This window comes from Cyrtonyx montezumae, unplaced genomic scaffold (genome assembly GCF_038088225.1).
Source record: "Cyrtonyx montezumae isolate F1298 unplaced genomic scaffold, pur_monq_1.0 scaffold_0, whole genome shotgun sequence".
Classification (NCBI taxonomy): Eukaryota; Metazoa; Chordata; class Aves; order Galliformes; family Odontophoridae; genus Cyrtonyx; species Cyrtonyx montezumae.
In genome coordinates, this window is record NW_027071824.1 from 14,677,964 (window position 1) to 14,750,052 (window position 72,089).

Consider the following 72,089-nt stretch of genomic DNA (forward strand, 5'->3'; position numbering starts at 1 on the left):
TAACAACCATCTGAACACAAGCCACCAGTGTGCCCAGGTGGCCAAGAATGCCAGTGGCATCATGGCTTCTATCAGACTGTAGCTGGCACTGGTGGGGCTGAATTTTGAGTACTTAGATTCAGTTTTGGTCCCTTGTTACAAGAAAGACATTTTGGCCCTGGAGATTGTCCAGAGAAAGGCAACAAAGCTGTGAGGGATCTGGAGCACAACTCTTATGGGGAGCAGCTGAAGGAACTGGGATTGTTCAGTTTGGAGAAGAGATGGCTCAGAGGAGACATTACTGCTTTCTACAACTGCCTGGAAGGAGGTTGTAGTGAGGTGGGAATTGGCCTCTTCTCCCAGGTGGCAGCGATGGGATGAAGAGATTCAGTTGGGATACAGAAAGAACAGTGAGACACTGGCACAGGCTTCCAAGGGAGGTGGTGGGGTCACTGTCCCTGGGGGTGTTCAAGAACACCCTGTGTAGATGTGGCACTGAGGGTCATGGTTAGTAGGCTTGGCAGGGATGGGTTGGCAGTTGGACTATGTGACTTTAGATGTCTCCTTCAACTTTGATTCTATTATTCTATGAATCCCTTACTCCTGGCTGGGCTACAGTGCTCTTGGCCTGGAGTTTTGGATATATTCTTCCCAATTAAATTGTTAATGGTAGAGGAAAGAGTTATTAGTGAGTTTTCTTTGAGTTTGCAGCTCAGCTGCAGCACTTCTGGACTTCAGCACCTGGTATCACTGCGCTGGCCACAAGAGGGACCCCGTTCTGATCCAAAGGTGCAATGCGAACTCCAGGAGAAATGTCCCAGAAAACACAATGGAAAACACATTGGAATAAGGTATAAAGTGGGCCTGTTCCCTTCCCTTGGGGTTGAAGCCATATTCAGATAATTAAGGCTTAAGATGTGATTTATAGCAGTATGTATTATTTTTAAGGAAGGGAAAACTGGGTTGATTTTGTGTATGTGTATCTTGTTCTGACCCCGGATCTAACCTGATGGTAACAAAAACCTTTCTTTTTAGCACTCTGTTACTTCAACATATAGAACAGGCGCTTTGTCTGCTGCGTGGTATTTGACAGTGGGGAAATAGAGGACATTTTTCTATCAATGTGGTAGAGGTATACTGGGAATGACAACAAAAATTGAATATAAGGTATTACACAGTGTATTCCCTAGATCATAGTAAACTTTGCAGGCTCAGAAAATGTCATGAGTGCCAGGCTTTAACTATGATATCCTTTACACATTTTAAATATTTGCAGAGGAGGTGTAACATGTTTGTATTGTAAAAAGACAAAACAACAATAACCTGAGGGAAAAAGTTTCAAAATGTAAAATAATTGTAATTTGTTTTATAAAATAGGTTAGATCTATTCACTGGTTGGTGAATTCCATGTGAGATGTACCTTACAAGCATTACGTACATCCATTTGCGAGTAGCTAACACAGGGTCACTGATTAACTAAGGTGTTGAGAGTGGGCATAAGTAAGACTAATCAGTGCACTGATTCTCTACAGGGCGAAGAATTAGCTCTTCTTTATATTACTCTGGCCTAAAATACAGCTACAGCTCTCTACAGATGGAGGAGAGCATACCTGTGAATAAAATCTAGATTTATTAGCCTGCTCATAACTATCTCCTCAGACAGGGCCTATACATTTGCTCTATCCTGCCCATCCTACCCTACCCAGTTGTGTGTGCAGTTCACTTTATAAAATGAACAAGATCAAGAAGTCACCACGTAGTGACCTAAGTTATTTTACAGAACCTTCATGAATGTAGTGATTTGATTGGAATAAGTATCTAATTTCTCATTTAAAGTCAAGAAACCATGTGGTGGAAGCCTTAACTACAGCCTTTTGCATCCTTTATAGGCCTGTTATTAGGATTTATGCTGACAGATTGTTTCATACTCTTTTGAACTGGTCTCTGCACGTAGCTTCAGTGGAAGAATTGTGTCAGTTCTGCTATGTCTGGTGTTTAACCACAGTTTCAGGGTGTGAATATTAGCAATTTTGAGCTACAGAAATTTGAAATGTGAAAATATTAGCCTGTAGGTGGAGAGAGCCTGTTTGCACATTGTATTTGATGAGGGGTTTCTCTGTGGAGTGCTTATTAGGGGGCTCCCAATTTTCTACAGAAATAGAGCTGAAGTATGTTTCCCTTTAGGAGACACTATAGAGGGCACAGCACATAGGCTTCAAACCTATGGGCTTTTGTGTTTCAAATTATTTCCCTGCATATCCTAACAAATTATTTGTGCACTCTCTGAGTTGCTCATTCATTCTTCCACAGGAGGTTAACTCTCTTTTTCTTTTGGAGTCTCATCAAAAGTTCCCTGTTTTCCACACGTCTTCTTTGCAGATTGTTCATTTTATGGCACAGAGGAACGGCTCTTAGAAGCTCCTGGGCTTCTAAGACTTTCTCCTTGAGGAGTGACCAACCTTCCTGTACTCCTTTACCTCTCAGGATAGACTCAAAGGGACCCTCCCTACCAGTGTACTGAATACTTCAAAACTGGCCCTCCAGAAGTCCAAGGCAGCAGTTTTGCTGCCTCCCCTTCTGACTTCACCAAGAATAAAGAACTCTACCACTTTATGATTGCTCTGCCCAGGATAGCTCCCAGTCTCCATATCTCCTGCCAGTCTTTCTCTGTGAACAGCAGGTCTAGTAGGGCTCCCCCCTGTAGTCTATCTTAGCAGCTGCATTAGAAAGTTATCTTCCACACACTCCAGAAGCCTCCAAGACTGCTTCTGCTGAGTATTAATTGCTCCAGAAATTATTGTAATTGCTTCAGAATTGCCTCATTTTCTTTCAGATGTCTTTGACGGCAACTTGATGAAACATTGCAATTAATGCAGTTGTGCATAAAGCAGGTCAAGAATAGCATGGGAGAGAATTCAAAAAAATTTTTAAAGTTACGTTTGTCCCATACTTTCTTTGAATAAAAGCCTTTCCGAACTCTATCAGATCTTCATTTTGACTTCTAAAGATTCTAAAGGGCACAAGAAATGTGACAAGAATTATGTGCATTTATGGACTTGCATTGACAATGTTATTCCTGATCAGGAAATCAGGTTATAGCTGGAGTTAATAGCTGAAGGGATGAGCCTGAACCTCAACCATTATATGGTTATTGGCCTTTTTGAAGTTTTTTCACCCCATTTTCTTGACAGTGACCCAGAATGTGCTGTTTCTGCAGGTTGTCTTTGACCTCAATTTCACTTTAATTACCTCCTACCAATGGAACTTCCCTTGTTCATTCTCTGAACCTAGTTAAGAAACATGCATGGTTGTGATTTTCTGAAATAATTAACACAGTTAGGTTTTTCTGCTACATTAGGAGTAGCTGCTTGTGTTGGCAGTGGCATATACTCAATATGAAGCAAGGCACTGTTGCTGCAACTTTGGGCAGAATCATAGGGCTTATGTTGGAAGGAGTCTTATCTACTTCAGATCCCTCTGCTACCCTGATCCCTCATCCCACCAGATTAGGCTGCCCATTGGTCAGTTTAATTTCTGTTGTTTTGCAGAAAACAGAAGGAAGCGTGTATCAATTCATTTTAAATAAATAAATTGGAGTTATGGAGCACAGCTGTTTCTTCTTCTGGAAGGCTTATGTCTCTAGCTGGTTTAGGTATGTAGTTAACTCTCAATTCCTGTACTGCACCTGTACTTAGCATGAGGGTGAGTAGATGAGATTCAAAGTAAATGGTCTGGTTCCTTGAATTGCATCCTCAGAGTGCTGTCTTACTACATAAAAATAATATATTTAACAGTACCAGTGGTTATTTGGCTGAATTATTAAAACACACACCTTTGAGAGGAAAAAAAAGAATCAACAAAGTACATGGCCATCTTTACAGATGTGTTCAGTAAGATCTGATACAAAATTCACTGGCAAAGATGTGGAACATATTCCTGTATGATTTGTGAGGTTTTAGTCCATGAAATACCAGTGGATTGACAACTCAGATCATATTTCCATGGATATTTGCATGCCTGACAGTGCAGGGGAGTGCTTAGAGCACTTTTTTTTTTTTTTTTGAACTGACCTTAGGGGCTTTAGCTTCTAGCTCTTACTGGCAGCAATGACACTTAGATGCCTAATTCATCATCCTTGCATGGATGTCCCCCTTACACAGGAATAAGACTGCGTAGATTTCTTGTCAAATAATTTTGCCCTTGGCTTGTCTCAGCGAGACTTCAAACACAACCTTGATGCATAAGGATAAATACCTTCCCCAGCAGTTGAATTTCCAACTATGAATAATGGAATAGTCCAAGAATTGAGTGGAAGCCTTAGTTAATCATGGTTCCATGTTCTCCAACCATGTTTTGTCATGGCATAGCTTTTGTGGTTTGTTCTCTGGCTAATGTCTGCCTGAAGTCTGTTTGTGGTGGTCCTTGTCTAAATGAGCAGACCTGGTTCCCAGCTGGGTTAGTTACATTCCTTTCTTCTCATTCCTTTGTGCTCTCTCAGAGCAAGTGTATTATCAGAAGGAATAAATGGAAACTTGTATGTATATGTAGGTTTCTCTGAAAGTAATGCCACCTATTTATTTCCATAGAAACTACAACGGATGCAAAGAACACAATGACACTATTTTATTGAGAAAATTCACAGCTATGAAATGCTAGTTTTCAACATAGTCACCACCATCACCTGTGCATTTTTGCCAGAGATAAACCAGCAGAGGTGACCCATTATTTCACAGCTGCTATGGTAGCATTGTTGATAGGAAAACATTACCCAAGCAGTCAATCTTTCATTGGTCATACCAGATGGAAGTTAGAAAGCACCAATTCTGCACTATACAGTAGATATAGCAGGTCAGTCTAGCCAGGATTGGCAGTGTGCTCCACGGTCTTCAAGCCAATACAGAGCCTGGCATTGCTGTGTTGCAAGAGAAAGATCTTCTTTGGCCTAACACTGGAAATTCAAGCCTTCAGCTTAGTCAGCATCACAGTGAAGCAGTCAGAGTTTATTTTTCTGGGTTCCAGGAAATCCAGAAGGATCACTCCTTTCCTATCCCAAAAAAAATTTCACATCACTTTACTCACTGAGGGCTGCATCTTGAACGTTTTCTTTGATGGAAAATTCATATGTAGCCGCTCCATGAAGTGCTGTTTTGACTCCAGTGCATGGCAGTGATACCACATCTCATCACCAGTAATGATATGAACAAGGAAAGTGTCACCTGCAGCCTCATAATTTGTTCAGTAGGTCCTGAGATGCTTGGTGTCCTTTCTGTTTGTGTGAGGATTCATGGACCCACTTGATGCAAACTTTGCAATATTCCAATGTTGCCACAGTTGATTCCAATGTATTGAAGCAGAAACTCAGTTCTGTACAGAGTTCCCTGGTTATAATCTGATGATTTGTGTAGATGAACTGATTGATGCATTCTTTATTTTGAGATGTGACAGCTGTGCATGGCCATCTGGAAGGAGCATGGACTGTCTGTGAAAGACACTGTTGCCACTGCTGAAATTCACTACCTACACCCTCACTATGCTCATATCCACTGTTTGGACTCCAGAAACATTCAGCAAGCATCAGTGAGTGTCTATGGGAGCCATTTTTTCTACATGGGGGAATCAGATTCCTTACTCTTGCTTTATATTCACTTCCATGTCACGGCCCATTCTGTAAGACTGCCCCCTGCTGCAATCTGTTTCAGGGCAACAAAACAGAATGGAATGTTGGTGGCAAGGTTCGACCTTTACTGCCATAGACATCCACCTCTGATAAAATACGAGGCATTACTTTTAGAGCAGCACTCACATATTATTGCCCCTCTCTCAAGCCTGGATATGTAAGAGAAAAACCTGGATCACAGAAATAATATAGTGCTTGTGCATCAGGCTTCTCAAAATGAATTCTTATCAGGCATTCAGAAAAAAACCTGTGGTTTTATTGCTAAGGAAAAGCTTTTGCTTTTATTATTTTTGTGGAGGAAATTGTTGTGGATTCTATAAAATATGATCTTCAAACTAAAGGGACTGCTTTGAAACCTTTAGCATGAATGAAATTAGCAATTCAGCTTCACAGTTTTTCCCATTGCACAGATTATCTCTAGTTAGCTCCTGTCAAGCACGGGGGTTTTGCCGTGCTTATTTGTTCAGAGGCACCTGCCTTAGTTAATACATACTCATGTTAATACATTAGTACAAGATGGAGGGAAAATATAAAAAAATATTTGCTTATTTGCCACTAATACAAACTTTCTCACAAAATGGTTTATTCTGCCTTATGGTGTGAAAGCCATTAACCCCAATATTATCTGCTGCCTGGATAAATGAGGGAGAAGACAGTCGTAAATGCTTTCAGACCCTTTTCTCTACCTTTCAACTTCACTTTTTGAGTTCCCATGTCATCTTTTTCTATCTTTATTTTCTTCCCCTGTTCTGTCATCCACTTTCTTCACTCAGTTTCTCTGTTCTTAGACACATTTAAGTCTCAAGACCTTTTATGTCTGCATTCACGATTTGTTTCCTCATTTCATCCATATGGCTTTAGTCTCAGTTTTTTTCTGCGTTCAGTTTGTCTCTAGCACTTCCTCTTTTATTTAGTTTTTATTTTTTTAGTGATCATTTTTCCAGCACAGTTAGATTCTCTTTCTTTATCCAGGAGCTTTGGGAGATCTGACAGTAGTTCCAATTTTCCTCTATTGAAAACCTCAAATTATACTCTCAGTTGTAGAGCAGCTCTACAGCATGGAAAGAGTTAACACGTTGGTCTTTACCTCCTATAGGAGCTTCTCTTACTGCTGAATTCTGATGAAGGGTAGCAGAGAGCAAGTCAAAGCTGTTGCCCATCTTTAGATTTACACCTACTTTGTTGCAGCATGAGAGCAGATGTGAGTTTCTCTGATTTAGAGGGTGCACTCAAGCTCTAATCTTCCTCCCTTTTTAAAGCAGATTGTTGTAAGTTTGATGGTACCTGTTTGCAGCAAATATACACACTTTGGTAGCCAGCTTCTAAGTGGAAAAATCAACTTCCATCTTGGTTAAAAAACAGTACAAGGTGTAGTAAGAGAAATGTAGTCCAAATGTGATGTTCTATGTCAAGCACTCTTAACTAGTGGCCTAACCAGCATCCATTCATTTATTCAATGGGCAGTCTGTGGATGGCTGGAGCTGGCCTCCTGTGGGACCTAGGGTATCACAAATCCTGCTGTGTGGGCTCTGCAGCCAAGATCCTTCAGACCAAAATGATGACCAAAGTGCAATTCTCTTCATCGGCACATATTAATGTGTCTGCCTGAAATCCTGTGTATCTTTAAAGTCTCATAGATTTGGAAGGCTCTGCTTTGGACGCAGTTGATCACCTCTGGACTGTTGTAGCCTCTGAAAGATCCTGTAAGTATTTGAGGCAGTTCTCTAGCTATTGCAGGCTTTGTGTGTCTGTGCGTTTATATGAACACATTGTGCAGTGTCACTTGTTCTTATCAAGGCTTTTTTGCTTGACTAAATTTCATCCTACAATGCCCAAATTTACCTGCTCTCTCAGTATCCTCTACCTTTGTTATTTTCAGCCACCTAATTGTTGTGAAAACAATTACTCTCTCCGCAGTATCTCATCCAGCTGTACAGTAATTGTCAATAGATTCTAAACACCCATTTTGTTCCCAATTACATAGACAATGATTTCCAGGTACAGCAGTAATCTGTGGAAATATTTCAAGCCTCAGCTCTGGTGGCCATACATTGAATTCTATGGACAGAAAATGGGGCAGCTATCAAAAACAAAGCAAGAATTGCTCATGCTAGTTTGTAACTTATGTGTCTGGTTTCTCAGATTTCTGTAGCTCTTTCAGAGTCATTTACTTTTAATTTGTAAGGAATATTCATTTGTTCTGTAATGCAACAAATTCCTATTTGTTTTTCCAGTTTTTTTTCTATGCATCTGTGTAACCATAAAGATTTTTTCATCTCTCCTATAATATAATATCAGTAGTCAGGTCCTTTTAAAAACTGTACTTTTATACTGATGTAAAACTAAGCTTACTATGAGCAATGTCAGATAAAGTGAAGTCTTTAGAGGTAGATCATTAATAGCAGAACATCTTTAATTTAAAGATGACCCAATGAGCTGAAAAGAACAACAGCTTAAGAAACATATTTAATTTGACTTAACTATCATCCTTTTCACCCTGTGAATCTAGGCTATGCTCTAGTCAGTGCAGACTGTCTTCCACGTGTTATCACTGCAAACATTATAGACTGAGGAGGCTGGGGAAGACAAAATCTTCTGAAGAGACTTTCTAGCCTCTATAGAGCAAATCTACTGCAAAATTGAATTCCCAAAATAAAACTTAGGGTGCTACAACACTGAGCTATATCAGACATACTTTGCAATAGATACTCAATGTTTCAATACATGAGAAAAGTTTTTCACTGTGTATCCTTATTACTTACAAACTCTGGCTCAAAAGCTCTACTCTAGGATCTCTGAGCAGAACTGCAGCAGAGTTGTTTTGAACATTCAGACTCCCACAGAAGAACTGCACTTTGAAAACTGAGAGCACAAAACCCAGCAAAATTAACTTCTCAAAATATTTCATATTATGGTCATTCTTAAAATAACAGCCTATTTTCATACCACGATTGAGATAAACAAAATATTTCAGAAATGACTGTGTCCCCTGTTGCTTCTCACAGAGAAGTTCATGCTGCTTAGTCTGTGAATTTTCTACGTGGATTATTGTTTCAGTTCTTTTCCACCTGAAGTAACACCTTGAAGTTCTGTAGAATTTGTTTAGAAAGATGAAATAAAGCAACAAAAACACCACACTTTTTCCACCGTGCTTACTCTCTGCTAGGAAAAATACCGCCTTGTGTTGTTTCTTGTGCCCTGCATGCTGCTAACCTGTGATATAATCTGAACTCCTTTCAGAGGTCTGAGATACTTCCTATTAAGTGCCTGCCCTCATCCTTGGCAAGCCTAACAGCCTGCAGATAATTGTGACCACAGAAGCTTTCTGAGTGCTCTGTGACTGGGGTGAATGGAGCCTTCTTCCAACAATTTACAGAGCCGATTATCGAGGTTATTGATGGATTCATTTCAATTTGCCACCTTCATGCTATAATGTAGCAACTGTTAGCAAATACTGACTTTATTTATGGTAATGGCTGTAGTTTTGATTCAAAACAAGGGTCTGACCAAAATATTCTCTCCAGTCTACTTTTGTGCATTTACATACAATATTGTAACTATTCTTTTCAGTGGCTGAGATGTGCAGTCTTGAAAGCATCAGGTTGGTGGCTAAGAACTAGGAAGGGAAGTGGTGTGCGCAGCTTAAACAGATGACCTTGTCCTGCTTATGAGCTCTTCTACTCTATGGTAGAGTTCCTGTCTTCTCATATGATTAATGTTAAGACTGGTTTCAAAACATTATCCCTGGTTAACAAATCCTTGCTAAGGGTTACCTGTCCCCAATCTCTCGTGATTCTGATCTCCTTAGAGGTTAACAATTTTGGACAACCCTCTCCAGTTGCTTTTCTGAGTGGTAATTAGAAAGCAAACAAAAATCTGTATCATTTCACAGATCCATGGTTCAGCTGATGTAAATGTAGGGTTGGATGGGGAGTTGTTTCAGCAAACCCCCCACCTGGGCGGAGAGCCAGACCTCCCTTACACTGCTCCTGTTGTCTGTGGAATTGCAACAATAGGACCACAGCTGAGCAGCATTTTCTCCAAACAGGGACCCCCTGCTGCATAACAAGCCCACATATCCTCTTTTGGTAGTGAAAAGGTTAGTATCCCTTATTGTGTGTGTCAAGGCTCAAAATGTAAAATCATGGTTCTTATCCATATTCCTCTTGTGCCACATCTTCGTTACACTGACTACACATGGAGCATCTGCTCCCCCCATGGATTTCAGTGGCAGCAGAAAGTGTTCTGTGCACAGAAAGGATGAAAGCCAGAGGTTGCAAACCCACCAGGATGAGGTCCTGCTTCCTGATGGGCAGGCAGCAGAGTACGTTGATGTACTCTGGCTGCTAATGCTATACCTTCCATCAAATTACAAGAGCTGTGGAAGCGCTGCCAACAAAATCTCTTTATTCTGATGAACACCGTGCTGAAGCAGATGGCCATGAAACAAGAAGTTTGTTTGTTTGTTTGTTGAGTAAATAGATTGTACTGGTCTCAAACAGCACTCTTTAGTCCCCAGTGTAACAAATCCACTTATCTGGGAGAAACTTCTGCTATTCCTCATTTTGTGTTTTTGATCAAGAGGTACCAGCTATAACTCGTAATTATCACTCTAGACTTTTGATAAAAAATAGCAGAATCTTCTAACTAAGAAAATGACTTGCAGAATTCTTTCTCAATGACAGCAATTAAAGATTGGAATGACTTACAAAGTGTGGGGAATGAATGCTACATCACTTGAAATCTTTAAATCAAGAGACCACCTTTGTAAAAGTTACTTTCTGTACCAGCCAATAGTATGAAGATTGATGCAGGAACCATGGAGTGGAATTCTATAAGTGAGGTTATGTGGAAGGGCAAATGAGATGGCTGTAATGATCTTTTCTGGTCTTAACCTATCAATCAAAGGGCATTAAATTTCATTCACTGAGCTGGACATGTGATTATGAGAAACAGAAGTACAAGGATTACCCTGCTTGTAAAGGGAGAAGCTGGAAAGAATAATAAACCTGGGGCAAAAATATTATACTGTCCTTCTTTTAAAGTATATTCAAAGTTACTTTGAATCCCCTTTAAGGTTGACATAGTATTCTGGCTATTTCAACTGAGCTGAATGTTTAAAATGGAGTAGATTACGAATACGAAATTGATTTTTTGGCCTGAAACAACTCTTCCCCAGCTTTTGGAAACCCTTCTTCATTCAGCTGTGGGACAGACAAGGAAAACTTGATGACGAATTGTTGACATTTTTAAGAAGTTTGTCTTATTTCCTGTGATTTTGATCTATGGTTTTTATAACAGTGCATGGCAAGAGAGAAAGCTTCTGTGCTGTCTTGATCTCACCATTAGTCTCAAGAATCCATTTGATTTCTCTATAGCGTAAACTGACATTTACTTTCTGTTGGATCTCAGGGTCTAGAAATCTGAGGGTAGAATTTCCCCATTGTAAGATGCAGGAAACAGAAAGAAGACACATTCAGTTTGTCTGTTGGCTGGAGCTGCTTTTAAAAGCAGAAAGATGTGTGGGTGGAGGATGTGAGAAGGATATTTTGTACTGGCATGTGTGTGTGTAAACAGCCATTCAGTGTGCTGTAAAGAGCAGAGCCGAACAATACACAAGAAATATACCATTTCTCCCCAAATCTTCGATGTTTTATAGCTGGTAGGTTCAGCTTCCAACAGCAGTTTTCATTAGCAGGGCCTCAGACAAAATGTTTTTAATCTGTCCTTCAATCGTTGTAATTGATTGGCATCCACTGATAAAACAGTTCTGGACTGGTGCTGACTACTTCAGTTTAGAAGGGAGTGGGCAGGAAGTAGCAAATTCTGGTGTCTATTATACACATGCTACATTGTAATGTCATTCATGGTGCCAAAGACTTTAACATATTTTCTGCTAGACTTAGACGGGAGAACGGTCTGTAGCAGGTGAAGTTGTCGTTACAGTTGTGAAAACATCTCACTTTCTTTTTGTCTTTCTCTGCTATCCTAGCTTAAATGTTTATTGGGTTTGGGTACTGAGTTTGGTACTGTGTGTCCAAGGAGGGTGTGCCCTCAGAAGATCTTTGTAAAGCTGTTTCTTTTGGTTGGTTTCCAGCACATATGTGAACTTCTATGAATTTGATTTTAAGGCTGTATGAGATAATTTCATATAAAAATTACCCTGCTGGGGCAATGGAACCAGTGTGTCACTGAAAGATTCTACTGCTGAGAAGTGTAGAGGTTTTAAAGGTTCACTAAGCAAGGAGTTTAGTCACCTGTAGTCACGACCTCTCTTGTATTTTCTAGACCTAAGACAGGAACAGAGCATTGAACCTTGACAGTTCTTTCCAGCGGTGTGTTGTGGGCCTGTAAGATGATCAGCATAAAGACAGAGTAAGGTTTCTTCTGCAGCTCTTTGTATCCTGATAAGGTTGCCCTGGAGGTGGCAATAAAGTGGATTGCTTAAGCAGCTGTGTTGGCTAACTGAACTAAGGAAGGATTAGAGAGAGGAGTGGTATGAAAGAGAGGTGGAAGTGGTTTCTCCCTTCTTTTGAGAATGTTAAAGAGAAAAAAAAAAGGGGGGGGGGACGACTCACTGAGAAGTTCCTTACTAGAAATAAAAGAAATACTAATCTGGACAATTAGCAGAGAAAAGAAGCTACAAGATGAGTTTTAAAGAACTCTAACTTAAGACTAACAGACATCAAAGAATGTACACTGAGAACTGACCACACCACAGCGTCATGAAAGTCTGTTCTGGGAGACTTTTCGACAGAGTTATGTCATATTTAAATTTTCCATTTGGGATGAACAACAAAATTGTACTTGGAAGATTTTTGGAGACCACTGATGGAATTCATTGATTTCTGACATTGCAAGCAATACTTTGCTTTCAAATTAGATGCTGGAAGACTAGTCCCAGAGTCTATTATTAATTCCTGATGTCATTAAGAAATGTCTTCTCTGTCTGTGATGTACTGACATTTATTTTATAAGGCATTGACATGACTGGAGTTTTAATTTCATTTTCTAGCCATAATGCCTCACCTAGGATTCCCAAGAGCTATGAATAAAGTTAGCTTCTCCAACTCACATTTTGATTATCTACCAAAAAATGCAATTTTTTTTTGTATTTTTCCTATCAAGTTAAAAAATTATCAGTTTCTCAATTCTTTTGAACAGATTTTTTTGTTTGTTTGTTTTAGTGTCCCAAAAGTTTACCTACCATTTTAACCCTTAGTCTTCTTTCTGGGAGAAGCTGTTCAGCACTGGTCCTTATAAAATTGAGAAAATTGGATATGCTGCTAAATAGACAGGTGATTGCGCTGTTTGTAGTCCTTCCTCCATTGTTTTACAGTGATGTAACTCCCTTACATGTGACATCTGTGTTCTCCACTTGAAGGCAGAGGGAGTCACTTGAGGATGCAGCAGGCAAAGATCAAGGGAGCAACAATGGTAACAGGAAGGACTATGAAGTGTGTAGTACATAGAATCTTTTTCATGAGCCCCTCTGAAAGTGTGCATGTGTTTTTTATGCAGTTTCTCAAAAACGTCTTCAAAGTTTTCGATACAGCTTGCTTTGACTTTCTAGAAGCCAGATTTAATACCTACACATTAGCTGAGTGACCTGGTTTTCCTAGCTGCATTGTATGTCCTCTTAATATATATCCAGTTTCCACAAGGACTAATGAGGAGAGTGTTAACCAGAAGAGTAATCAGGCTAAACTATGCTACAGATACAAATATCTCACTCTCCAAACGGAAGTGTTACACCTTATTCTAAATTCACAACTTTTTTTTTTTTTTTTTTTTTTTTGTAGTAGGGTGTTTAGAAACCATCATATTTTACATTTTAGATCAAGGGTGTCCAAAGAGAATTGCACTTCATGCTAACGATTAAGGACCTCAGAATCAGGCCTTACTTGTTTAAGCTGAATGTGCAAAGGCAGACCGTCCTCTGCTCATGCTGCAGTGCATTAACTAATCTTTAAAGAAGGATTAGGGAGAAGCTTTGTCCATGGACAGGTTAGCTGTGTCTGTACCTGGCTGTGCAAGTCTGTCCAGGTGTCTCGGAGGTGTACGGTAACTGATCACTTTCTGGAGTCAAGATAGTGGACTAGATGGACCATAGATGTGAGCCAGGGTTACAACTTCCAGGTAAATTTCCTGTAAAGTTACACTTCTTTCTTGGTTTCTAATTTTTTTTTTTCCACAGGCATTGTGAACTGGTATGTCTTTTGGTGTGCTTATACTAGTGTGTGGTGGTATGAGTAATTCTTTCCTTGCTCATGTTTAGTGAAAGCTCATCTTTCCCCTTGTTCCCTCTAGTAGCCTCTTCAGCCAAGAGAAACAGAGGAAAATGTATACGTCTGCCTGGTGGGTCAGAGGGAGGAATTGTCTGTAAATGGGAAAGGCTGATCAGTCCTCCTGAGTACTTTTATCTTAATTCTGATTTTATTTAGAACTTTCAGTATTATTCAATACAAAGAGTGAACTGTTTCTTATCACCAGCATTAGAAATAGTAATATTTAACAGAAAACCTTTGTACATGTTCTTCTTTGTCATCTGAGTTAATAAATTAAATCAAGGGAGAATTCTCCCAGTACTGAATAGCATGAATGGAGCTGATAGGGTTACTGCATTTGTTTAGCTCTCCCTATATAGACACAGCTATATATGATTTCCTGTGTAACATCTCTGCCATGAGCTCCACCTGAGAGCTCTTTGCAGCTACAGCTCGTGCATTTTGCAGTAAAATTGCTCTCCTCTTTTACCCCAGCTTCTCCTGCCCCCTGAGAACTGACACGCTTTCTACTGACAAATGTTGAGTGTAGTTCCTGAGGATTTAGCATGTCAGGCTGTGTCTACACAGCTTAGGTTTCTATTATTACGCAATGGCTTAGGAGGCAGTGCTTTGCCACATAATTACAGAGCCGATCAGTATTAGGACCAGGAGTTTGGACTCCTTTTTCCCTACCAACTATTTGCTTCCTACCCACTCAAGCCTCCTCCCTGATGCTATCACTTGTTTAATAGCTTCTTTTTATATTCTTCTTTCTCATGACTTCTGATTTTTTTTCCCTTTCCTACGCTGCATGTTATTTTCTTTCAGAAGTGAGGGGACTGACAGAGTTGTGCCTGCCTGGATTCCTATGCAGCACAAAGCACTTGCCATATGTTGCATCGTCAGAAGAGGTAAGAAGAAATTCCTGAAGCTGCCTGCTAGTTCTCTCATGGATTGTTTTTTTTCCTCCTCTCTCTTTCTGTGTGTGTGTGTGTGTGTGTGTGTCTGTGTGCATGCATATTGCTCGTCTTACAAGCTGTGCAGGCTCTGCCATCTAGAGCACTTTGTGAGATCACTCCAGTTTGCTGCTTTTCCTTTTTCTGTCTGTGCGTGAGCGTGTATCTCCGTCTCTCCTCTCCCCTTCACCATACAACTCGGCCCCCCTCCCCAGTATGCACACACGTACACAGAAGCTGGGCTGGCTAGTGTGAACTTGAAGACTTGCAGTGCCAAAATGCATGTGTTACCTTGGGATGCACTAGGATCAGGATGCTTGAAGAACTGGCAGGCTGCTTAGTCCTCCAGGGCTGGGTTTTTTAAATCAAGCAAGCTAAGACCAAGTTACTCACTTTGTTTTTCTCTTTCTTTCCTTTTTCTTTTTTAATTTTCCTGGGTTTTTTTTTCTTTTTTTTCCTTTTTTTTTTTTTTTTTTTTTGCTTTGGATACTACTGAACAAGGAGTCTCAGGGATTCACACACTTGGACTTTACTGAATCAGGCTGCGTCTGCCAAACAACCTAGTCTGCATTTTGGTTAGCTGGAGATCAACCAGGATTTTTCTGATTAAATCTTCTTCTGAAAAAAAGAATGCATGGCATAGAAAGAAGGTCTAAGTGCCTGTCTGAGTCTATTCTACTGAACCTGGGATAAATGTTGCTTCTCAAAGGTAAGTGCTATTTTCTTCTTGTATGGTATATAAACTGTAGCTATAATACAAGATATATGCAGATACATATAGAGAATTTCTTTATATAATGACCTCTTTGATGGCAAGAAAATATGTTGTTGTTCATTTTATAAGCATTGGAGAATTGTGTAACTTTATCTTTCTGTTAATGCCAGTCTTGATAAGAATGTTCCTGTAGAGATATGATCTCTGTTCAGCTTCTGCTTCTCTCTTGGTGTGATAAGGCAGTTCAAAAAGAATATAAATTTTTTAAGTGACAAAGGAGATTTTTTCATGACAGCGTTGAAATGGTAATGGAAAGACCTTTGAATGAAAGGATGGTAATTTGTTTTCTTACACAGAAGAAAAAAACAAAACAAACAAACAAAAAAAAACCCTGAGAAATAGAGTAAAGCTGAAAAAGTTATTTCAGCTTTCTGGTGGAATTAGTAAATCCTGTAAAGCTAAGGAAGAACTTTGCCGGACAGGTCAGCTCTGCTGTATATAAAAACATACAGTAGGAGGGTGAGGACCTTGGTAAATGTCATCTGAAGAGATAGAAGCCACCGAGAAACAGAGAAGGGAAGGGAGAGGGCTGTGGAGGGACAGCTACCCACCTCCTTGCTCAGTGTCACAGAGGTCAGTGTTCTTGGTAAGGTGATGCCATTGACGATGGACATCTGAAATTGGTAATGTGAGCATGTCAGGGATGGGGGGGTATACAAACAGGTGTATGCTATGTCATGTATGTCTGACGTCATCAGACATATATTCTCTCTGTGAGATTAGCTGCACTGAGAATTTGGGTTGGGGGAGCCTCTTTATGGCAGCACAGGACAAGAAGTAGCAAAAATTGAAACTAAATCTCTCCCTGACTTGCATGGGCACATCCACACCTTTGTATTACAAAGCAACTGTGTGACTGAGAATAGAGCAACAAAGAAGGTAAAGGAGAGAGCAGACATCAATAGTTAAGTCAACAAGTCCCAGAATGATGGATTAGGAAACTGGAAATGTAAAATGGGTAGTTGTGGTAGGATATTCAAAGAAGGGTTCTTACACTGGGTGACTCCTTCCTACCCAAAGGAGATAAATAACAATTGCTTTAAAGCAAGATACTATCATTATTATTTATTTTGCCAGGACTTATCTGGTCTTTTTTAAACAGTGTTATTTTATTTATTTACTTATTTATTTTTAGGGCAGCATCATGGAGATATTTAGAATGGACTTTATTTTTCCTATTCCATCTTTGGAAGTAATAGAACAATTTCTCTTCTGATGAGAAGAGACAGGCTTTGAAAGGCAAACAATGTGAACCACTTATATTTAATAAGGCCACAATTGATTAAATTGACATCTTTTAATTTTATTATACAGTACTCATTTGATAAATCCAGCAGATACCATGCAACTGCCACTGGTATTTTCTGTCTCTCAGGAAGGAGGAAATATTGCAGGTTATCAGTATTCTGTTGAACCTTGTTGTGTACAGAAGATATGTTTAAGCAAATTTGACCCTGTGGTGAAAGGGAAGAGAGACAGGTAATTATTTTTGCTCTTGCTGTGTTTCAGTCTGGTTAGGGTTCCACTGTTTACAGATTGCCCTGGGTTGGTGTTTAGTTTGCATTGCCTACAGATCACCACTTGAGCACAACAGAGTGCTTTCTATGTTCATCGTTGCCTTGTTGCAGCAAAGCAAAGCTCCAGACCTTCTATTAAATTGTTACTAATTTTCAGGGAAGAAGGAAATGCAATCAAATATAGACAACAGTTCAAGGAGATGGGGAGAACTCATTGCATTCAACCAAGCCTATTGTTTATCAATGAATCACAGGAAAGATCTCTACCTTTTCTATCTCCCTCTTTCTCTCTCTCTCTCTGTAAGTCTCAGAAGCAGTGTTGCTGTACTGCTTCCCTCCCCAGCACAGCTCTGTTGTCTTTTGGGTAACTGTACCTGGCATCACACAGGATCTGGATGTGCTGAGCATGCTCAAGCAGTCAGCCCTTGATGTACTGTGCAGGACAGAAAATATGGTACTCCTCCAGAGCCACCATTTGCTGCTATCCTATCTGCCCCACAGCTTTAGTGCTTCTTGTTTAAATTTATATTTGGAACATGATTGCTGATTTTTCCCAATGGGAAGCCCAAGCAACTCATGTAGCCCTACCCCAAAGATTCTGCTCTGCCTGCTGCACTGCTGGGGCCCCAGCTGACAGCTCTCTGGCAGTCCCTGTCAAAGGGCCGCCACTCTCTCTCCTTGTGGGGGCTTTCTGGCCACTGTCCACTGTCTGAATCTTGCAATGTAATGGTGTTAGATTCTTCTAATGGTTTGTTTATTTGTGTGTGTATGTGAGGGGGAGGGGGGTAAAATTAAAACAAAACCACAAAAGACCAATTAAAATTTATCGAATTTTAATTTTAATCTGTTGTACACAAAGGTGGGAACACGCTTTGGGTGACTTAGATTGAATTTAACTTCCTGGAGAAGGGCTGCAGCTTGACACACTCAAGGTTACATTTGTTTTCTACCTTCCCCCTACCAGAGGGGAGGGAGGGGATGATGGCAGTGCCTGCTTACCAACCTCCCTCCCCCCCGTCCCCCGTCATGAAATATCTCATTTTGTACTTTTGCTGCAACACAACCTTCACCTACAGGCTTGACCATCTGTAGAAGTAAAAGGGTACTTTGTTCTAACTTTGTACTCAGTCTTCTTCTTGGCTTGAGCACTCAGTCTTGCATGTTTTGGGTTCACGGTAGCGTTTTGTCACATGATTATTTTTATGGAGGAGTGACTGTTCTCTTGATGCTGGACTGAAAAACAGTGACACTATTTGTGAAAGGCATGAGGAAGCCATCTGTATGTAATGCCTTCATGTCAGTCCTTTTTGCCATGGAATCTGGTCCCCAACACCAAATCAGCCATTACTGTTTCTTTATGTCACTCATTTACCTCATCCTTATAGTCTCTAATTATTGTGACTAAAGATCTCACAATAGCTCTGGGATTTGCTCTATCAGTGTCCAGGTATGAACATGGCTTCCAGCCATTAACTGGAACTTGTAACAAAAGGTAGGGCAGCATCCAGGTGTAATGCACTCAGCATGATGCAGCGCATCACCAAAGTGCAAGTTGTCACTCTGCTACCCAAACCTTCTCTCCTCGGGATGCAAAGGAGAAGCTGTACTTCTGCTTCTAGGAACTGAAATTACCATCTATGTGGGAGGCTGCCAGAAGTCTGCATGAAATTAACAGATGTAAACATGTCATTAAAAGGCCCGCAGTAATAAAGTATGGAAAGCTGGGGAAAAGGTATGTCATTTTCTGCTTCCATAGGAGCAACAGTCGTCTCCATACTTCAGAATATTTGTGTGACAGTGTTTCAGATTTTTCTTTCTTCCTGTCATTTGCTTCATCCTATCCGTGATCCTGGTCTCTGATGATACCCTCATCTTGACGCAAAATCATTTATGAGAAATCCAGGATGCCAACTTCAGAATATGAAATGAGCAACAGCAATTTAAATGCTCAGAAGTCAGAAAACATCTTTTAATTAAAATGCTGATTTGAAAACATGCACTGTTGGAGTCTGGTCCTACGTAGAATTCCTGTTGACCTAGATAGAAGACAGAACCAAATGGGAATTTTTCAGTGAAAAATGCTCTTGCTTTTCTCATTAAAAATATAGATTTTTCAGAATGAAACATGTTTGGGAAACAGTCAAGTTTATGAATTTCCTGAGTGGAAAAAAAAAAATGTAGGGAGAGAACTGCCAGAACGTCATCCTACATTTTTTGGAAGAGGAATTTGATTTTTCTTTTTTTCCAGTTTCTGTATTTTATATCAAAACTGCAAACAATTCACACAAACTCTGATCTTGAGAGGGGCTGTGCTCAAATTTTTCTAAATTACAAATAAACCTGTTAGTCAAACTGGAGCTAAATATTCCTAACATCTTAGAAGGCTTGCGTACTTTTTATCTCAGTTTGCCTCAATTTGGGCCAAAACAATTGTCAGCATTTTCATTCACATTCATGGGACCAGACAAATTTGCCTGCCAAAGCCTTACCTGGAAATCAGTTTACTTTCTCAAGCAGGATTGTGCCAGGAGCATTATGTCAACATATGCTATGGGATATCAAGGCCTCTGGGTGTCCTCTTGAATCCAGTCCTCTAGATACACAAGCTTATCTGCTGAGAGGTTATGCTATCTAAATAAGAGTAGATGTGAAATGATAGGTGCAGCTATAGTCAGAGAAGTACAGTGGGAGCATTTAGGATGCTTCTGCTAATCACTCCTCAGAGAAGGACTGGTCCTTAATCCTAGGGCAGATGTTCTGCTATCACCGTGATGTGATGGAAGAAGGTGAGATGAGGAGAGGGCCCTGTAATAGCAGTGAATCCAAGGCCCTTGATTCTGGTTGGTCAGAAGGGGAGAGGCAGAGCTGGTGCATCCCAGTGCACACCAACACAGGTGCTGAGCTGCACAGAAAGCTGGATTAAGGATGAAATCAACAGTATGAGGTGGTTGAAAGCACCTTGTCTATTTTAATAGTGCTAAAGTCCCTGGAAAACACGTGTGTGGCACTGGTGCAGAAAATTATCAATGTGACATTTTTTTCCCCTAAAGCTGGAGGAGGTAGTTCAGGGCTGAACAGAAGTCTTTAAGTGTCGATCTGATACAAATTGCCACAATAGCCCAGTTAAGACTGTAGAGGCTGAGTAGACTTTGCTCTGAGAAAAAACAGACGTTGGAAGACTTCAGTATGGTCAAGCCACGTGCACTGTGGAAATCAGACACGTGATATTGGAGGTAATACATATACTGGAAAGGAAATAAAAGATTTTTCCTCTCACACTTTTAGAGCTACATTTTGCTCTGAAAAGCTCAAGAGTAAGGAAGCTTAGAATGGCATAAGGTGCAAATTGTCCCTAGCCATTCTCTAGTCGTGTCTAAGCTTGTCAGAAAAGCTTTGGTCTGTGTGTCAGTCAGAATGAGTAATCCTTCTTTTGTTGCTGTCTAAAGATAAAAATTAAGAATGAGAAAGGAAAAGAGGATGTCTTAAACTTGTCTCTTCCTCTGTTGTGCTGGCAGGACAAGTGGGTTGTGATATCAGTGAAAGGGCAGCACCTGTACATGTGCTAGAATTGAAAAACTGACTATACTAGAATTTATATTGGATCCTTCTGTTAACAGCCTTAAAAAATGTATCTGCCCTTTCGGTACAGAATGAAAACAATGAGCAGTCAAATGGCAAAAAGAAAAGAGGAAAAAAAAAGCCTGTCATGCCTTGCTCAGTAGTCTGTGTCTGGTTTGAAAGCAGCCAACAACTGTCTGTCTCCTTAGAGATAGAAATCAAAACCTTTGCAATCATTTCTGTACTCATTTGAACTTCTTCCTTTTGTGAATATTCTTGTGACTAGCTAAATACATACAATACACAGAAAGAACTGCATGGTTTGAATGTCCAACAACTTTACTGAGCCAAAAAATGAAAATGAACAAATAGCATTGGTAGAACACAAAGCTATCTGGACAGGCACCATTTTGTTGTTTCCTAAACTGGTGGCTAGCTGGGAATTTCTGTGAGTTAACTCCAGTGCAAATGAATGTGCTTACTATTACTGACAGATATTTACTGCATATTGGTTTTTAAATAAGGGTACAGCATTGATTCTTTGCTCTCCAAACTATTGACTGCATTTTCTCCCTGTAGTGGAGTTAAATAGCTTAACTCCTCTGGAAACGTTCAGTAGAAATATATGCTTAAGTCCCAGAAACTCTCATGAAGGAGAGGCTTATGGGTTTTTACAGGCTATCTATGATCAAAATATCTTGCAGATATCTCTGAAAAATCTCAAACACAGTGAGGTGTACAAGTATTTTTTAATCCCATTTCACATCACTGAGGACCAGAACAAGCCAAAAGTTAACGCACACTTTGCAAGAGTAGTGTGAATTTTTATTGTCATCACAACCACATAGCTCCAGCTTCAACTTCATAGGTCCCCAAATTAATTTTGACAATGATATCTTCTTGGGTTGAAGAAAAAGGTTATTGAGGAACTTCACAATTGTGCACTGACTAGGATTCACATAGAGGGTGAGTTTCACTTGTCTGTAGTCTGCTGGTACCTCAGCCTGCTGCTTCTCTGGCTAGTTGGAGGAAAGGAAGTTTCAGGTTTCTCATTAAAAGATATTTTCTTGCCGATCTAGAAGATATTTTCTTGCAGATCTAGATGTGAGTGACTGCAGTTTCATGTGAATTGGACTGAACTGGCTTTACTTTCTGAGGGTCAGAGCAGGGGGTAAAGAGAAGAGCAGTGGATATTCAAGAAAGGAAATGTACTCTGGGTAAAAGGGGTCACACATAGAGAAAGACTGGAGAAATGTTGGTAGGGTGAAGGAGAGGACAGAAAGAAAAAGTAGCGGTGATACTGCCAAGAAGATATCTCTGTCATATTAGATATTTGTATGACCCTTCTCGCTGCAGTCAGAGTGCCTGATTAAGGTAAAGAAGGGCTTATGACATGTCTCTTTAGTCACACTGTTCATGAGTAGCTGATCCCTCCTTGAGCCACTGTGGGATTATTTATTTGTCACATCTAACCTGTCTTACTCTTTTGATGAATGTGGAAAATGTATTCAAACTCTTTGTGCATTTGTTTCCATTTTCTCCATCTTTCTTTCATCTCCCTGAATAAGTGAGGAAATGGGGATGCTTTTCTCTTTTCCTTTTTTTTTTTCTTCTCCATTGCACCAAGCACAAAGAGTTTCTTCTCACTGAGCTGATGAGTCACTCATTAATAATTATAAACCTTTCCCTCAACTCTTCATAAAACCTAGCAACAAGCTTCCAGATTACACTGTGCGACCCTCTAAAATGTGATGGGCTCATCTTCATATGGTATCTTTTCCACAGTGCAAGAGATTGTACGTCTGGGACTTGTCTCTTATCTGCTGGATGTCACCAGATTACAGATCATGCTCGTCATAATGTTTTATTTTCTTCTTTCATATGGTTTAGCCTGCTTAATTCTATGAGTAGCAAGACAAAGGTCTGTGACAAACCTATGGATTTGTGGCTCAGGCAACTTTCCTGTTTTTTTAGATTGTATCATGAAAAAGGAAGAAAAATCTGTTCCTCTTCAAGAAGGCTGAAGTAGGATATGGGAAATTTCTGTGCATTGGTCATTTCTACTCTACATTAGTGTTCTACCACAGAATGGAAAAATCAAAGTTACTCAAAATCCTATCTCAGCTATAGGATTTACATTCAAAAAATAATGCCCTCAGGCCAAGGAAGAGCTGCTGCAGTTCTTCTCAGAATGGTTCATTGATCTGGTCTCTCATTTGACAAATCGTGCTACTCTCATGTTACTGTAGTAATGTTAAATCATAGACAGATCAATCAGTGACTTAACTGAAACCAAGCCCCACTTGAGGTAGATGTAAGGTCCATCATAAATAGCTCTTACACCATCATCCTACTAGGTACTGAAGAAAGAACTGATCATTCGAATTTACTTAAGCCTTGCTGTCTCTATAACCTCCAGAGGTTTTTTTTACTCATTTTACTTCAGTCTAATTGTGTTTATTTTAAGGAATTGCTTTCAACTCTTCACTTGATAGCATGTTGCAATTGTGATGAGCTTTTTACATACATTAAACATGTAATTTTCCCACAAAAGTCCTTCCATTTATGGAAATCAATCATCTTTCAGGAAAAAGCTGGATAAAATCCTCCTAGGTTTAGTATGTGATGTAGCTGAACACATAGGCAATCACGATCATTCTCTTTTTCCCTTATATTGACAAGTACATAAAGAACAAAAATGAACTTAGCAGCCAGCTGTTGTACTTAAAAGTGTCCTGTCTTGTTGGCTTAAGCAAAAGGAGAATTGCATCCTGAGATTTCAGATCTGCAGCAAATCAGGTCTGTCTTCATAAACTTCTTTCTTCAGTCAAGGTGTTTAAAGATGATAATCTGGTCTGTGCTCATGATCAAAGCTAATTATGCCATTTTTGCAATGTCTTTAGTTACAGGTGGCAAAGACATTTAAGAACAAAAGAACAGTTCTGAACCTTTGTTTCCTTTCCATCCATTCCTGACTGAATTTTTAAAGGTTTTCTGACATTTAAACAAAGCATCTGAGAGCTATTTAGGAAGAATTAATATGGGATCTTAGACTGTCATTCTGAGAATAAATTACAAATTTCTTCAAAACAATTTCTCCTTCAGCCATAAATGTACCTTATACAATATCTTAGGATCTTTCTTTGTTCTTTTTATTTTCTTCTTTTCTTTTTCTTTGTATAGTTTGTTCTTTTGATTTTGTTTGCCTCTTTCTATAGTCATATCAGGATCAAGATATAACAGTTTACCTTGCCAACACATAGTACCTTTTTGACACTCCTGTAATAGAATAACAGATACTGCTGAATCCTCATGAAGCATAAACTGATATCCTTTTCTCATCTGAGATTAGTAAAATTATATATCAGCTTGCCTGTGTGCGTTTGAAAATTGATACTCAGGAGGAAGATGGCTGCTTGTACTTCTGTTGACCTACACTAAACTTTAAATGACATTAAGTGATATTTGTCACTTGATTTCTATTGACTCCTGTTAATTTTACTGAGATTTGTGCAATTAATAAGATTTCAAAATGTTCATGTTTTTAAGTGTTTTAATAATTCAAAGAAAGAGGCAGCAACTATATCACGTTCTTTGGATGACAAACAATCTGAACACAATATGTACAATGATTAAGAAAACCATGGGTATTAGTAAGCTGAAAATTTACACATGGAACATCTGAAACAAACAAACAAGAGAAGATATTAAATCATAACAAATATTTTTAAACAGTATTTTTCTAACAGTCACTAAAACTAATTAAAACAGAATGTAGATTGATATAAAAGCAAGTGCATTTTACTAGTGATATCCAGTTAATCCCAAAGAAATGCAGTACCAACAATCCCTGTGTCATTTATATGTATAAATAGATCTTCACTTATTTTAACACAAAGCCAGATAAAATGAGCATAACATTATAATGAATGAATTGGTTTTAGTGTAAAAGTAGGCTCACAAGAAAAAGTTCATGAAGACTTCTAAAACTTGCCAAAACATGTTTGATTACAAAGGAAGAAAATAGGACAACCGTAAGGATTACAGTTTGTTCAGTTTAGGAATGTTTCATCTTTTTTTATATAAGAGGTGAAGTCCATTCTGAACTGGAAATGGCAATTTCCTATGAAATGCTCTGATAACACACAGTTATGTTTCCACTTCAGAATCAATAAATATTTTTTCAAAGGTTAAATGACTCCAACTTAAAAAAAAAAAACAAAAAACCAACCATATTTTCCCCTGATTTGCATGAAACATTACCAATCAACTACAAAAAAAAAGTTATTTCATTCGAAGTCATTATAGGTGTCTGTATCTGTGTGTGCATATGGCTATATGTATTATTATCTGTAGGCACAAACTGCTTTTCACTTCTGCTTTTGCAATAGATAATAAGAATGTATGTCATAGACCTGTTTTAAGTCTAAGTGTACTGATATTTATGAGGTTCTTATAGATTGTGGAAAGGCTAGGCACGAGTGTACAACCAGGGGATAGGCCTTAAAAGGAGAGTTATGACTTAGCAAGAACTGGTGAAGAATTTTCAATCAACTTTTTCATTGAAGAATAGTTTTTGAATTAACAGCAATAGTTAAAAAACCCTCACTATTTGGCAACATTTATTTTATACTATTAATTTTACTCATCTGGAATGTTAGTGTGTTTTGAGTTTAAAGAAAAAAGGAATTTTTTTATCCTCTGAAAAGCTCTGAAAGTTCTATTTTTTCCCAGAAAGTAAGCTTTTGCACTTTTTAGAGAATAAAAACTCTCCTTTCTAAATTATAATTAGTTAGTCTAATTTAAAAGTTGAATCAGTTTCTAAATTTAACTTTCTTAACGTTTTTAGAATCTCTGATAGATGTACAGATGATACCATTTCTTGTTGTAGAGCTTCTCTTCCCTCCTTTCTCATATTCTGTTTTCTTGCTCTGGTAGGTCTGTTCTTGCTGGCTGATTATGCATTAAGTGAACAGATAGTTCAACTACTTCTCCAAATAAAATAGGTTGTGAAAATACTGAATTTCCTTGAAGGTTCACAGGATTGCTAATACAAAGGTAAAATAGCACTGAACATGTGGTAGTATAGTGGGAGATTTGGGCTATGACAAAGCAGGCTATAATAGTTCCTCATCTTATTATAATTATTGCAATTAACCTGAATTTTTGCTGTATGGGTGCAGGGAGCAGAGGGCTCTGACGATGGCTGATCAATAAAGATTTGAAAAAGGAAATGCACAGGGCTTCATCACCAATGCCTCTGTAAGGGCTGAAAAGTAAAATAGCTGAAGTGAGAGGGAATACTTCCTGTGGTAGAAGAGCCACATGCAGCAGTTCAGTGCTGTTTGTGTTAGAAATGCCTTTCACTGGTGCAAAGTTCAAAGTTTTACTTCATACTTTAACATAATAATTACAATAATTCTACTTTTAAATATGTTAGGAATTATCCATAACAGTTGAACCATCTCCCTCAGGTATGGGAAAGGGGAATGTGTAGTTACTGGTGATTAAATCAAAATATTCCTGAAATGCAGAGGTAAAGTAAAGTAAAGTCTGAAGTAAAAACTCAGTATTCTTTTACTGCATCTTCCATTAGACTCTGAGAAAAGGTGAATGAATTGATCCTTGGAACTTTCTATGTATATTGCATTATTGTTACTGTTTTACAAGAGGCATGGATTCTGAATTAAACTAGTCTGTGATCACATGCAGTATTTACAGTAGAGCTGTTGTTTGTGTCACCCATTACACAAGTTGGCTGTGTGATGTGGATTAGACTAGAGTGAGGTAACTGATGGAATGGAAACTAGATTCACTGCCAGAATTGCACAGGCACAGTAGTATCAGCCATGCTTACACTGGTAAGCCCACTGGAAAAATTCATGTAAGCCGACACTTCAGAGAGACTATTATGAATACAGTATTCACAAGGCAAACATTAGCTAAAGTAGGATGTATCAAGCCCTTTTGTATGATTGTTTCTATGCTTTAGTGGAGTTGAAATCGATAGTTACTACATTGAATACCTTTCTGCTTATTGTTTCTGGGTTTGTTTAGCACTCATTTGAGAAAGACATAGAGATACTGATGTCTGGAATTATGCATGAAAAGAATAAATAAATAAATAAATAAATAACAAGTGATTTTTAGCTTCCTGTCCTAATTGGAATGCTAAAAATCTTCTAAGAATACATCCAGTCAAACTCCATATTCTTTATTTATTTATACTTCATATATGTAGTTATTACTGTGAATTGTCAGACTGATTAAATTTATCATAGAAGAAATTATATTGATAACAGTATTTTACTCCAGTGATAGACAAAAGTTATATAACTTATACAGTATTTGTGTGTTTGTTATGCTGCACCTAAGATTTATCTGACCTCTTAGCTTCTTATTTCACCTGTTCTGGAGGGTGTAATTTATTTCAGCTCATGGCTAACTTATTCTGTTAGTTTTTAGGTGAAGAACCAAAGGATTTTGTATCTCTATTTATTGTGCAGGTAAACATAACCTCAGGCTCTCTTAGTGAATCTAGCAAACTCAGAAAGCTCAGCTGCCCCAAAATCATTAGCACAGTTATTCAGTGAGAAACATACAAACTGTTCATAGGTCACTTCTAAAGGAAAAATGAGTAAAACTATTCCTCTTCAAGATATATTACTTGTTAAATCCAGTGTATCTTTTCTTATGTCTGTTGATCTCAGTCTTTCCTTATTTTCTGTATAAAATTGCCTTTAAGTCTGTGCTGGCAAACAACAACTAGAAATATGCCAACAAAACCAAGGAGGTTCTTCAACACGGCTATCAATCACTAATTTCACTTTTGGCATCATTTGGTTGAACTGTAACTATTCCCTTATTCTTTTGACTTACTGTCTGGTCTTGACATGTTTTAACCTCAGTTACCCAAAGCACAGTCATAGACCTCCAAGTCTGTTCGATGGTTCCTTTTAGTTACTCAAACACACTGTCTCCAATGACATTGTCAAATGCATTGTCTGTGCAAAGCTGTTAGTGTTGAGGTCTAGCTCTAACACCACTCATCATGCCGTCAGTATCAGTATGTTAACTTGTTTTACTTGATGTGAAGGCTGTTAACATGTGGCTACAGCAGCAGTGAAAAGTGACAATAGATATTCAAAGATAATCACTGTGATTAGCACATGTAGCCCACAAGAGAAGTAAGAACAATGGTGCTTACTATAGAGGGCTTACTCCCTGTGCTGTCTATAAACTGGCTATTTGTGAATGTCTGAGATTTTTCAGGTGACACTTCATTCATTATTTCATTTACTTTTCTGTATCACTGAATTAGAATGTTAGAAGGAAGATGTTTTGGCTGAGTGACAAAATCTGATATGCTGAGATTTCCTCCTGAGCTCCCCTTGCTCAGGAAATAAAATTTAAGGAGTTCCCTAGAAAATGTGTTTCCTGGCTGGTACAACGTGATACTGTTCTGTAGATGCAGCAGATTATTGTCCAGTGATGGTAAACTGGCTATTGCCTTTAGAGCTATATGTGTATAGAGGGCAGTCACCCAGTGCAACCTCCTGTTTGTTCACAGCAGCCCACATGCACCCAGCTTGAGCTTCTGAGTGACTTCAGTGCTTTTACCAGTGATGTAACACGATTCTCATCCTGAAAAAGGAACTGGAAAAACTGCAGAGAAAAGCAGACAGAGAGCAGTTTTTGCACAAGGAATGACTGAACAGTCTTTTTACTCCATAGCCAGGTGAGGATTTACTCAGGCTGGATACGTTAAGTGTATTTAAGACTTCGAATGATACTTTTATGCCTTGTCTCTTCTAATACACATCTTAAAGACTATAGATGAAGCTGGCAAGTGACAGGTCCAGAACAAATGAAAAAAAACACCTTTTCACTTGGGATTTTGCAAAGCTGTGAAACCCTTTCCTGCAGGACATAAAAACGTAAAATGTTTTCATTGATTTATAGATCAGTGGATCAGCTGGAGAACTAAACAGAAGAAATACTTTTTATTCTAAGTGAACAAAGACAGCATCTTCGCTTAACAATATTAGCTGTATTACAAGAAACTATAAGGCAGAGAGAGAGAGAGCATTCTGGGAAATAATCATTGCAGACTTGCTGTGATTTTAAGTTTTTTTGCTTGTTTTATCTTAATGACTACTAGTACAGATAAGATCCTAAACTAGATACACCTTTGGCACAAAATAATTCAGGTATCTCATTTGACTTTGGATACTCTGCTTTCCATGCTTCTTATGGCACAGACCCATGCAGTGTTTGAGCTCACAGCTGTACCTTATCTGTTTCAGCGGAGTACAAAGAGGTGTTAATTACTCATTGCTTCCAAGTGTGAGCACACAGGTTTATCTTGTACCTGAATACTTGAACTGAGCTACACTACTGAGTTCACGAAGTTATTAGCACCACTGATCTGGAAGCAATGATGATATAATCACAGTCTCTGTCTTGGGTAATCCAGGTAGTTATAGCTCCTCATACAGCATTAAATGAAATTTGTTCTGTCTCCATTTTGGACTCCTTGACTACTTCAGTTGTTCGTTGTGTTGGTGGGAGCACCAGAAAGTTTGTGGAATGCTGGAGCAGGTAAGCCTTTGCTTACTTTTTGACAAGTACCTGTTGCAGGGAGGGAGGCAACCACGTGTCAGGGGAAACTCCTCCAGGTAGATAACTGACCTATTAACAGATTCTTTAGCAATAACCTGTGCTGCTCCAATTTGAGGTATTACTTGTACATTTTTTCCCTGACTGACCTAAATTTTATAAAGGCTGAGTAGTTCAGTGGCACCAGCCTTACATCTCCAGAGGAATTTTCTTTGAACAGTCCAGTTCTTCCTAACATTTTTGTCTAGTACTTCGTGTAAGATGTTTGCGGTTGATCCTTTCTGGGAGAGAATTCCTTAACAGGAAATAATAGAGGAAGGAATCCAATTTAAGTTGCAAAAGAACTGTTGAAAAACAACTGTTTCAGGAACTGGAGTTCATTTCTTTCTTCCGGCTGATGCATCTTGTTTTGTTAAAATCCTTTTAGTTATGAGCTATAAACGGACTTCTCAATACTCAGCATTTAAGAACATTATGTTGCATCTGAATATAAAGAGTCATGGCGGTACCATACTAAGTGCAGGAGAACTAATATACTGGAATGTTTTCATTTCCACTAATTTCACTGAGTATTTACTACCTCAGTCTTAGTTTTAAACAAGGTTTTTTTTCTTTTCTTTTTCTTTTTTTTTGAGTGCTATTGAGCTAATCTGAAAGCCCAAGGACTTTCTGAGTTATTTTATGAAATGTTTTGGCCCCAGAAGTGGACTCTTTCATCAGAGTTCTCCATCCTCTTCTCTATGCTTTGACTACTAGTGAAATAAATGAAGCTGAGTCAGGAGAATGTTTATATGTACAGACATTAACCATTGGATTTTGACTTGAAATATGAGAGTGAGTGCCCTTATCCCTAGGATTATCACAACCATTTCTACCCTGTTGACCTTTCTCCTTCTCTCTTACTTCCTTCCCAATTTATTTATTTAATTTTAATTACCAAAAGCTTTAGATTTACGAGATGTGGTAGGATATAACCAAAACTGTTCCCAAAGAGAAAATTGTGCTGATGCTTTTTCTGATGTGAGCATTTCAGAATTGTTAGCGTGTTCTAAGAAATTTGAAGGCTCAGATTTTGTTTAGAAATCTTTAGAAATCACTCAATAGAATTATCAGATATTATTTTCTTTTTTCTCTCTTGTGTTTGTCTGCTCAATTTTTCAAGAGCTAGCTTTAGTCTGAACATGCAGAAAAGATTTCCTGACAGCAAGATTCATTAGGCTGCAGAATAATTTCCCAAGGGAACTGATAGAAACTTTGTCACGTGAGATTTTAAAAGTAGCTAGGGAAAAAAAAAGCTTTTAAAAAGTCTATCATGTAACACGTTCCCTTAGTAGAGAGAATGAACTGTCTTGATAAGGCTATCTTTTTATATCTAGTTTCTGCAGATATTTGCACAGAAACACGAGCATTGCTAATTAACTGCTCATCTGTTTCATGTGCTTATGGCTTACCAGCTATAGTCAAATCCCATCTGCCACTTAAGGACAATTAAGTGGGCTGAGAGTCATCATTTTATGACTGCACCTGCCCATGAGGAGGTATTCCAGATGGACAGCATGGGAAGCAGGAGACACCTAGGAGAAAGGGAGAAAGCTGTCTCTTCAATAAGTAATTGCAAGTTGTTCTAAATTCATTCCGTAAGAAGCAGATACACTGTTCTGAGGTTGTTCTAGTGGAATGGTAGGAAATTCATATGTGTGGTTTCAGTATCAACATAAGAGCTGTGAATTTTGCATCAAACTAAGGTTTTCGTCTACAGCTTTGTATCATATTTGTCACAGCAGACATCGTCACTGGGGATAGGTAAGGAGGTCTGGAAATTATAACAGCTGACTGAAAGCAAACGACAAGTATGAATGAGATTAGAGAGGCAAAAGAGTTTGTGTCCAAGAATTAGTGACACTACAGCATAGGCAAATGATATTGTATCTCAGGTCTGTTTTAGTCCCAGTCCTGGGGCCATATCTGCATTATAAAATAATCAGGCTTAGTTGTCCATGCTGCTTTCGTGACTCCCTCAGCTGCTTTCGCATTCAGGCAGGCTTTTGTTGTGTGCTGCCTATGGTTTATATGCAAAGACTTTCATTTTAGTCAGGAGTTATGTGACGAATAATTAAATTTTTCCTGAAATACGTTTTCTCAAAACTCTTCAAGCGGTGTCAGTGGCACTTTAGAGGCTATTTCCAAAGCTTACAGCAGTATCCTCTGGTAATGAGGTAATGATATTGTCTCAATTATACTGGAAGGGAAGATGAAGACTAAAGCTGCCACTCAGCTTTAGAATTGCTGCTGTAATTTTACAAGTACCTGCCCTCTCTTCCTGTTCAAACAGAATCATCTCATTCAGTTGCTAAGATGATGAAATCTGTGGCTGAGAAGAGCCTCTCTTTGCAAAGAGAGGTTCCTTTCAGAGGGATGTTATCAGCCTTGTTTTGTAACACCTGAACCCAGGTAGTTTAATTCACCAGGATTCTACTTTTATGACTGTTACGTACCATATCCATATTGAATGTGTGACTTGAAGGATGAACCATCAGGCTTTGGGCTGATACCTCCCAGAGAAGTTTCTATATATGTATGTGTACGTGTGTGTGTGTAGGTGAAAGGGATACTCAGAAAAGGATTGCAATCTGCCCTGGTGACAGAAGTCTTAAAAACTTTGCCCTGGCATGGTTAAAGATTGCTGTGGACTCTGAGATGAGGGCAGGGAACTTGTATTCAGCTCAGTGGTGTATTTAGACCTCATGTATTTGTGGGGGGAAAAAAAGACGTGGGTCCAGCTCCTCTGTTTTTCCTCGCTCAGTCTCGCACATGGTAGCATTTCACACAAACTCACCTCTACTTTGTAGATGCCAAAGTTAGATAGGTTGTAAGATGACTGTGAGGAAACAGCGGGAAACACTCAGTCTTGCTAACACTGAGCATTCAAAAATCTTCAGTCAAACCTCTGAACAGCAAATGTGATAAATTTATATTTAGTAATCTTCCTCTTGCAGAAAGGTATATTTTTAGGTTGCCTTCTATTTCAGTTCTTGAACTATTGTGGGTCGTGTTTAAAAATGTCTTTCCTCTATTGCTGTAATATGATGGAAATCTTACGGAGAGGTGGGGGGAGAAGCAGATCTTCCCTAATCTTGTGAATCCAGGAGCTGGCAACTGTATTACAAAACTTTTACAAAATCCCTTTTTGGTTCACTGACCCCTTATTATCAATGTTCCCCACACAGCTGTATTAGGGACCATTTTAGAAACTGACTAGTTTAACTGCTGACCAAAGCAAGGAAAATTGACTAAATGCTGGCAACATAGGAGGAGAAATATTTCTTAAATACTTTAATTATTCTCTATGTAGCAGAATTGCTGTAAGGAATAGGTGAGAAAATTCTAGATAGTCGTATTTTATTTGTGTTCTTCTCATTTTAAAAGGTCTGACTAAACAAATTATTTCAAGCAGAAAAATTAAATGCAAAATAAAAACAGGAGTTTTCAGTTGCTCCTTCAAACTTATATATCACTTATACTTAAGAATTAGTCTGAAAATCAATCCTTGGATTTTTGTGAAGGTCCAAAAGGTATAAAAGACCTTGAGTTTTTTTCTTAAAATGCTTATTTAAGTCTCATTGTCTTATCTCTTCATAAGTTGCTGATATCTCATGAAGTGCTTGGAAAGTTGACTTCTGTACAGCCACCAAAGTAAATTTTGACCCAAGTTGTGAGGTTTTTCATAGACTTGAAGGAGTGAGAAATCATACATATGCACATGTATGTGTTTAATATGTACTAAAACTTCTGGCATTCCTTTAACGAAGATCCTACCATGACAAAAATCACACTCAGTTCTCTTCCTGATACAGGCGTAGCCAACAGCCTGAGATAAAGTAATAACAGGGAACAATATTCAGGCACATTTTGCCAACCTAGACACCCAGTTAAAATTACTATGATTATGTTTTTCTTTCTTTTTCTCACAAGCATGACGGAAAACACATTCCTTTCAAAAAACACATTTTGAGATTGTCAGAATTAATCATTTAAGGTCAGGCTTTTCAAATGCGTTCAGCATACTGATTGCAGATGAGGTACTAAGCTTTTCCATCTCACATATGTACGCACATATATATATGTGTATGTATTATAAATCAATCCTAAAATAGGTCTCCTGGGGGCAGATTAACTAAGAAAATTTCTCTGTTTCGTGATAGTTTATTGTTATTAACTTTCCAAAATAATAATACTAATTTTAAAAAAATATCTTCTTGTGGGATCTTCTGAAATTCTCACTCTTGGCTAAGATATTCTACTGAAATCAGTGAAAATATTTCTAGCTTGAATCAGTGTTATTTGATGTGGACGTGAGCCGAACTGCATGTTTGTTCATAGGTAGAGGTTTAGGAATAAATTTCATCTGACTGTACAGAGGACTGAAGCTGGACCTCAGCATGGGTCCGTGATCTTTCCTTGTGTAATCTAGATGATGTAGTCACACTTTCTTCCAGGTAAGTTACATCTTAACCTGCCTGCAGAAATGCTATCTGGAGCTTTTCCTTCAAGCTACATCAGAAATATGGGGGATTGTATGCCTATGTTGAGCATTCTAGTGTGCTTTTTCAGGATTAGCATGGAGCTAAGTTTTTTCTCAAATCTTTACATGCAGCTTGGACACTGTGTAGCTGTACCCCCTCTGCTGTGGCGATTTCCCTTTAAAAATTGCTTGATTTTTAATTGCAAGACAATTTATCCCTGGGATAGTTTGGTACCATGGACACAAAATTGGAGCAGTGGCTGACTCACTCCCAATGACATAGTGTATTTGGTAATGCATCCATCTGTGGTGTGATGCTTCTTTATGTTCTCTGAGCTCCTTAGATGCTAATTTAGAGAATCCTTTATTTTTTTTTTTTCTTTTTCTTTTTTGGGAACTTTTCTGTTGTTGGTATTACTGTTGTTCCTAGAGTAAACTAACAGAAGGAGATAAATGATCTGTTTGTTTCTTTTTCGTTGTTGTTTTTTTTTTTTCTAATGAAAAGATGTTATTTCTAACAGATGAACCTAAGATGAAAGAGACCAGTTCCTAGCATAAGTGCTTTTTCATTCTGTTGTGGCAAATGGAATACATTTTTCCTTTGACTTATCACAAGCCAATATAAATCTGTGTGGTATTCTTTCCTAGCTCTTTACCCTCCTATTTTCTTAGAGCATATGCTGAGGATGCCACCCATAGCAGAGGATCAGTGTGAAACATCTGTTGCAAATTATCTAGCCAGAATTGATTGCACAAAATGAACACATCAATCAATAAACTCATATGGTTTGGTTGAAAACTTAGACCTCAAACTTCAATAACAATGCATTCCAAGACTTACCTGCTGCAGAGCTTCTGAAATCCAATATACCCAATCTTGGTAATTAAGTTAAATTCACTTATGAATTGACCTTAAGCTGTACTAATAAACTTCTAGGAAACTAACAGAAAACACAGAAAAGCTCTTTTAACTTGGTGCCAATGCATTAGGCTACCAGGGGTGGCTTGCGCTAAATCTGAATTTTGGAGTTATCTTGCACTCAAAGGTGGCTTGTCCTTGTAATCCTTGTGAGGTTTGCAGCAATTCTTATAGGATAGTTTAAGTTGGATTTACAACCAAGCAGTAAACTAAACTAGCACTAAAATTCTCAAATTATGGTGCAAGGCAATCTTCTAAGCTATACTGCAAAAGTAATCGCTTTCACTTACAAATCCTGATTTATTGTTTCTGGATGATAACCTGTACTCTGGTGACATTTTAGTAAACTTATTTTGTTGTGGCAATAACTACGGTATACCTAATTACATTATGTTGTATTGTGTTGGTTTTTTTCTTCCTCCATATCTCTCAGTATTCATTGCCATTAGAAGTGAATCTCATTCAGTTCAATAAATTTGATGATTGGAGAGTGAGGAAATCCACGATATCTTTTGATGGGAAGAATAAAGAGTCTTTGTAAGCCAACCAAGTGAAATGATCAAGTTTTCTCAACCCAGCTGGAACTTGACCACGATATGTGACCATGAAGATGTTTAGAGAATATAAAATCTTTTCTTATTAGAAATAAAAAATGCATTTTCTTCTCATTTCAATTAGATGCTTTATAGATAGATCAGAAAGGGAAATGTGGGTTGAAAGAAGTTATTCTCTAGATATAGTTGGCAATTTCAGGAGGTGAAACATGTTATAAAATGTTTCAACCAGAGATGGTTGACTATTTGCAAGCTTGTTTTTTGGGGATTTTTCTTTTTTTATCTATTTTCCCCCCGTATTTCTATTCCAAACAGAAAAATGTGAAATTTTCTTTCTCAGTATTTTGACTTTGTCTGTTTTCCAATTCCCAAAAGAACAAGGTTACCCAGATCTAGTGTTTTCAGTGTTGTGCTATGAAAACTGCAAAGCCTGTTAGTCAACCACATTTGTTTAGAGACTCTTGGCACAGAAAGTCATGAGGGCTTTGAAGCTCAGACGAGAACCATACAATTAATAACATTATTACAGATCGTGCCATAAGCAAATGAGTCATGTTTTCCTTAATATTATTGACACTCTCTGAGCTTTCTGTGGAACAAGTAACCTGTAGTTAGAAGTTGGTTCACAGGAAAAAGTTTACATGTGAGACAAATGAATTTGTGGAAAAATGCACATATTCAAGCAGCATTGCAGACAAATATACAGTCTCAGTTGACTGCTTCAAAGCCAGAGCGGTAGATGCGAGAGGGCTCTGTCTCTCCAACCAGAGGAGAGAAGTGAAATGAGGTAGGGACACAGCCAGGCCTTCTGCCTCACTCTTCTTCTCAACAGAAATATGAAAGCACATGGCTGTCATCATCACTGGAAAGGGCTGGGGTTATGTGCTCACCAGTGTTTACACTATTGCATTTTTGTTCCTACCTGCCTTATTATGGGTACCATGGTCTTTTTCTGATACTCAGTTTATCGAAAGTTGAACCTTTCTATCTGCTCTATATTCTAGCATACGTATTTGTTTTCTGTAACAGTGTCATCTTTTACACTGTCTTGTGCTGCCCTGCCTATGCCAAAGTAAACCTATTATAACAGACTATATGAGAATAGTGCAACAGACAGAAGAAGCGGTGTTGTCTGTTCTCTGCTTCACTGAGATAAGATTAGGGTTCTGTATGATGCAGCACGAAAGATTCATTATTTGTAGCTTAAAATGACAGTGACAAAAATAGTTTAATTCTGACTCTCCTTCATTGCCTGGATTCATATTTCATGATGGGTGCTGGGCATAGGGACGTACGTGGTGGGGGAATTAGTTGTCTTATAATAGTTCAATCCTTCATTTTTATTTATTTTTTCCAGTCATTACCTATAATCAAAATCTTTGAGTTGGTGGTAAAGTGACAAGAGGTGTGCACTAGTACACGTTTTGTTTGAAATCTGCCCTAGAGCACAACTGGGAGCACTTCAGGTTAAAATCGTGTCTATATCTAAAATCATTAATAATGTCTGAAAATTTTGAGCTACTTACTAGGAAGAGAATAATAACTCAGATGCAATCACTTAAGATTAAAAAAGTCTTGAGTATGGAAAAGTTCTTCTCAATTGGTTATATTGTTTCCCAATAGCAGAGGTATTGGAAAGGTTTTCTAAGAACTTAGCAAGTAAGTGCCTAGCAATCTTGTAGGAGGTTTAATACTGGAGAACTAAAATATAAATAGTTCAAAATAGCTCAGAGTAGGGTTGTTTTTTTTTTGTTGTTCTTGAATTTGTTGGGTTTTTGTTTTGTTTATTTTTGGTTTTGAAAAAAAGTAGCTCAGCCTCTCTTATTTTGCAGTAATACACTGCTTTTTTAATGTTGTAAATCAGGCAGTAGGTTGGTTTTATTTAAGTGAATAGGAGGAGTACAAGCTTGAGGAACAGATAAAATACTCTGTCTGTTATCTTAAGCCTTATTCTTGGGAACCTAAACCTTCAATTTTGGCTCAGAAGTGGTCACATAAGTATTTCCTTTCCCAGAGTCCCAGTAGGTAGCCTACTTGCTGATAGTAATTCCTGAGTCTCACTAGAGCAGGTAATTTGAGCCAGAGCGTATATTGTTCCTTCGTCTCGTGTTCAGAAGGCAAGCAGCCAGTAAATGTTTTCTGAGGTGTTTCTGATGCACAAGTTTCCTAGAGGTTGTGAACTTCAATTACAGTAGCAAATCAGCATCTAGAGAAAATATTTCTGTGATGTGATTTCACTGTAGGTGAAAGATGGCGTACTGTCTGAAAGAAGATACTGTATTAACATGCAAGGAATTCATCAGAGGCAAGAATTTTTGTATCATAAACTATTGTTGACCATGAACCTTAAGAATTTCTTTTTGACACCTTCATGTGTCTTGATTCTTTATATCTAAATTATTTTTCCAGGATTCTCTGGGTTTCTTTAGCCCAGTCACTAGTTGATGTCATCCTTTGCTCATGTCTCTTCTCTGATGAGAAGAGGGAAGTGAATGAGTTAGAATTCTATTTTTTTCAAGAACATACAACTTACCAAAAATAGCTGGAAGATATTTTCAGGAAATAAGGTATCATATTGGGAATAATTTTGTCTGCCTAGTGTTCCTTTTGAGGAGGAAGAGTCAGGGAAAGCACTAAAAAATGCTTCTTACTCTGATCTTGTCTTAGAAAACCATTTTGCTGTTAATGAAAGCACTAACTTCCAGCCACTAGGGCTTCTACTGCTATTTGACAGACATGTGCTTGTCTTTAATGGTCCTGTTCTGCTTTGATTATTTGGGTTGTGTCAGTTCTGTCTGAGTGTGATGGTAGTGAATATTTTGACACATTTCAGTGTGAACTGCCTGTCAGTAGAATTATGCTTACAAACAATAACATTACAGCTATAGCTAGCCTTTTCTTTTTCCTCTTTCTTTCTCAACTGAAGCATAGCATTGCTTTCTGGGCCCTGTGAACTCACTAGTTGCTGTAGGCAGCATCCTAGCGAGACTGTAGCTCTTTGCTCCTAGCACCCTCCCAGGTCTCAGTTGTGTGAGGTCCTATAATGGTCAAATGCTGGCCTCTGGTTCCTCCTACTTGTCACAGCCAGCTCCTCAGCTACAAGGTAGCTGGTTGTTTTTATTGCTTTATTTGTTAATGCAAAGAACTGAGAGCAACCCTTAGGTATAGTTTCTTTGCTCAGAAATGTGGTGCCTGTTAATGTCAGTGCTATACTTTGTGCTGTGGGTTGCCGTATTAGCCATCAGAAGTCTTGAGGCTGGCTTTAGACAGGCAGGTACTTGCAGGTTCCTAGTTGTTAGCTTTCCTGGTAAAGCAGGTTTTGGTTCTCCATGTTGTTTTGCTTGCATTTAGGAGCCTGGAAAGTTGAACCTGAGAGAGCAGGAAAAGAGGCAGTAGCTGCTGTTGCAGAAACACAGCAGCCATCCTTTGACCCTCAAGAGCTCTCCTTTATTTCTGTCCCTTATCTTGTTTATTTCTGTAGCTGGATTTATGTATCCGTTATAGACTTAACTTTTCCAAAGGAACTGATACTCTCTCTGCATTCCTCAGAAGCCTTGAGGTGGCCTCATCTGTCACTATGCATCTGGACTACTCTAGCTTGCTTACATAACCATGCTATTTGCAGAAGTTATGGGTGCAAACACTTCCCTGCATCCTCTCATAGCAGATTCTGGCAGCAGAAAAGGAGATCCATATTATGTGGGGAAGACAAAGGTTTTACACATACTTCACAAATGCTGCCCATCCCATGCACAGTGAGGCTTTCACACCTGTTTGTGGTTTTCCTTCTTGTTTGTATGCTCATGTTGCGTGCTGATGTACTTTGGACTAGTAGCTCTGCTGCTGCTGTTTCTCAGGTTCCTGTCACAGGGCCTCCATAGAGCACCTCTGTGTGGTCTCAGTACAAATTGTCTTTCACTCTCAAATGCTGCAAACATGTCGGAAATGAACCGTACAGTGAGTGATTGCCACTATTAGCTAAATGAGTGGGCTGTGTTAAATCCCAAATGAGCAGGTGCCTATATCTGTCACTACACCTGGTAGGCTGGCACTCCTCCAGACAGCTGAGCATGAGGGTCAGAGATGTAATGACTCTCCTTAGATGTTCTCTGAAGCAAGTTCAACATTAATTGGACCTCATTAGAGTATTCCTTCAATAGGAATTCCAGTGCCTAATTTTTATTTATGTAATCATCTTTTTTTTTTTTTTGCAAGTTTCTACGATTGATGTTGGTGGAACATTATTTATTTCTTCATTGCTTACAAGAAAAGCAGATTAAATTAGAGTCCTAAATTCCAGGAGCATTATAGCATACCTCACTTCCAGTTGTGTGTGTATTAACACTGAGGCCCATGCTCTCTCTCCATTGGGAGAGGTTGCTTCAGGAGGTCCCATGTGAGCTATCGCTCTGGTCAGCAGGGGATGTTAGCAGGCTTAATGTATAAACTGGGAAGGATTTTCTGGAGTTTTGTTTCTCTCACTGAGAAGCTCTAGAGTATATGAATGCTTGGTAGAGGGAAAAAAGCCAAAACACTAAGAAACCCAGCATGAATGGAAGACTTGTACAGAGAGCTCTGACAGTAATGCCTGTCTTCTCTACTCTGGTCTTCCCAGTGCCTCCTCTTTATGTCCCAGGTAGTTGTGCCTAAATACAGACCTATTCTAGCTTAATCCTGAGATGCAATCCCACCTGCTGTCTTCATCCCATTCTCCTAGCATTTCCCATGCACGTTTTACCTACACAGCAGTAACACTGTTCCAGGAGCTGCAATTGTGTCCTCCATTAGGCTACTAATTCTTGACACTAGATCTTCTTCCTTATCTGATTTCTTCATGCTTCCTTTTTCTCTGTTATTATAAAGTTAAATATCTGTACCCCTCAGTCTAAGCATGAGGTACCCCATGATATCTTTTTCTTATGAAAATTTATTCTCACTCATCATAAAAGATCGGGGGGGAGACCATCTTTCTATCTGTGATCTAAGATTCAGCTTTCTGCTACAGATTTATGGTTTGTTTTAAAAAGTGGTGAAATATAAGGTAGCTTCAAGAATGGAATAAAAGCAAACCTCTTGCTAGTTCAAGGATAGGAAAGGCACCTGTTTATATCTTAGTTTGAACATCTAACTCTGAGGCGATGCATATTTCATGAAGACGTGTAGCTGTATCTTACTAGCACAAGTCTCCTGGCATGCATGTTAGAGGATCTGATAAAGATCTAGTGGTTTGATCAGTCTAAGAGAGACACAATTTTTTACCTTTATTTTCAGAGAAAGGAAAATGTAAGGACTCATTTTACCAGTTTTGTAGTAATTAATGTTGCTCTTAGTGGAGATAAGAACTGGTGGTCAAGGGAATTCAGTACCTGGGAAGAAAATCTTTCAAATTTAAACCCAGCATGGTCTTTGGTTTCTTCTTCTTCTTCTTCTTATTATTATTATTATTTTATTTACTTAGTTTTAAGGAGATGTATAAGCATCCCAGAAGTGAGGTACAATTGTTTTAGTCCCTTTCTTAGTCACTTATTGAATACAGATAAGTCACCCACAAAGTCTGTGTTTGCACAGAACTGTACTCTCATAGTGGTTTTCAAAAGACCCATACTTCCTCAGTCTTTTCCTCCTGACATTCAGACCTAGCTAACTGTCCTGCCTTTATGGATCCAACCAGCTCTACACAGCTTCTGCTCTAAGAAGCTTCTAAATCAATCTATCAGGCAGAATTATGAGGGGAAAAAAGAAAAAAACAACCCAAAAACCATAATATATTCCCCCCTGCTTCTGTATCTCCTCCCTCCCTACAAGGGCACTCAGTACGGATCTTATTGGAAATTGCTCCCCGGTAGTGTGTGCTGCTTATTTTCCTTTTAATTCTGTTTTCATCTCACCTCATAATGACTTCAGGAATGTTTTTATTTTCTGAAGCCAAGGAAGCAGTTTCTTCTAGGCACCAATTGCATTTACTGTTAAATAAAAGGAAAATATGTTCTTCTGGTTCAACTCTATAAAGATGACTGTACAATCTGTACTGTACACTTGAAAGTCTTGCCTCAATGAGACAAGTACCATATGGTGTATATGGTGTCCCTTACCTCAAGGGTTCTCTTAGTCAGGCTGCCACAGTTGATTATGAGATCATTTCTGAATAAGGAGGAATACGGGTGATAATGTGATGGTGGGAAGGTGTGAGAGAGCAGTGGCATCTGTACATGCAAAAACTATGAGGAAAAGAGCTATTAGTCTTCACTTCAGCTTGTTGTCTCACCAGGTATATAAAAATCAGAAACTTCATTAGCAGAAGTTAATCAGAGGGATGAATTTAACAGACCCCTGAACAGGAAAATCTAAGTATATAACAATGGTTTTTAGCCCTTTTTACCTCTAGTATAGCCCATAAATATGATGGAAAAGAACATAATAGGCTGGTGAAAAGGAATAATCAGCTGGCTTTGTTGGTCAAAAAGACATGAGGAAGTCTAGTAGGAATTGATCTGCATATTGTATTCTTCTTTCTCTTGGAAGCTATCTTAGAGTAAATACATAAAAGTCCGAAATGAAGAGGTCAGTAATAACCTTCCATGTACTTGTGTGCTCCCAAAAAACAGGAGGAAGGAAAGACTTCTGCATAGACCTTTGCTATTCTTAGGCAAGCACTTGCCTGATCTATCCCAAACAGAAAAAGCCAGTTCAGGGAAAATGCTGACTGGTATGGACAAGCCAACACAAACCCACCATTCTAGCCTCCCTGCTATCATATCTACTACTCATGTATCCTGATAAAGGATGTGCTTTCTGAAGCAAACAAATTATAGGTGACCTAAACTGAGGGAAGCTTGAGATGCTTTTTTTTTTTTTCTCCCTCAACAAATGTCTTGTTGAGATACTTCATTCTACATCTACTGAAGTTGTAGTCCAACAACAACAAAAAAGCATGCTTTGTCACTTAAGCATGAGGAAAAATCAGCATAAATCTTGGGAATTGCATTCATAAAGGAATAGCGCTGGCCATCCCTCTAAACTAGAAAGCAAAAAACCTTACTGTTTTGCAGATATCTTGATATTGATCTAGATTTTCTTCCCAAAACAAAAGTGACACTGTATTCTATGTCTGCAACAATGTAGTAGCTCTGCAGTCAGTCAGTCTAGGCTACGTTATCCTTTCCCATTTCCTTAACAGGCCAGTGTTCATTCTGATCCAGAGGGTGGTGATGCAGTGGAACAGGTTGCCCAGAGAGGTTGTGGATGCCCCATCCCTGGAGGAGAGGCTGAATTTGACTCTGGGCAGCCTGGTCTAGTGGTTGGTGATCCTGCCCATGGCAGTGGGGATGAAACTAGGTGATCTTTGAGGTCCTTTTTCATCCCAGGCCATTCTATGAAAAAGCAAAACAACCAACACAGTCGGTTTATTTACTTTTTTTCCTATTTATCACTGCAGTTGTCAGGTATGTAGACTAAGGTATGACAGCCAAGAGTACTGCTCTCTACTTGTTCTTCTCAAAATAACACTTGTTTGTGATTGCCAAGTCCATATAAAAGTTATTTTAAGAAACCCAAAGCTGCTTTGAGAACATCTGTTTGGGCTTTGATTCTGGAAAGATACGTGGTATTAATTTGCTGGTAGCCAGTTCACTAAAATATACCATTGGTAGATATTCAGTTTGGAGAATCTCTGAAGTCTAGGAAATTGCATTGGAAGAAGCATCTACTGACTTGAGTTTTCACTACTGAAGATTAACATCAAACTTCTATTGCAGGGCAGTCACACATATTGGGAATGAATGTCTATGACGTGTTGTGTCATGGAAGATTCTAGAACTTTGAGTAGTTTTTAATATATATATATATATTTTTGTGTGTGTGTGTGCATATTTTCAAGCATGTATGTAATCATATAGTCTTCTCTGGTGTCCTAACGTAGGATGAATCATGCCATCTATAGGAATAAACTTATTATTTAAAAAAGAGGGTGCGTCTTTTGTCAAGAGATAACTTTTATCTTGTCCTGGATGTTAAGCATTCCAAATCCTGTGCAGAAATTTCCATTCAGTAACCTGAGAAGAAAGTAGGGGAATTATGAAAAGCAGAGACATACTGGGAGCAAAATTTTCAACCGTATGTAAGGTGAACTGAATGAAAAATAAGGGGAAATGTCAGCACTCACATATTTACATAGTAGACCAAACTAACCCATAGCCCCACTGCAGTTATTTCATGAATAATGTCAGTGCTGCTTTCCCAAGAGCCGGCTACTCTTTCTAGGAGAAGAGTTATGATGAGATGCCTCAGAGAGTTAATAGAGCAAGGGTATTCTCTACTGATAGTTCTTTCCACAAGGTAACTCAAAGCCCCAGACTCTCTCCAGAGAGACATTGACCTGTTACTCCTTGATCTTAAAAGATATCCTTTATGTTGAATCTCAGAGATTCAGTTTCCTTCTTTAAGAAAAAAAAGTATGCAAAGGAAATAGAAGAAGAAATGATGGTGGTTGCTGTTGTTTTAAGCCAAAATAAATGAGTATTATATTGAAGGTAAAAGAACACTATTATTGCAAATTTCATGAGGTTTCATCTAGGCAACAAGAACAGAGCATTTCATTACTAGACACCAAAATAAAAGATGTTCTAAAATTATTTTTTTTTCATGAAAAATTAAGTTCTCATAACAGCTGCTAAGAAGTAGGCAATTACTGTGAGGTAGTACTGCTTTTATCAAAATGCAGGGGAATGTGAATTCTTTAAGTTGACCTTTTGAGGTTTCCAGAAGTTACAGGGGTTACTCACTATTCCTGTGGTGAGCTATGAAAGGAAAGCATGCCAGTTAAATATTCAATTAAATGTCATCACACAAATGGAGAAAATGAATACACATTACTCAGATACATGTATACTGAGATTTGTAGTTAATAATCACTTATTCATGCCTTTGCAGACAAAATCAAGCTTTAATTCTCCACATTTTTCCATCTTACAAGTTATGAATCAGAAAAAACAAGATTTAAAATGATCTGATGTTAATTCAGCAACAGTCCCTTTGCATTAATATGCACTGGTGGTATTAAGAAGGGATGAACTGGAACATGAAATTTTGGTGTGTGCTTGCTGAGGAAACTGTTAGATAGGAGCATGTGTTCTTCTGCTCTCATGTAAGAGTCATGTAAGAGTATGCTTGAAGTACGTATACTGTAATATGTTTACAACTTAGCTCACTATCCTACTTCCTGGGATGCACAAACCTAGTTCCAGGTCAAGAATCATTTCACTCTTAGGTGTGAGAGAAGCAATTTTAACAGTATTAAAAGATTTGGTGAGGGTTAGAGAAAGAAACATAGTTTTTGAGTTCTTTAAGGATCGTGAATCCTGCTTTGCAAGAAAGGAAAAAGGCAATAATAAATCCTTTTGGGGTTACTCCACAGTGTTCTGGCTCAAGAATTTCAGAATGTGCTCTTTTCTTAGTATATAACAAGCTATCACAACTCCTAGGGACAGGCCTTTCAAACAGAATATAAAATGTTGAGAATACAAGAATGCTCCTAAAGACTCTTCACAATAATTGCTTTCCAGTAGGAGCCTCAATGTAAATAAAATACTGATCTTATTTGAAAGCCAAATATAATGTGGAACTAGATTCTGCCAGCCCCCAAGACCAGGAGATTATGCTAGCATTCCATTTGTCACTTAATAATAATAATCCTTATAGTGTTGAGCAAAACCATGGTGTTTTTATTCCTTCAGACACCTCCCATCCTGCTCTCTGCTCCCTCTTCATCACCATTGTCCCCTCCCCAACCTGCTCCCTGATTTCTGAAGTCTTAATGATTCCCTAGTGGAGCATTGAAAATGAGCCTACAGCATAACCCAAATCTGGACTGTAAGGATCAATATAACTTTATCCTGCAATCACTTGTCTAACCCCTCTTTGAGCAAAATCTCTGGTGGCTCATTCAGTTTTTCTGGAGAAGGAATCAGAGGCAGTGCATTTCTTCCTACTATCCCTGAGATCTCTTGCTTCAAGACCCAGATGCCATCTTCACACATATAATAACAGCCACCTGCTTGTTATTGCCCAGTTCCCTGGGCAGCCTGGAGTCCTAACACCATGTGGTTGTTGGTGTTTACAAATGAGGTGTTAATAGGTTGTCAGTTTTTAAACAAATGAAATGGAATGGACTGGATAAAGTTGGAGGAGTGACCTTAATTTAATGGAGACTATTGTAATATGTTTTGAAATGAATAAATGAATAACTAGCTTGTTCTCATCCATATTCTTTTTCATGAGCACCTTCTTTTATTACATCAGTGATAAAGTAGTCCTTACTGCATATGGGCAGAGGCAAGAAATTAAAAGGTATAAATAACACATTTTAATTGAAATCTGACTGTGGATGTCTGGCCTCTGTGATTAAAGCCTTTTATCACGTGGATTGTCTCATTATAGGTGCATTCATGCTACTGAGAATACTACTTAGCTTAAAAAAAATCTTTTTCATATGTCCAAATGGAATCATCGTCATTTCTTTGACAGCAATGAGATAAGTACTGACAAATGCTTCTTTGTGTAGCCTGTATGCAAAATCCTTCTCTAGTCTTTTCTGCTCAGATGCTGGTGGCAAGTGCTTTGAAAATACCAACACCGCAAAGAGTGAGTGTGAGAGCTGGCATTAAGTACACTGAGGGCCAGCTGCCTTGGGGTTTTCCATCCCTATTACAGCTCATTAATCTTGTTCCTAGACCTTCTTAAAAAAATCTGACTGGGCTTGAGATGACTGGGATCAGCTTGTATGCTGTCTGACTGTGTTTCGTAAGTACACAAGCGTGATGCTGTATTTCTCTAGGCTCTCTGCCTCTAGCAAGCTTCAGTGCACAGACTTAAAAAGCAGGCTACTGAGATGAGAGAGATGAGAGTTTGACTCCTGGGTGGATTTAGCAGTGAGAATAAAATGGTGTTTGTCTGGTGATACAGGCACTGTTAGCGTCATCCTTTACACAACATAGAGTGAAGTGAGGCACTGATTACTGTGCTAGGAATAGGAAGGGTAATAATTATATTTATTATAGATCCCTTGATGGGTTGACAATGAGTGAATACTTTTGGAGAGGAAAATGGCTGTTGGTAATCTTAAAATTTAGGAGCATGGTTTATGACTCCAACTAGAGCTCTCTCCTGCCATGATTTGCACCTCTGTGTTGTGATAACCAGACTGAAAGGGTACACTTCTTGACTACAGAACCCAAGTATTTTCTTTATTAAGGTGGTTTGCACTTACAACGTGATGAGTTTCTAAGTAAGAGGGTATAGTGTAGATGCTTGTTATACTCTAAAGATAACAGTGGAGGAAAATCTATGTCCAAGTTGCAACAAAAAGCTGATTACTGCAGAGAATACGAGAAAGTAAACCTAAACTGATCTTATGCTCCTGTGTTTGCAGTGAATAACCCACATAATATATTCTATGTTAGTCAGTGAAAGATGTTTGGCTTGTCTTAGAGTTTTATCTGGTAAAATAAGCCTTTGGGGAATATTTTCCAAACCGAACTACATAACAGAAGCCAGAAAATACAACCCAACAAAAAAGGAGGAGGGTTCTGGGAGCTATTAGAAATTTAAATTATTTTATTTTACTGCAGCATTCAGCTGGCAAGCTCTTCCTTGATTTAAACAGATGTTTTATTTTCTCACATGTTGTCCACCATGTTCTCACTTTTCCAGCCAAATATCAGGAGATACTTGAGCAGGTAAATCAACCGATTTCTACTGCTTTTAACCAGTCTGACCTTATTTTTAGTGCTGAAGTAAATATATCAAGTAAATATGGTACATTGTAGAATTCTGGGGTGGAAATCTAGCAGTGAAATCTTACTTGAGGACAACAAATGCAGGTAAATGGAGAAGCCTGCAAGTGATAGTAATAGTTTTTAATCTATAGGAGCTACAAAGTGGCAAAAAAAACAAACAAAAAACACGTATTAGCCCCCATGAAGAAGCTGAATTTTTGACCCTAGACTGTTAGGGCTTTGTCTTACTTTTTTTTTTTTTTTAAACCACATTTAAGTTGATATAAAGGAATATGTGTCCCATGTTTGAAAGTAGGGAATTCTGTAGGCTAAATCTTAGGGATTCGATTTTTACACTATGTCTGTCTTGCAGAAAGGATCCCCCAAAATCCATTCCTAATTGGCAAACCCTATAACAGGGAAGGAAAGGATAGGAGCTCCACCTTCTAGTGGATTACACTGGGTTTTTCCCTAATATGCATCTCTCAGCTTCCCTGAGAATGTTTTTGCTTTGAAATAGAGTAGGAGAAAGCAGAATACCACAGGGACTGTGCAAAGAGCAACTCTTCTGATGTACTCCGGAATGGTTCATATGCAGCTAGGGATGTATAAAAGCCATTTTATTGACACGGTGCTGGTTGTGGCACCGTGGTTATACAGTAGTGCCATGGGAACATTAGGTTCTGCAAGAGCAGACACTGTGCAGTTTGAATTAGTCACCATCTAAAGTGTAACGCTGCCAGCAGGGCTGTATCTCCATGCAGTGGCTGTCATTCAGCACTCAGACTTTGACGGCCATTACTAGTGCGTGATACTGACACATAAATGTAGGTATCTCATAAAGATGTCTTTGAAGACAAACTCCTTGTATAGAGGAGACCAGCATTTTGTAGCACCGTAAAACTCTGTTGTCATACTACATGGAAAATTTATTTTGTGCGTATAAATTTCTGCCAAACAATCTCAAATTTAGAGTGACAGTCCAGTTAAGAAAAGGAGAGATGAAATGGAATTTCAAGTATATTCCAACAGCAGGCATTGATTATTATTGTCTTAAAACTGAGAATAAATTCGAGGTGAATGCGATAATGTTATATTTTACCTCAGTGCTGTCAATAAAAATTTGATGCAGCCTTAGTTGATCATACTGTCTAGGGGTGAGGCCAATGGGGAAAATGGAGGAGAAAGACAGAGTGAACTATCTGTATAAGTTGCTATTGTTTTCAGTAGAACAAATGAATTTTTTCCTGTTTTGTGTTGAAAATGAACCTTATATATGTGGATTAAGTCTTGTCAACACTAAGAAATTTTGCTTTTTAACTCTGCTGATATCATTAAACTGGCAAACTCTAGTGTGAATACAGTTATTACGAAAGTAAAAGTGCTTATGTCAGTATATTTTATTTCAGTTCAGCAGGAGAAATAAGTTAGACCTCCATAAATCACCTTATGTTATTCAGACTGTCTCTGCACTACAGCTTTTATTGCAGCTCTTCACTGGCAGTCAGGCTCACAACTTCCCTTTCTACCCTGACAGTGACTCAGAATGTGCCAGTAGGCATGGCATTACCCTTGCCGCTGTTTCAGTACTCCCTGAGCAAGCAAAAGGTAATTACAAGAACTTGTCAGGGAAAAAAAGTAGAATTTCTCTCTTCTTGTAAAGTAGAAGACCTTTTCCACCTCAGAAAAGTAAACACCTAACATCTCAGCTGAAAAGCTGCATCTGAGTGCTAAATATTTTAATTCTGAATTTTTCCTCAATAATTATTCAGGGTTGCTTAGATGGTTCATATTGTCAGCCTTCTCTGTGCTCTTAACTGTCTGAGAGACTCACCTTCCAAGCATCAATCCTTCATCTTCTGGACATGTTATAGCTCATCACAGATGTAAAAGAGTGTAAAGGATGTAAAGGAGCCAGGTGGCGAATGTAGTTCACAAGGGAGGACTTCTGCTGCCTGAGGAACCATGGTAGTGCTTACAGGTGAAAAATGGGAGAGAAAAAGACTCTTGTCATTTGTGATTTTCTTAATTAAACCTTTAGGTGTTTGTTCTTAATTAAAATTTTCACGAGAAAAGGAAAATTGAAGACCCTATTTCCCTTTTTCAAAAGAAACAGATTATTGGAGAGTTATTTTGTTGAGAAGGATCGAATTAAAAGCAGTGTTTAGGTGATGTCATACTTCATGATCACTCTCTGAGACCTTTATCTTCTTACAGCAGAACGTCTACATGCTTTCTTTACATTGCCTTTGACTTTGGTATCTGAGATGATTATTCAAAGACTGAACTTTACTGAAGTTACTGAAGAAGTTGCTGAAACATCTGTTAAAAATTCTTAATAATTACTCGTAAAAGAAACATGACTGTAAAGTATAAATCCAGACAACTTCACAGACAGAACTTATTTTGTTGCAGTGGTCTGACAAGAAATAGCAGTGAGAAGGCTCTATTTCTTTGCCCACCAACAGGAGTTCAGATTTCATGCCACACCAGAGTTTACAATGTTGTTTTTAGTGTTGGGGTATCTGTGTACAGAACCTGCTTTCTTCTGCCTTGAAAGAAGTTTACAGCAGTACTTTGAAAGTTAAAAGTTAATGTTCAAAGCATCCAAAGCATGTCGTGCATTCTTTTCATTGCAATTAGAGTTCACTGAATCAAATTATTGCTAAGAAATGCCTCTGAAACATAAAAGATGAACATAGGCAAGGGACTCAACAACTTCATGGTAATTTAAATGCAAACTCGAGCATTTTGCTGACATGTTTATTTGGCGTGATTTAAAAAAAAAGTCCTTGTGCCTTTAGTTGCTGGTCTAGGTTCTACTGCACCATTATAGGGGAAAATAAAGTATCTGCAACATTCACAATTTGAGTAGAAGCAGAAAACTTGTGAAAACATTAAGTAGCCTGTTCTGTTTTTGTAGGATTCTTGTTTGCATTTCATATTTTCAATATTTTGGGACTGAAGTCTGAGGTTTTCATGCTTACATGAAAAGAGTGCCTACGCGTTTTGAAGTTGAGACATTCCTAGTTATAATCTCATCAAATTACAGATGGGTTAAGAGCTGATTTATCCAAACCTTGGGCTTTTATTTGCATCATAAGTGTTGCTATGGTAGTATCATAGCCAATAGTTTGCAAAATCGGGATGCACTTTCTTTAATTTTCAAACCATCTGAGGGTAGTTTGACTGCCACTAGGTTTCTGGGAGGCTGTGCCCCTTACTCCAGGTAGCAGGGCTGACATCTCCATCTCAGTAGAAGGTTGTGGAATCACAAGTGATGCATTTGTCCATACAGCCTACCTTCTTGATCTTTACTTTTTAGCCATCATTCTCTTTCCCAGGAGATTCTGTCTCCTATGTGTTCGACCCTTACCTACTTTTCAAAGTGCAGTCATAATTATGCCTGCCTAGCACTAGTTAATGGTGTTCCCCTTGTTCTGCTCAACCTTACTCTTGGCTTTTTTGTCCAAATCCCCATACAACTTTGTGCAGAGTATGCATAAGCTTTGATCCAACCCTGCAAGACCTAACCATCCTTTATGCCAAGCATGGTAGTATGCTGTATCTTTTGGTTTCTCTAGGTTCCTGTTTTGTGCTTGGCTCAACTTTATGAAGTCTGCCCTGTTTTTACACTAACTGTAATCCTTCTGAAGATTCTCAAACAAAAATCTACTGTGCCACTGTAAGAACATTTCCCTCCAGTACCCTTGATCAGAAGAGCACTTAAACTACAGGGAGCTATCTTGACATTTTCTTACCACTGACCCTTGCAGTTAGACTAAAGGATTTGCTACTCTCTCTCTGGTTCAGCTACTGGCCATTTGGTTGCCTATCCCTGTTCTTTTATGTCCTCATATGACATGTGGAATGATCCTGCAGGCAGGCAATCTATGATAAAGAATCTCAATGTGCATTTCAAATTGTTACTGTCCCCAAGATACGTTTTCCAGACAGCTGGTTCAGCATGCAGAGGCTCATAATTCAGTGTCTTCCATCAATGTCTTATGCACATTAGGATTGTCAAGGGGGTTATTTTGTCAGGACCATTTGCAGGAGTGGGCTAATATAGAGTTGTTCGATTCAGTTTGCAATGGATTTGCCAGGCAATTCCTAGTAATAATAATGGTAGTGATGATTGTTATTGTTTGTTTCTCAGGGACGTATATCATTCAGATGTAGATTTTGGTCTGTTGTGACAGTTTTGTTTGCAATCAAATTTTCCCGGGGAAATGAATGGATTATTCTTTGTACAATGCAGCTGTGTTTTTGAGTAGTCTGGTATGTAAGCTTTGGGCATAATCCTTCTGTGGGAGGCCCTAGTTTTATTTCCATGTGACAATTCTAATATGTTGCTTTTACAATTGGCATGAGTAGGAGATTTTCTTACAGACTCATCAGAAAATTGAGAAATTTCATATTTTTAAGCAATTCTAAGTAGTACAAATTATAAAGCACCTGTAACTGTGAAATTAGGAAAAAAAAGAATATTGAAAACTCGGTTAAAATAAAACAAATGCAGAGATCTGTATTCCAGAAATGGACCTTTCCTGCAAAATGGATCACCAAGTCAAATAACACAGGAGAACTGGCTATGTAATACATGATATTAAATTCTGCTTGGGAAATTCTTTAGAATGCTTTCATTAAGATAAAAACAGGAAAGACAAATGAAGAAACTCAATAAGATGAAGGAGGTATATTTTAAAAACCACATGATGTATTACATAAGATCGAAAAGTACTTCCCCCAAAGCTTGTATCATGCTTTAGCAGTAGCCAAGAAAAATGAAATCCATCTGGAATGCATTGAGGTAGTGGTAGTCCTCTGTTACAGGAGAATAGGGACTGAATGGTAGTGTTCTTCCCTGTGTTCACTGAGATGAGCTGATATGAATGCATGCAAGTGTCCATACTGTCCCCCAAAAAACTGTAGCTCTAAACTCTAATAACTCTCTGTAAAGATAGAAGAATCCCAGGGATTGCTATAGAAAGAGCCTAGTTTTCTTGAAAAAGTAGTATTTTTTTTAAATTACCCAACTCCAATATATCCCTTGAGGGAGGTCAAAGAGAATGTATGGATATAACAAGAAGGCAAAACAGACACCAGTGTTGACAGAGATAACACCTTTCAAGGTGAAAAAAAACCCACAAAAACAAAACAAGAAAAAAGATGCCAATTCTTTCTGCTACTCATTTTAGGATGGTCTGGGAATGAATGAGAAATATTTATGGAACTAACTTCATGGTGCTTACAGGCCATCTATAACCAGTTTTTTAAATATTTTAATTTGGTGATTGATTATACCATTCCCCAGAGATCAGTATGTATTAAGTGTTGTCAAAACTTAAGTTGGCTTGTGGACCAGGAATTTTGGATCTGAGCATGAGCCTGTATGCTTTTATACTGGGAACGCCCACCTTCTTGTGAGGGAAAAGCTTTTAATATCTCATATTTTTTTAGATGCTACTCACAAATATACCCTAAGCTATATCCTGTGTCCCTCTGTTATGATATCCACCCCAAATTCTGCGTATATAGTGATGCATGCAACAGCTTTTCATGCACTTGCAAAAACCAGTGATTGCTTCTCTTCTAGCTGAGCATGACAAATGGAAGTGAAAAATGAATATGTTCATATAGTGTCCAGTAATATTTACTTGCTTTTTTTGTGTGTGTGGGTCTGAGTATATATTGGAAAAGATGAAGAAAAACGGCAGGAGGGGAAACAGTCAAAAACTTAAAGCAAGTCAAAGAAACAGAAAAGTAAGCATAAGAAATTGTTTATGAGTGTAACCCTGATATTACGCCTATGAGATAACAGGGTTGCCATCAGGAGGCAGAACACTGTGTGGTTGCTGAATTCTAACTCTTAACGAAATAATGGGCTCTCTCTCAAAGGTAGTTATCAGAGCAGCATCAGAAAAGGAAAGTGTTATCTTTTCATTTCTATTTTATTTTCTCTCTGTTGCTGCTCTTTTTCAAGGGTCCTTCACATCTTTGCATTATAGCAGGTTTGTGTGTGCTTTCACATGTTTGTGTTTTCACACTAATGTACATAGGTGCTAATTTTTGAAGGATCCTTGAGCTGAAGTAGGTAAATATGTATCTATACACTTGTAAAGTCAGTGGAAACTCTTCCTCTGAAGACAGAATATCTTTTTACTATAGAAACTCAATATATGAAGCTCATCAGACTAGAATGTCATAATCCTATAAATCTATATGTTGACCTTGGGGATCAGGGCATTCTCCTAAGCTACAGATAGGATAGGAAGGATTTACCAGCGTGGGTTTGGAAGGATTGCATTACTTAAAGGTAAATAAACTGAGTTGTGGGAGTATCTAAAATCAAAAGAAGAATTAGCAGGAAGAACTTCACAATAGACACAATTTAGTAACCAAGAAGCTATTCAGCCAAAAATGCTGAGTTGCATTCATGTTTATAAGTGGGGAAAGGAAGCTATCAAGCCAGCCAGTGCAGTAAGGGCACCTTAGCACATGTACCTCATTTAAAATTTCACCATCTACAGAGGCTGAGTAGTGTCACTCATTTGATAATATTTTGTTGTTTTATCTCTGAGCTATGATTTTAAGTTTTAAAACTTCTCACTGTTGCTAGTTTTACTACTGTATGTGAACTTCAGGCATGCCTTCAGCCAGCCAGGTCCCTCATTTGGGCAGCACCTGTGGTGTCACCTCCTGTGGCTGGCCAACAGGCAGACAGAGTGTCCTGCAGGAGGCACAGGGCTCTGGGCACACCTTTTCTGTTGCATGTCCATTTCTCTTCCCTCATTTGCACTATCCTACCGGGCCTAATCTGCGGTTGCAGATGTAAGAGGTTTATCTGCTGCTGCATTGTGCTCAGTGGTCCATCTTAGACTAATCCAGTGTCAGCATAAAAACAGCTTTCTCACTTTGCAGAGAGTCTTCCAGCATCCTCTTATTGGATGCAGACAGCTGGTTCTCTGACAGCAGGGACTACATGTGCCAGGAGAAACGTGTCTGTGCCTGGACACTTGATTCTTGGGAAAGTGAGTAAACTGAAGATCAAGTCTTTCATGGCCTCTAGTGCCTTCTACCTGAGTACTGATTCTGACATAAATAAGCACAGCTGTATCATGAGGTGAGGAAGTAAGGCTTTACTGATTTTTTTTTTTGCTCAGGAGATGAGTCCTTGATCACATAAAGACATAAACGTGTATATATATTAAAAATAATGTAGATTTTTAGGTAACTTCTGTAATAGTCCAGGTGAGATAGAAAAGATCTATTTTCTTGAGAAACTTTGATATCTCATTGATTTCAGTAAGAGCTGAAAAGACTCTACATGTTTGAAAATTTAAACACTGTTATGGGTCAAGGTGAGCATCTAAATACAGTGGTAAATTATGGAAGAGATGCCTGTGATCTGTTGTAGATCATGTGGTCATCAACCTCGGGAATAAACCAGGAATCCTGACTCCAACTAAAACAAGCATTTTCACCTGATTTCCACTCCTATGTGCTATAATGGAAATGAGACCTCCACGTCCAATCCACAGAAGAGGAGTCATTGAAATCACAGGAGGAATGTGGTATTTATGTGGGCTCTCTCTCCAGCTGGACCATAGGCTGCTTCATGTGGTTAACTGCTTAGCAGAGGAGAAATTGATTAGGTTGAACAGCATGTGAATCTCATAGCAGTTTGAGATTTCAATTTAGATATGTATCAGAAAGGTCAAATGTTTCTAAGGCTCTCCTCTGATTTCTTAACTGGAGCAATCAGATTGACAGGTATGTCACCTGAAGATCTATTCTGCAAACTGTATCAGAAGTTCCAGGAGGGTGCCAACTTTGTGTGCAAAAAAGGGACATACTCTGATTATTTGAAGCAATGGCATTTTTCCTGAGTTGTGTGGAGAGATGTAGAAGGTTGGAGCGAGAGTTGGTTGGGGAAAAATCCTGCTTTACATCCCCAAAGCAAGCAAAACTCATTACATATTGACAGTGTATTGTCTATTCTTCATTAAAACAAAAAGGGGAGAAAGGGACTTTTCTTATGAGGTAGGAAGGGATGTGAAGCTGCTGAGCCTGAGACGAGACAGAAGGCATTGTTACTTTTTTAGCATGCTTAACCTGTGTCTGGACTAATACATGAAACTTCCTCAGGAATGTCTTCTTTCACTGAGACTGGCAGGCATAGCGTGACCCAGGTATTAATATTAAAGTTACATATTCTTCAAAATCAGGGAGAATATTACATAGCACATATCAAAACTGTAATAAACATCACTCTAACAGCTGTACTAGGCTAGACAGTAGAGGTTGATTTGGTTCCTGGTTGGAACACCTGATATGGTTTAATTTACTAACACAGATGTGGCTTTATAGTTAGACTGACCAGAAGAGGTGAGTAGGCTAAAGCCTCATCTGGCAAAAAAAGGTCTCTGCATGCACCATTGCTCTGACATCTTTGGAAAGGTCTGTGTTCCTCGAAGCTGATCCTTGAGTACAGCACATATAACTTCTTCCATTGCATATCCCTAAGTTGGCTCTGAAGTGGTCTTGTTCTGAAAGAAGATCTATTATCTTTTTCAAAACCTGTGTAGTTCAGTGAGAGTGCTTGATCACACCTACACTTGCTCAATGGTTTATTTGTTTTCCTTTTCTCTGTTATTATACAGCTCTGAATCAGTCAAAAGTTGATCCTTCACCACTGAATAGTTATGAAGTATGAATTTGATAATATTGTTATTTATTTCCATGGAGTTTTGAGGTCTAGGAATGTTCAGATTTTATTTCTTCCAAGTATGGAAGGTAGAATGAAAGCATGGGAGAGGTGGTGAATTTTATTTTTTAATAACTTTTTAACTTAACATATTTATTTCATAACACAGAAAATCCCTTTCTTCCCAAAACATTTTCCCACCTTAACTCATCTGGAACCTTACCATTTCTAGATTATGCCAGAGATTTCCAAAATTTCTGAAATCGATAAAGAAATTGCAATGACTCCTACTTCCATAGATACACATAGCTGATACACTAGATCTTCATTAAATTAAAGCACCTGTAAGTGTTGTATTCAACACTATGAAGATAAGATTCATGGGAAACCATGAAACTGAATAGTTTTATCTTATCCTGACCTGCCTTGTAAACAATTAGTACCTTGAATTATTCAAGACTGCTCTTTATGCAGTGGTTTCCAGGTTTTGCTTTGTATGTGTTTGCATACCTCAAAAGGTGCTCTTCAGTCTGGTCCATCACCAGGAGATTTGTGCTTCCCCAGTTCATTCACCCTAGTCACGATTGTAGTTTACATACTCCTTTATTTTGTCACATTAACTAATTCTTTTGGATGTTGCTCTGTGATCATTAACTAAGACTAATAATCTTTGAATACAATAACAAATTTGGAGGTAGGCTTCTTCTCCCAGGTAACTGTTGATAGGATGCAAATAGGCCTCAAGTTGTGCCAAGAAAGGTGAAGGCTGAATATTAGGAAAAAATTCTCAGAAACTGTGGTGAGGCACTGGCTGCCCCAGGGAGGTGGTGCAGTCACCATCCCTTGAGGTGTTCAGACATCATGTGGAGGTGGCACTAAGGGGCACTGTCATTGGGCATGGTGGGCCTGGGCTGAGTCTTGGACTAGATGATTTTTAGTGGTCTTGTAAAATCTTAACTCTGTGATTCTACAAATCTACCTTTGTAGTTTTATCGCTACAAATGGTCCTTATTAAAATTTCTTGTAAATCTATTCACTTTTGTGGCCATGAAAATCCCTGAACATTAAATAGTTCAGTTGAAAATCCTGTCAGGTCCTAGAATATTAGTTACAAGAATCTTTCTGACCAGGTAAATATGATTGTTGGTACTGGTTTATAAGAGGCTCCTAAAACGTTATTATATGTGTCAAGAAGTCAGTGTAATTTGATTATATCATGTTCTTTGTCTACCTCATCATCTGAAGTGTTTCCTGTTTGATCTTGAAGAGTTGAGGGGAAAAATGTTAGGCATTAATCTATTGAATTTTTCAGTAAAAATATTTTAACTTCACTGTACCTCTTCTGTCTTTTTTTTTAAAAAGGATGAGAAATTGAGTTGTTAAAAATAAGTTATTCAAATTCTATATACATGTGAATTGCTCAGCTCCTGAAGTCTAAGGAGGGAAGACAATGCAGATAAAATCATGCTAGCAAGTTTATTTCAGTTGCCAAAAGCTTCATAAATATTCTTACACTGATACTCAGAACAATTGCATCAAGCAGTAAAGAGTGGCAGATGGAGTATTAATAGGGGAGATTACAGGTGAAAACGCTGACTGACAAATGACTTATTTAAGCAGTTTTAGAGTGTCTCTCGCATTTGATTATTAGGCTTTTGGTTAAATCTAGAAGCATCTGGAAACTGATGAATCTAAGCATTTTGAGGATAATTCAAAAGGAAAGACAGCAGAGATCAAAATGTCCATCCAAGTAACAGCTGTCTACTGAGTGTAGGCATTTTTCAGCATTACTTTGCAGTGCTCTTGCAGTCAGGACCACTGAGGAACCAGGGCAAGTTCAGACCTCTGAGAATTAATAGGGGAGCTTACAGGAGTGGATACTTCTCCATGGGCAAAGTGATCCTTTCTCCTCAGAGGCAATGTTCAAGGGGATCTGGGGGTGAAGGGTTTTCTATTCAACCTCAGTTCTGTTTGCGTGCATAGAGACCTTTCCCTTATTGTTCTTCACTTACTTGAAGCAAAGTTGATAATAACAATCTCTTCTAAGTGAACATCTATTTTGCCAGTAGAAAAAGGGAACGCTTACACAAATTCACCTGAGCTATGTATTTCAAAAAGTGCTTAATTGGCACCATTGTAAAGAAGTTAATAATGCTATGGAATTCCACTGAACTGTGTTGTTTGTAGAAAGAGAGGCCTGGGAAATCAGAGCAACCATGTCTGACAAGACAGGCTTGCTTTTCTGGGGTGAATTCTTGCTGCCTTCTCCAGGTAAATAGGATAAACAGTAGCAAGGATTATGTTTGTTTGTTTGTTTATTACTATTTAGATTAAGCTTTATTTCACAAGACATTCATGCTGTTAGGTTGTTTTTCCTAGTGGTTGTTGAGGATTGAAAATTCCATGAGGTCATAAGGAGTAGTACTGAGAACTTGTGAATGACAAAAGGTAGAGGTGATTGCTTTTTTGAGGGATGAAAATATGACACTGATAAGAATGATTATAGGGTCCTGATTCTGCATGAAAGGCTTTATGCCACTCTGAGGAAGGTGGACAAAGGCCACATTCCCTCTGTACAAATTTCAGTCTGCTGGCTCCAACGTTCAAATGGTTATCAGTAGAGTGATGAAAAAAATGAAAGTGTAAGAAAGGAAAATGTACTTACAGGCTTTGTGAATCATGTCCCGGGAGCTGTTAATGATCATCCTTCAGCTGCTAGCACAATGCCTGTAAGTGCCTATTTAGAAAAAAGACCACCATGAATTCTAATGCCAGTGATAAGCACCCTTATGGTTTGTAGTTACATATGTAGTGTCATTTTGTGTTAAATCATATCTCTTTTTTTTTCCAACCAAGTGTTCAAAATGATTTTTTTTTTCTTGACAGCTCATTAGAGAAATCACGAGTGGGGAAAAGCCACTGTGGTTGATGTGTTGCCACCCTCTGATACTTGGAAAGATAGCCAATATGTTTTCCCTGGGAGGAATATTCTCTCTTACACAGAAAGCAATAGGACTGAGAGCAGAAATATGGTTCACTCCACCCTCTGCTCAGCATGGATACATGATCATAACAATTTTTTATTGCCTTATATTTTAGTTCAGTAATCGTCTCCTCCACCTCTGTATCCAGGGGAGTGTTAAGTGCATCAAGTTAGGATGGCTGACATCATGCTTTTCTGCAGGATACTTTCTTGCTGCTTCTTTCTCCTCAATGTTACGATACTACTTCTGTTATAGATGTAATTTTATTTAAACTCATATCAGCTCCGTAACACCATCCCTTATTCCCCCAGACATTGTTACTGCTATGTTTTAAACATTTAATCTATCTGTAGACGTTTTATGCTGTATGTCTTATTTTTTCCTATTTCCTGTGTACAATGAAGCTCTTCAGAAAGGCCAGATGTGATGTCTAGACAGTCCATAATCCTACTTAATTTCTGAGATAAAATAGAATAATTCCTGTTCTTCGCTTCTGCTCCTCCAGCTTGGTGGGATCTGGAGAGCCTTATAGAGTATCTAGAGAATGAAATAAAATGCAGGGTGTTTCTGTTATTTTATTCTTTTTTTTTTTTTATGGAGGCTTTCATCAGATGTCAGTGACAAGTTTTGATACATTTTCATCCAGCTTGAATATTTTTAGCCAAATCCATTCATTATTTTTATGAATGTCAAGTGAATACAATAAAACAAGCAAATAAAAACAGTCACTAATGTGCTAAATTTAGATGAACTTGTTTCCTACTCAGAAAGGAAATGCTAATCTTTGTTGTTTTCGGAGTGGATAAAAAGTTTTTTTGCAGATTCAGACTTTTTCATACAAAATTTCAGCCTAGAGTAATTTCTCAAACCATGTTTTGTGTTTTAGAGTTCGGTTGATTTGTTTTAACGTGTCGCAGCAAGACTATAGGCTCATGTTCATCCTTACCACTGCTGCTCAAAAGTCTTACTGTTTCCTGTAGAACTGGCTGGGATGGCAGAGTCAGAATTGCCTGGAAGACTTAGATATTTTTTTTCTAACAGTGAAGCACTTGGGGAGCAGACATCTGCCCTCCCATGCAGGCCCATTAATGAGGTACTAAAATGTGAAAGGAGATCTGGGGAAGATGGTTTAGACTTTCTGCTTCATTGCTCTTTGCTCCAGTGGCAGGTCTATGTATGTCTACTTTGAGATGTTTATTCATTGCTGATTATTGTGTGTTATTAAAAAATAATAATAAGGATTTGCTTCATGGACAGCAGCTTGATGAAGATCGTAGTCAGGAACGGTTGATTTATTTAATTGGAAACTAAAGCCATATTCAGACAATAGGCTTTCCCTCTCATTAGCTATACTCCTGTGTAAGCCTCTGTCTCTTTGGTTGTAGTAAACTTTGCAGATGGTGTGCCCAGAAAACATACAAAATCTAGCCAATTTCTTTCTTGTTCTGTGCTTTTGTTCTTCTGGAATGCTAGTTTCACAATGGTATGGCCCAGTGAGTTGGAGGACATGTAAGGAGAAATTCCCTAAACAAATGTGTCTTTTGGAGAAAGCATCTCTTCGTCAATACTATCAACTCACACACTGCATGCTATTGGGAAGTGTCTCAGCTCTATAACACACTCTTCTGCTTCAGTTTATCACAATTCACATTATGACTTGGTTCTGCAATAAACCTCATAGCTTGAAAAGGATCTGGAAGATAGGCACGCTTACAAGTCAAATGCTAAGCCCCACTTCCAAATAAAAAAATAAAAACAATCCACACTACTTTTTTGAGTTTAATTTCACTTTCTTTTGAGCTGAGGATAATTTCTAGGTCTGCCCATTCTTAGTGCACCATGCAGTCAGGCGGAAAGCTCTGCAGTGTCCCACCAAAACCACCTGCTTTAGGAGGTAGAACAGAAAGGAATGGAGCAATGCTCCCTTGCCAATAAGATTTGACACAGTGCTGCAGATGTCAGATATATTAAACCAATGTTATTTAGGATAAAATAATTCCCTGGACACTCCCATACATCTGCTGTTCTGACAGCCTGGATTGATTCAAACAGTCTGGGAAATGTGTTCAGAGGTGAAAAGAAAAGCTGAAGAATGTAGAGAGGTGAGAAGGGGCAATGAAAGTATGTGTGTAGAGCAGACTGTGTTAAAGTTCATTGGCAAAGAAACCTACTGAAGCCAGTAGAAGGTTTTCTGTTGATGTGGGAAAGTTATGAAGCAGGTTGTCTGTTTTATTCATGGAAGTCATGATGAATTTATATACTCCTTCTTAAGTATGTTGTTTTCTCCCTAAGTAGAAAGATGTTCTTGAAACTTGCATTCCTCAGAATTTAAGTGGTCTTTTCCATATTCTTCTACCTCTGTCTTCACAGACGTTCTGAATGTCTTCTAGACTTTGGAATGATTGATATCAATGGTTCGTAGAATGCAGCATTGTGCAGTAGGGTTATATTGTTCTTAATGCATTTTTTTCAATAGCCATCTGTTTGGGATGCTGGGAGTCCAGATTGGTGTCCAGTTCTGATGGCATACGCCGGTTACCCACCTTGTGTCACTTAGATTATTGCAGCCTACTCTAATGCTAAGATGAAATTTCTTTCCCTGAGTTTTGGCTGCTTTCCACTTAGAAGCCCAGATTATGAAATCAAAAGGTAGCTGTACTGACTCTTAATATAAATATCTTATACAGAGCACAGCATCCTACCCTGCTCTGTATGGTTGCAGCAGAGTAGTATAGCTCCGGAATTTTAATACTGGAAAAAAATTACTATGTAGAACAGAGAGATGCAAAGCTAAATTGTTAGAGCTCATTGATAGCCTGCTATAAATAATTGATAGTTTTACTCCAAATTATATTATAATCAGCTATTTTATCCATAGATTCTTTCTGAACTATATTTGCTGTAAATTTTGTCTTCTAAAAATTAATTCAGGCAACGTTTAACCCTATGAAATAGGTAGCAGAATTTTGTGGTTTGACATGACATAAGCAGTATCTCCTGCTGTATCCTTATTCACAGGGCCTAAAAGAACATTGTCACATTCTTGACAAAAATCCCTATGGTCTTTCAAGGATTTTTTTTTCCACCCTTAACTTTTTTTTGTTCACTTTATTCCTGTTGGAGATTATGCTATGTGTATGGTTAGTCTACTAACAAGATGTCCAATCTGTTATATAGAAACTTAATGGCTAGATTTTGTGGCTCAGAAAAAGTAATTTCCTGCATGTATTCAATACCATAAATAATTCGGAGGCACATTCTGTTTATCTATAAATGACAGAATGCATGAGAGAGATAACATTTCAGGGAATGTGTTAAATCCTACTATTATTTTAATTATATTTGCAATCGGAAAGAAAATCGACCCTCTGAAAACACGCAGTAGTGCTTTCATGGCTTGTATGGCTGAGTCTGCACTGAGGAAAGCCTCTCTACAATCCCCAGTCATATTCTTCATTCTGAAAGATTTCCTTTCTCTATGTTTACTCAGATGGCCTTCCAAAGCACACCTAAACACCAAGTATTTTATAAATACGCTTGAGATCTGTTTTGATAAAATTTACATTTAAGAATAGCATATGCCAAGGCTCTCTCTTTCCAATTATCTTGCTTAATAACTGCTGGAGATTGAGTTTAACTAGCTGGTGGCAGAAGGGTTCAGTTAAGTATTTTGGCATTGTTACTGAAGACTTGGAGTTGACTCTGTGCTATAATTTACAGCAGTGAATGGGTTTTCACTTACTTATTTTCAGGAGTCTGAAGCAGTTTACAAGCTTTATGCATTTGATAAGATCAAAGGGTTTGAGAATGAAAGAAATTGTTCATATTTATTAGCATTATTATTAATCTAACTGAAATGACAGTTTGTGGTCAGTGGTGTTCTCGTTGATGAATGGCAGAATATTTCAAGTGTGTTCTCAAATGCTTCTACAAATACATGTGATAAAGGTGATTGACAGCTCCTTTAAGGTTTTAAAAGTAAATGCAGGTCTGTTATGCAAGATGCTGTTGAGTGCAGAAGATTGCATTCATTTATATATTTTTCAAGTCCACACTTACATACTAACTTATTTTCTTACCTGACAGTCTCTCTTCGTTTTTCCAACTAGAGTCAGAGGGCTAATGGAAAATTTCCCTGATTTTTTTTTTTTCTTTTCTAAACTCAAGTGATAAATCACCTTTGAGTCATAGTTAACAAACTGCAAATCTCCAATTGCTCTACTGGTTGTTTTAAGGTTGGCCTGGACTAGCATCTTTATATAAATTATTGCAAACCTGTTTCTACAATTCACAGTGAATTAAAGCCTTCAAAAATCAACTAGGTTTTCATGTCAGTATGATTTAATTGTGATGAATATTCCCAGCATGCTAACTAGCACTTCCACATCAAAGCATTGGACTCTTGTTTAGGCAACACTGCTGTCATTATTGGTATGTGCTCCAGCTTTCCTGAAAAACTTGGTAAATCTTTAGAAGTCTGGTATGCATATGGGTAACTAAGGAAGCAATATGTTTGAGAGGTCTGAAAAAACACTTGAAGTTAGGACGTAGGCAACATGCAGCAAAATTATCTTCTTTGTGTGTATTATATACTTTTTTAATAGAAGTGGTATAATTTCAACAATATTGTACTCAGCTAGATTTGCAGAGAAAATCGGTGCATTCCTGTTGTGATGCTTGAATTGAGTATCGTAATCCTTAAGACAAACAGTGCGTGCGCACACATGCACACAAAAAGGGAAATCATGCAGCTACAAAAGAAAGTTGCTGTGATATTTGTGAATTAGGACTGCTTTGTGTTTCACACAGTTCAAAGAACTGGAATGAAAAGCACTCAATTTTGAGATGATTTCCTGTTTTCACAGTTTTTGCCTCCATTATTGTTTCAGTACAACCCATATTTTCTCTGTGCTGTTCCTTCTTGGATGTGAAACAATAACATTAGGTCACAAAATTCCTTTTATTTCTTGCTGCTTGACTTACCAAATTTTTCCAGGCATTCACAGTAATGGGTTTATTATTAACCTTTCTCAGATAAAAACTGAGAACGAGAAAGCAAAAAATTTTGGTCATTTGAAAACAAAATTAAAATAACCATGAGTTCAGGTGTGTTATTTTTAGTTTACTGTGAGTTACCTCCTGAAACCAGCTTTTCCTACACAGCAAATACAATAGTGCTCAGCAACCTTCTACAGAACTGCTGTTTGATTTTTACCTCAAGGTTTGTTGTAGTTATTCTTTCTCATCTTTCCAGAGCCTCAGCAAATCACTTTTCCCTTCCAATTCTTTCATTTTCTCAGCAATTCAAAAGATTCCCATCCATTTTTACCAAACAGCAAAGGTGAAAGGATCTCTGTAATGAAAATGTGTGTGAGGAGAGCAGATCAATTTGCAGTGTCACAACATTATGACACTGGCATCACAACACAAAGCTCAAGAGCTGTGCTCCCAGGCAAGGAGCATGCCGCACAATCACTCTTGTCAGGGTGTCAGAGCTGTTCCTGATTTTTCTCGTCCCCCTGCTGCAACAGAGATAAAAACCTTCGATCCTTATTATCCACCACTATTTTAATACAGTGCAGCAAAAAGCAAGGGGAAAAGGGTGAGGTTGTCTTGAGGTTTGTGAGGAGAATTAGCTGTGTCACTGAGCATGACTTCAAAAAGTTCAAAAATCCCTTCTGGTATGAGTTGAGTATACTGAATTCCTGAAGCCATCACGTAAGATATAGCTATAGATGTCTGATTATTGTTAACCTCAATTACTTCCTAGCTGTTGACTAGAAAGCTAGCTTACACCCATTGAAACTCTTAAAAACTACAGAAGCCAAGGAGCACCCAACTTTGTCCAGCATGGAGAGGGCTAACTTAAACACTTAGGGTCCATCATCTTCTCCCTCCTTGGAGAGAGGTTAGCTGTTGAGATTAGCTGTCCAGCTGTGGGTGTCAGGTGCAATGTGCTATTCAGAGACAGCTCTCAATAGCATTTTTTTTCCTCCAGGATACTGTATGAATATATACAGACCTCAGTAACTCCTTGATTTGTACAGCTGCTAACCCCCTCTGAAACTAGTAAGCGCTAAGTCCTGTGATCAAGTCCTGTTAGCAGGAAAACATTCTTCTAAACTGCTTGTAGCACTGTGTATTTGTGCAGGAAATGAAAGAGCCTGTCTGCTGCTTTGAAAACTGAAGGGATAGTTGCTTTCACAGTCACTAAATCTCAGTAAGGATATTTTTAAAATAATCAATTGTTCTAGTCTAAGTCGAATAAAATTTCTTGTCTCTATAACATAAAATTTGAAATGCATTTGAAATTCATCTTCTCCTTTTAGACATCTGGACTGATTTAACAGAATATCTTTAATGCTACGAGAGAAGTGGTATGTGGCTGAGTTAGGCTATGTGCCACAATGCTGAGACTCAGCAAAGGTAAGATAACCTTACAAATGAACAATGAACAGCTGAAGGCCTAATTCTTTGCTTTGAGTGAACATGATAGGGATCTATTCTTTCAGCCTGGAGGAGCATCAGAAAGGCTCCAACTACAGAAATGTATGAACTTGCAAGCAGCCACAGTTTGTTATGGGGATTCAGTCTGAGCAGATGGTATTTGAATACTGAGCTATTATTAGGCATCTGCTTCCCATCTCCGTTATACAGTGTGTAAGGTTTAGATTAAATTCCCCATGGAATGCCTGGACCACTTACTAATTTGTACGTGCACATCTCTGTGTGTCTTACTTTGGATTCAGATGATGGGCTACATCCTGAACTAGGTTAGGGACATGTATATTTGTAGTAACTTCATAAATTTAGTAAAGTGATGGTAATGTAACTGGAGGCAGCATCTGATCTGTGCTATTCTTGCTCTGTAGTGATAAGCTATTAGGTAGGGTTTAATACCTGAAACAGCCAGAAACTGTGTTGTCTGGATAAATGTGAGTGGAATCACTCGCTGTGAAGGTATCAAGGTGTAAATATTCCATCAAGACCTGCAACTAGGTATAAACAACATGGATTGGGATATCTTTCTGCCTCCTCTGTTTTATCTGGTAAATTAGGAATATCTCAAAATCAGTGCTGCAGATGTATTCATGTCAGCCTGTGCTGGACTTAAGGCAGGAGCCATCCCTGACTCTCAGGGGAATCTTTCAAACATGCAACAAACCAAATTCTTAGGGCATTTTTGAACCCTGCTTTTTGTGCTTCCCATGTGAACAAAATGAAGCTCACTGGCTGGGTCTGCAGAAGACAATGATTTCTTTGCTTGAATGAGAAATCTACTGCTTACTTTCCAGCAGCCGTGTTTAATGGCAGAATTGCACCACTGCCCCAAGGTGGATAATCAGGGTTGTATGTTCTAACAGCAAGTTGCAATATCCCTTGTCACCTTCCCAACCCTATAACCTGCCTTGTACCAGAGAGATGGAAACGTTGATGGATGCCTTGCTAAGAAGAGCCCTAGTGGGGCAAGGATCTGTTTGTGTTCACTTGGTGCCATTATTTTTTACCAGCAATCCTGACCCAGCACCTCAGCCCCTTCTTTTCTACTATTTGCTAACAAATGTGTTGTAACACAGGAAAATGCTGGCCTAGATATTTTGCAGGGGTAAAAGAGGCTGCTACAGTATCTACTAGATTCCACTGGAGGGGAGAGAAGGAGGCTGAACTTCAGCACCAGCAAAGTGACGCAGCCTCTGATAAATATGTATAACAGAATTCTGATCAGATCAAAGAAAATAATGTAGCTGATAAGTTGTATTTCTCTAAAGCACTTTCAGGCTAGCATAAGATGCTCTATTAAAAATAAACATACAGATTTAACAAGCAGTTCTCCCTCTGCAGAGAATCTAAGAAATGAAACTTAACTACTGAGATCATTCTTTAGCCTGTGAATTCCAACTATATTCTGGAAAGGAAAATGTACATTGACTTACAGTTCTTGTCAGGTTCTTTGCCATGTCATTTATGGTTCAAGCTGCTCTATTTAGAAATGGGTATATGTTACCAAAGTTATAATTGATTGAGTGTGAACAAAAATCTGATCTAGCTAGAGTGGGAGGGAAGGTGTCAACTGATGTCCATCATTTCTCTGAGACCTACAGCTACATAAAATTCCCATATCCTTTGTTTTTCATTTTGACAAGTTTCCCAGCTACCCTAGACAATGCTCATGGGGTAAAAGGAAAATATTATTTCTTTAACTATAAATCACTGGCTCAATTAAAGCCAACTAACAGGACTGCATGAGAACAGCCTTATCTCTCTCAGCAATCGTGTTCCTACAATTTTATTTAACACCTTGGTACTCTGTTTAGTTTTGGGCCCCTCAGTGCCAGAAAGACACTGAGGCCCTGGAGCATGTTCAGAGAAGGGCAAGAACGCTGTGATGGATCTGGAGCACAAGTCTTATGAGAGGCAGCTGTGGGAACTGGGATTGTCCAGTCTGGAGAAGAGGAGACTCAGGGTGACCTTATCACTCTTTATGGCTACCTAAAGGGGATTGTGGCAACTACAGCTCCCATGTAACTAGTGATAGGATGAGAGAGAATGGCCTCTGGTTGTGCTAGGGGTGATTCAGGTTGGATATTAGGAAAAGTTTCCTCTCAGAAAGAGTGGTCAGCTACTGGAATGGGCTGCTTGGGGAAGTGGCTGAGTCACTGTCCCTGAAGGTATTCAAGAAACATTTAGATTTTGTACTTAGGGACATGGTTTAGTGCGGAAACATTGATGATAGGTGGGTGGTTGGATTGGATGATCTTAGAGGTCTTTTCCAATCTTGTCAGTTCTATGATTTTTGCTGAGTGCTGATAAACTCTTAAGAAGGTTACAGTTCGGATGAGACATGACTAGTAACAAAAATTTCAGAGGGAAGGGCAGAGTGGAAGGGGGAATGAGTGAAGGTCTGAGATCCTATTAAATCATTGCAGATGGAGAGAGAGGGAAGTAACAGGCATGTGGGGCATTAGTCAACCTATTTCATTCCTATTAAAAAAAATAAAAAAATCAGTGTCAAAGGCCATTCTACTGACAAAAAAAAAAAAATGTCCTGGATTGTTAAGTTTTACATTTTCATTTTCAGCACTGAAAATCACTCTAAGTGGAGGGGAAAAAAATAAATACAAAAATGGGAATGGATTATGAAGACCCTTTCATGAAAAGAGTTGTAATGAGCAGAGAAAATTGCCTCTTTTCATTACAGCCTTAAGCTTGACCTCATGCTCTGTCTCACAAACTGTATTTTTTCATTATTATCCTCAGAAATATTTTATATTCCATGTATTTTTTCTTCCTACTGAAGAAATTCAGACAATGATGATCATGATGAGGATCCCTGTTTTATGGAGCTAACCTGTGTTAGTTGTTCATCCACTCAAGGCTTCTGAAACACCCAGAAGTATTTCTCTCTCAGCATTTGTAGTCAATTATCACTTCTCACCTCCAGCTGATGATATTTCAGATTGGATAAACTGCATCGGTCATTATTAAAGAGGAACCATGAGATACACTAGCCCCAGATTTCTTTAAAATAAAGGAAGAAAAAATAAATAAAAAGAAAGGGTTTATGTTTTACAGATAGGTAAAGCAAGTAGGAGTCTACCCTAGCATAATTTGCAGATGGTGTAAAATACAAATGTCAATCTTTTATTAATCACCGGCAACAATTGTTCCATATTAAATTTAAAACTTGGCAGGAAAACTGTATCTAATTCTCTTTATATTTTACTGAACTCATTTCTTCTGGAGGTAGAAAGTAAGATACAATGAATCCTGAATACAGCATTAAACTTATAGATTCATAGATTCATAGATACATTAGGTTGGAAAGGACCTACAAGATCATCTAGTCCAACCATCCTCCTATCACTATCCCTACCCAACTACTAAATCAAATCCCTTAGCACCTCATCTAAATGCTTCTTGAACAGCGCTAGGGACGGTGCCTCAACCACCTCCCTAGGCAGGCCATTCCAGTGCCTGACCACTCTTTCAGAGAAAAAATGTTTCCTCAAATCTAATCTAAATCTTCCTCAGCACAACTTGTGGCCATTCCCTCTCATCCTGTCATTAGTTATCTGGAAGAAGAGGCCAACCCCCTCCTTTACTTTAAACAGAGTCTTTTGAGGAATAAAAATCCTTGATATAGCTAAAATCTTAAATTAATGACTTAATGCTATATCCAGCTGTGGAGATCAGTGATGTGAAAGTGTCTAGAAATAGGCAATGAAATGACTGCAAACAGGAATTAACTAAAACTCGGAGATAACGAGAAACGTGATTGTTTATTACTTTCTTTTTATTCCATCATTTTCCGCATATAACAGGATCATGCCCCTCTACCTGTACCACCATGTTCCATTTGGGGAGCTCAATTTAGAGTAGCTCATCAGTTGAAGCATATAGCATTACGAACCTCTGCTTTCTGGGGGTGTATGTACAGTGTTGTTTTGTCAGCTTGCATATTTTTTATTTTCTTTCTTATTTCTGTGTGTGTCCTGAAATCCAGAAAATGTTGTTGTGCATTTGGTATTATATTACTGGCTCATCTCATCACCTTTCATAATATTTCTTATATCTATTTTTTTCACTCTTTTTGTTCTCTCTCCACATGATACTTTCCAGGTTCTTAGCCTCACAGCCTGATTTTAGCTGAAATTTTGCTTAGTTCTAAATTTATTCTTTTATTTTGAAAATATTTGTTCACAATATTCTATTATTCCAGATTAAAACAGTTGTAGTTAATTGCATGAAAAAAAAATTGCAATTGGATGGAAAATGTATTTAAAAGGTTACTTTTTTTTTTTTTTTAGCAGACTTCAAAATGCAATTATTTTGGGTTTAAGAAAAATCGCATTCCCTTGCAATTTTTATGGAAAAAAGTATTTTAGATAACCAAATGTAAAGGGGAAAAAAAGCAGTTTCTAGGTCCTCCCGAGAAGCTGAAAGCTGTAGTTATTTACATACTCATCACTAGCAAATTCACTCTAATTCTGCCAGTTTATACCATTTGGGAATCTGAAATAGTATGTCACAGATGGAATTTGTTTTTTTTGGTGTTGATCTTTTCCAGGGGTGTATTCCTTAATTATGGACTCTCAAGTCTCTTCTAAGATGGGTAGATCACTTAAATTCTTAATCTAGTTAACATTCTGTTCATGATACTTCTAAGAAACACAGTTTATAGAAGCTGATGTATTTTCAAACTTGGTTGACAACCTGTATCTTCAGCAGAAGTTGACAAGGCACAGCTCCTGCTCTTCCAAGATTCTTAATTTCACTTTTTAAAAACATGACCTTCCCTACTCCTGCATCTGTCATGATCACATATTCATTTTTAGATGGATGGCATCTCCATTGTATTATAAATATATATTATATAATATTATATATTATATATATTTTTTTTAAGTGTCAATACATCCCATAAGAGATTAACACATCTAAGGAGCCTTGCAAAGTTAATTCTCTGCCTGTGCACCACTGCTTCCCAATGAAAGCTTTGCAACTGAACAGGAAAGACCTTCTCTAGCAAGTGTTTTCCTTACTGACACAATCTTTTATTGTTTATTCATGCTTACTATAGCAGGGAAGACCTATTTTCCTCCAAAGAGCCTATTTATACTGCTTTCTAATTTTCCATTTCAGTGGCTTTATGACTTGTCCTTCAGCTTTATACAGTTTTCCCTGCTAGAGGATTTTTTCTTCTCTTGCAAGCTGATTTCTCAGCTTGCAAGAGAAGACATCTAGAGAAAGTAAGTACATCTTATCTTTTTTCTCCAATTAAGTCTATTGGGGGGGGGGGGGGGGGGAAGTAAGAACAACATGCCTTCTGCAATTCCTGCATATATGCATCTGGCTCAGCTGAGTGATTTAATCATCAGTTTAAAAGCCTCTAATAAATCAATTCTATTTTTACAGTAGATTCCATGCTCTCTACAGCTATTTCCCAGGTACAAGGAAGATATGCCCATGACTATTTGGACTTGAAAGAGGGTAAGACCACAGGGACTCAAGCTCAGTGTCAGCATGGTTGAATAATACAGTCTCCTATTGAATCCTGTCATAACTTATACTACTTTTTCAGCCAAGTGATTCCTGTGATTTGTCACAAAAGCAAAGCAATATTTAAAAAGAAAAATAGATTACTTCCTTCTCTTCAGCAACCACTGTGAGTTAGAAACTCCCAAGTAAGTCCTTCTGTGAATTTTGGATCTCACAATACATGCTAAGTCCCAAAGGTTTACCATTCTGGTTGTTCAAGGAATTCACTACTGATTTTATTTTATTTTTTTAGGACATACTACCAGCTAAGGCAGCATTTTCCACAGGGAAAGTAAATCTACTAGTAAGCACGCTGCAGAAGCTATTATGCTGTCTTATAGAACACAGGTATCCCAAATGCTGGCATTCTTTGTCAGAGGTTAAGGACAGCTCCCTGTGATGTAAAATGTGCTGACTGTAATTTGAGATGTCAGAGTAAAAAGTCACAGCCATGACCTTCCTCATCACACCAGCCATATCTTTGGTCTCTCACATGCTGCAAATTTTTTATTGCTCTGGCTGCTGAAAATTTCAGGCTACTTAAGGGGCTACAGACTGCAAAATATAATGCTGAATTACTTCTCTTCCTCCTGCCTCTGATGCAGGCATCATGCAGAGGACTGTCTTACTGGTTACTGGCTGCTTTGTGTCTAGTTAGCACAATTTCAACAAGGACCATATTTACTTTGCTCTCTGAATGCCTTGATAGAGATACAAACTGGTCAATAATCAATGTCCTTATCATAAAGCCATAGAAATACATAGTTTGGAAGGAATCTAAGGAGGTCTTTAGTCCAACATTCAAATCAGAGTCAGCTGTGAGGTCAGAGCAAGTTGCTCAGAGATTTATCCAGTCAGGTCTTGGAAACCTCCAAGAACAAAGACCAGTCTAATGCTTAATTGTTCTCAAAATGAAAAAATGTCCACAAACTCAGCCTCAGCATTTTCTGCTTAACTTTTTTATTATCATTTTTATTGTCCTGTTGTGTTCCCTAGCAAAGATACTAATTTTTTTTTTCCTCAGTGTCTTTCTTGTAGGTATTGGAAGGCTGATGATAGGTCACCCTCTAAACATCTATTTCTCCATCCTAAAGTTGTTTGTAGGCAATATTCTTTCTCTAATTGCTAATGCAAGAGTCTATTAGACACAACATTAACAAAAACCTTGGTACTATTTATTTCGTTTGTTATGTATTATAAGTAAAATGAATTTCTCTCTCATCTGCTTCATAATGATAATCA